This window comes from Aquila chrysaetos, chromosome 4 (genome assembly GCF_900496995.4).
Source record: "Aquila chrysaetos chrysaetos chromosome 4, bAquChr1.4, whole genome shotgun sequence".
NCBI classification, from domain to species: domain Eukaryota; kingdom Metazoa; phylum Chordata; class Aves; order Accipitriformes; family Accipitridae; genus Aquila; species Aquila chrysaetos.
In genome coordinates this window covers 42130080-42202168 of record NC_044007.1, presented here as the reverse complement: position 1 = coordinate 42202168, position 72089 = coordinate 42130080, and the positions used below count along the sequence as shown (strand labels likewise).

The following is a 72089-nucleotide window of genomic DNA, read 5'->3' as shown; positions in this document are numbered from 1 at the left end:
GCACTTCTGCTGCACTGGGGCTGCCGCTGCCCTTCCCACAGGGCACGTCTGTCCTCATCGCTCCGCAGCAGGATAGAGTCGAGTCCTCGGAGGCCCGATGTCTCTCCTTCGCACCCAGCAGTGGGGGGACAGAGCTGAGAGGGTCTGAAAGGGATCGCCTGGTGGTTGTCATCCATGGATTTTTGCTCTGCTTCCCTTTGCAGCAGGTGGGACCGGGAGGAGGACGAGACGATTGCCGTGGCCCTTTGTGCTGTGGAGGACCTTGGCTGCCTCAGAGGTGCCCAGGCAGCCGGCGTCCGGCTGCAGAGGGGCTCTCTTTGGTCAGCCCCTGGCAGCTCCCTGCAGGAGGGAAAGCACCCTGCCCCAGCCCCTCCAGGTAAGCAGGCCTGATGAGGGGATCCCATCCCTCTGGCTTCTCCTGAGAGGCGGTGTCCCCAGCAGAAGGACCCTGGGTTCACCAGTCCAACACTGGTCAGGGCCAAAGCTGGCTCCTCCTCACGTCCCACGTCACCTAACTGCAGCCACCCCTCGATCCCGCCCCAGTGAAAGCAGAGCTGTCCACACATGACCCTGTCTCTGAGGAAGGTTCACCTGCCCCAGTGCCTGCTTCAGCCGAGCAACTGTCCTCCTGTGTCCCCTGCAGGACCTGCTGGCTATCCTGCAGGAGCACGGACCATCCGCCAAGGGGATATTCAGGCTTGTGGCCAGAAAGAGAGCCTGTCGAGAGCTGAGGGAGGCATTTGACAGCGGTGGGGATGTCCGGACACCTGGGAAGCCAACTTGCTCACCTGCTGGCTGTCACCCCGAACGTGAATTTTGGGGGAGACTGGCACAGAGAAGCATTTCTCTGGTTGGAGCACTTCCTGAGCGCACTGGAGACTGCTCCATTAGGTGACTATTATCAGAAGGGGAGAGAGATGGCAGTAGTGTTCAGACTAAGTCAAGGATTTTTCAGCTTCTCATGCCCTCCCAGCAAGAAGGCTGGAGGGGCACAAGAAGTTGGGAGGGGACACAGCCAGGGCAGCTGACCCAAACTGGCCAAAGGGGTATTCCATACCATGTGATGTCATGCCCAGTATATAAACTGGGGGGAGTTGGCCAGGGTGGGGTGGGTTGCTGCACAGGGACTAACTGGGCATCATTCAGCAAGTGGTGAGCAATTGCATTGTTCATCACTTGTTTTGTATATTCTAATTCTTTTATTATTATTGTTTATCATCATCATCATCATCATCATCATTATTATTATTATTATTGTTATTATTATTGTCATTGTTAGTTTCTTCCTTTCTGTCCTATTAAACTGTCTTTATCTCAGCCCATGAGTTTTACTTTTTTTTCCCGATTCTCTCCCCCATCCCACTGGGTGGGGGAGAGTGAGCAAGCGGCTGCGTGGTGCTTAGTTGCTGGCTGGGGTTAAACCACAGCAAATGGGAAAGGCTATTTTGTCTCTTTTCAGCCACCTGCATTGAAACCAATGGTTTGATGTGTGCAGGTGAAGGGACTGGTGGAGTTTTTCACTGAGAACTGCAGGGAAATCTTTAGGGAGAAGATAGCTGGCCCTCTCAGTCCCTCAGCCAAGGAGTCACTGGCACCCATTGCCAGCTCCACAGGTATGAGGATGGACTGAGGACTGTCAGAGGCTGGGGCTTCTGGTTCTATTCCTTAGTGTGTTCCTGGTAGGCATCTGTGCAAATAGGGAGAGCTGCTGAGGGCTCAAGACTTGACAGGTGTTTTCCTACTGGAAGGCTTCCCACAGGTTCAGAGTGACAGGATTCACAAAGCAAACATCATGGCCTCTGTTCTGCATCTGCCCTTCACTTGTTCATCAAGCAGATGATTTCAAAGCAATGCTCTTTCCTCAACATCATTTCTGGTGGGGCTGAACATAGGGTGTTGCTCCCTCAGCCCCTCTTGTCCCATGGTCTCTGTTTGACCACTGCCTCTCAGGGCAGGAACAGTTTACTCCTCAAGATAAGCTGAAGCCTGACGGCCTTGGCTCTGACTTCTGAAGCCTGCTGGCTGAGATGTGCTTTTCCAGATCCTCTCCATTCAGCGCAGCAGACATAGAAGAAAACAGGGCATGCAAGGGCCTAGAAGAAAACTGGTTTAGGGCTTCAGATGTGTTTTGCTTTAGTTGTTTTTCATTTCCAAGAAGTCACTTTGCTGCACCTGCTTTGCTTTCTAGAGCTGCATTTGGAAGAGCAACGTGGCCATGCAGGAGAAGCGGATAGGGAGCATCAAGCTGAAGCACTTCAGGTTGCAAGACCTTCTCTTCTTCAAGGAGCAGGGGGAGATATGATGGTGGAAAATGAAACAGCAGAGGTATGTCAGGTCCACAAACACTGTAAGAACCTGCCTCATGCATGAGGGAAGTTTCTGATGTAAAGCTGAGGCTGAAATGTATAGGGTCTTATCCTCACCAGGAACAGAAAAGAAATCTGCCCCAGTGTCTACTGTGTCTGCAAAAAGCAGGCCAGTGCCTGCTTCTGCATAAGCAATAGCTTTCCTTTTCTCAGCTAGAAATTCCTATGCTGAGATATAACTCTCTCCACCATGCAGACACAGGATCCAGCAGAAACAGAGTCAAAAATAGTGCCTCTCCCTGGCATTAGGTCTGTTGTGTGTTTGGTTTTTTTTTTTCCCCAGAATGATACACCATACGGAAAAATGGAAAGATTGTTTGGCAGGTGCATTAGGCATGTGCTGAATCACATGAAATACCTACAAGTTATCACACAGTAAAAGAGAGATTTCAAAAGAAAAGCGTCCCACCCCAGAAAGTGGTACTGCTGCCAAAGGGATATCCACAGAAATATTTCTCAGGAGAGTAGAAGAAATCCTGGCAGAAAGAAGTTGGCAAGCCTTTCCCTGCCTCCCTCTCCCAGCATCTCCCAGAGCTCCAGGTTGAACAGCGTCCTCCAATTAATTGAGTGTTACACCCCCATGTGAAAGTTGTATTCAAAAGTGAGAAACAGGTGATCCTCTTCAGAAAAGGTCTTTTAAGAAAGGACTTCATTCTGTCTGAGGACTAAAATCTTCTGAAAGGGCAAGCAAGGTCATCCATCAGTCTGCAGCTCTCCAAAAGTTCAGAGTAAGGCTGATGCAGGTTTGCCATTGCACTTTGTGCAATGATCCCCTTAGAAATTGCTCAGCTGAGCTGTCCTGTGAGTAGCTGTCACATTCAGAAAAGTTTAGCTGAGATCCTAGCTCATCAGAGCTTCACAGACTCTTATTTTGAGGTGGGAGACTGTGTGAAATGTGGATAATGCAAATGAATCCAAGTGCTCTGCTTTTAAGAGCAAGGTAGAAATTTGGCAAACAGTAGCTTACTACTCCACGTAGTCCCTTGCCACCTGTTAACTTCTACATTTTCATTGTAGGTGCCCGTAGCTTTGACTGCAGTCGCTCCAGAAAGCATGATAAATTTGCTCCTATGCTTTGAACAACTGGAGAACTTGTCAGAGGAAAGAAGGTAGAATGAGTTAGCTTTGATTAAAAGAAGAACTGATTCAAGTTTATCATGGCTTTACCTAACCAATAATACTATTGTATGGAAAGGTTTGCAGGCCCTTCTCAGGGAAACAAAAACCAAAAAAACAGAAAGAGAAAACAGACCTGTGAAGAGGGGAGTGAAAACCAACCAGACAAGAAAAGGAGAAAGAGAAAAAGAGCTTTCAGGGGTCGGCAATTGAATAGATCCAAGAAGGCTGAGTAGAACAAGAAGCCCAAGTGTGTAGAAGACTCTGCTGTTCACCTTTCAACACTTTGAACACGACTTTAACTATATGAAATGTTTCATGATGCACAAGGATGGCCCCAGATAGGAAACACGCACCTGCTTTGGGGAGAAAATGTGTGTCTGGAGAAAAATACCACTCCAAATTTTGCAGTCCTAACTTTGCACTTGTTGAAGCTCTGCTTGTACAAAGGTAAGCAGACACGCTGGCAAGTTCACAAGAATCACAATTTTTAGATCTTTGACCTGCTGCCTTAATAAAGACGCAAAGCCTCCCTTTTTTGTTCATGCCAGTTGGCAATCCTAAATCTGGCTTCTAATATCTGAATTCCAGATACGCAGCAAAGATTTCTTCCAGGTAGCTTTAGACATGAAGATATTGGCACTTCTTAAAAAAGGTTGTATTTCCCCTGAGATAATTTAGAGAGAGAAAGAAAAACAAAAAAGGAAAAAAAAAAGAAAACACCATCTAGGCCCTGTGTGGAAGGGATCTAGCCTGGTGCCTTTGTATTTTTTCTCTGCACTGCCCACTAGACAGCAAAGCAGTCCAGGCTGGCTCAGTGCAGAGGGATCAAATGAGACCGCTCAGTGTGGTGTTTTGCAGAAAGAGGGACGCAAGTCCTGGAAGCAGCCCAGTCCCAGCCAGCTCGGCAGCTCTGCCTGAGGGATCGTTTTGCCTCTAAACCTGGGTTGCCAGAAAGGAACAGTGGGGGATGCTGCTGCTCAGGTTTTGGAAATGACTATGTGGTAGCTACTCCGGGACTGCCTCTCGAGCCCTGCAAAGGGGCCCTGTAAATCTGTGTAAACCTGCAGTTCTCTGAGGTTACTGCAAGTGTTTAGAAGGGGCCAAAGCAATCCCGTAGTCACTGCCAGCAAGAGTTCTCTCTCCTGTGCTATGAACAATTCCTTTTACATTGTATTTCCCCAAAAAAGGGGAACAAAATCACTCCTATTCCTGCCTTTATGATCCTGTCAGTCCTTTCTGACTCTTTCACTGCAGGTGCAGATTTATTTTTACCAGTGGGTGGCTGAGCTGTGACTCCTGGGCTACCTGGGGTGTGATGTGGCTCCAGTGCCTTCATGGTAGAGGTGAGGGGAGGCGAAGTGAGGAGAGAAGAGGAGCCCGTGCCCTGCTGCTCTTGCTGGTGGATTACATTCGGGCAGGACTGAGGTCGATCAAAAAGGGCGCTGCGGAGCATCGGCCCACCGGGTGCCAGGGCCGAGCACTCCTGCACCACCCTCAGACCCACACCCCTGTGAAAGGGAAGAAGTCTCTCAGAAGACACTTCGGGTGTGAGGGCATCGCTGCGTCCTGTGCTGCCTGTCCTCTGCCTTGTACGGGGCGAGCAGCAGGTGCAAGAGGCGTCCGCCCTGGCAGGAGGCTTTGCTGTCTGTTTCTTCAGCCCCACAAGAACATGCCCACCAGCTGGCAGAGCTGAGAGGTGGCTCCATGACCCGTGGAGAGCACTGGGGAGCTCAGTTCTTCAGTGTTGGATCACATTTTTTAAATTATTTGTTAGCCTCCTTCAAAGCAAAGACTAAAGTGATTAGGACCCAGACATATTTTCGATTTCAGTATTGATTTTAGTCATGGTATTATTGATTCCGTAGCTTTTGAAAAAGTTGAAACAGCATTTCTTGAGCAGGTCATCAAAGAGGCTGATATATTCAGTAGTTTATCTGAATTGGTTCCTACTACCTACCTTGTAATTGTGTCCATAACTTGGATCAATCAAAGTGTTTTTCTGTAAAATAAATACCTACAGCTGTTTCAGGGGATATACACCCAACTAATGTAGGATTTATTTCCAATGCATTGAACTCTGCAGACATATGGACCTTGAAACCTCATCTCTTCTGTGGGATCTTGGAACATGTTGAAGTGCTTTTTTGATTAGCAATGAGTGTAAACATTTGCTTGCACATGGAAGGGCTTCAATAACCCGACTCACTGGTTAAAAACAGCAGAAATATGGAACTGCATGTGACAAGGAGGAGAAAATGCTGTTAATAATTCTCTGAGAAGCAGAAGTTTGGAGCCTAGACTTTTGTGCGTCAGGGCCATATTTACCTTGCATTTCAGATTTGCTCATCATTTTAGCATTGTTTGTGAGGAGGAAAAGATTCTTTCTGTATACACAGTAATTTATTTACATTTAATAAACAGCTTGAAATCCTACTACACTAATGATAATTTTTCCAGACTAATGAAAATTAAAAACAGAAGTATGCCTGCTAAAATAAGTCTAAGCTTCTGTTACTGTAATAAAAAACAGTAATTGTTTCAATTACGTACATTTGTAGCTACAGCAGTTGCAGAGTTGCTGACTACCATACTTTGACATCCAAAACATAATAAACTTGTCTTGAAGACTTTATACAAATGTAATATTTTTAATATGGCACTCCTTTAAAATATTAATTGTTCAATAATAGGTTTGTAAATGAAAGCATAAAGATAGAAATGTGTTTCTGCTTGGCAAACTGAAAAATGTAATGAGGTTAATAAATCAGCTGTTAATAAATCAGCATTTGTTGCCACTTCTATCTCTTATCCTCCTCTCTCTACCCTCCGTACAGCCCTTCCATGATCCCATATGCTTATGTAAGATACTTCTGTCCGAGAGATTGCTGTATATATTGTCCCGTTTGCAGCTAACAGTACAACTGCACACCTCCAGGAAATTCTTCTTCAGGAGTAAGTCTGAAATAACTGCATGGACATCACTAGACCAGGATCTGGTCCAAGTCCAGATTATGGTGTGGATCCTGGATTCTGTCTTCCAGCAGTTGCTCTGTGAGACTATTTGCCCCAAAGCTCTGCCAGGGGATCAGGACTGAGTGCATGGCCACAAAATGGCAATGAACAAGGCCACAGAGGATCACAGCCACTCCCTCCCGAATGGATGGGGAGCTCTGCATTAGTGATAATGAAGGAGCGATGGTCGCTGTAACTCTGCCCCATAAATCTTCTATTTATAAAGTTTTGTAAATAGGTACCTTACAGGATATGGCCACAAACGTTGCTAAACTCCCTGCAGTGATTAGCCCTGAAGGGAGGAACATGTCCAGAGCTGCCTTGTCAAACAAGCCTTTGAGTTACCAGCTGAATTTAACTTCAGTTCACACCTCCTTGAGCTGCAGTGCAGCTCTTTTGCCCACTTCTACCGACACACACACACTCATGCACACCGTTCTCCCTGTAATCTGCGTCCCCATCCCAGGAACTACTTTTTGCCTGCCACATGCTTGTACCTGTAATACATTCCTACAGGAGAGGATTGAGAGGGCTATTAACGGGGTCCCAACTAAAGCTTGTTTTAGTTTTCTGTAAGTGATATTTCTATTTGGGGAGGATCATAACAATAATATTTCAGGATATCAAAAAAAATTCAACTGTATGATAGAACAGGAACTTTCAGGCTCCCCTCTACCCTGCAAAAAGTGAGCAGCAACCTATAGGCAGGAGCATGTCATGGTCTCAAGCAGACATATCACATAGACCTGTCTAAAACAGCTCTTAACAAAAAATCCAGTCTCACAAAAGAAAATAAAGGTAGATAAATCTAGTGACTCTAACCAGACTACGCTTATAAACTCAGCATCCCTCTTCACAAAAATGATCACTAAGACAACAAATTTTATTTCGGTACTGGGCTCTTTTCAAGCTGGTTAGGTCATTGTTTGGGAAATTGGAGGTTTATTCAGGAAGACATCCATTACAGAATGTAACCTCTATTTTAAGTGGTCAAGAGAACGCACAGCACAAGGTTACATCTGCCAGTCTGTGAGCCTATGTCCAGCGGAGTCCCTGGACAGCTTCACGAAGATTCCTGTCCTGAGGCCGTTCTTCAGCATCTTTCAGTTGGTTAAGAAATACACAGTCTATCTGCTTACTGTCACTGTCCAGGGCAGCATATTCATCCCAGGTAGTATTTCATGTTCTGCTACCTGTCTTTCTAAGGGAAGAAGTATCCATAACAAAAGTGCTTTTAATCCTAACTGGGGCAGAGCAAAGGTGTGATGCTAAACAGTCTCTACCTTTCAGGGAGCATTAATTTCAGGCAGTACAAATAGGATTTTAGTACCTTACCACATCCTAGGAACACCTGTGTCCAGTTCTGCGGTGTCCTTTGCATCACCTGGGGATCCAAGATCAGAGACCACAGAATTCAGAAACAGGTGTAGGATTAATTTTTTTTTTTAATACTATTTTCAGTATTTCCCAGATCTAAACACTATTAGGTGAAGATAGAGCCTGTTCTCGTTACTATCTTACTATCTTGTATGTAGTCTTACTTTCTTCAGAATAGTCTTTTAATACACAAATGATAAGCCATAAATGATAGTCTTTCAGCCCAGAGAACAATCTAAAATATTAGTAATATTTAACTGATCCTGCATTTTCAGGTGATGGACAGATTAAATTATCCTTCTTTAACTAATTCTTATTTCTTAGTTTCCACAACGTCTCCTCCTGAAGAATCATAAAAATGCCACATTTCACAAGATCTATGTTTATGCATTTTCAGTCGGAGACTTCAAGGATACTTAATGAAGGCATCAGTGGTGATGGAGATCAGCTCTAGGTTCTTCTGGCAAAACAAGTTGCTCAGGCATTACCTTTGCTTTCTCTGATTTCTGCCTCATGGTTTGTTCCTTCTCAAGAGAAGAAAACCCCACCAGGACAGCTAAGTCTGTCCTCTGCAGCAGCTATTTGTGATGGACCTATCCCAGCTCTCCTTGGGAAAGGCTTCAAAATAAACTGCCAAGCAACATGAAAACCAATCTTTATAAGTTAGAGCAGCCCTTCCTACCTCAGCCAGAAGGTCTCCAGAGAAGCTGGAGAAGCAAAATTCGCTAGGATATTCACCCATCACCCTATGAAGTAGCTCGTGTGCAAAGAATTAAGCTTTACTTTCACTGCCTGGTGTCATGCAGTAGATCTTGGCTGCTTTTTCACTGTGAGTAACCACACAGCTGCAAAAGCTGCGGTCTCACTTAAACTCTGTATTTTCCCACATAAACCTACATCGCATTGTTATAAGAGTTACCAAAAGTATATTTCGTCTTCTTAAATAGTATCTGTGGACTTATTCAAGTCTTTTCAAGGTCTTGTCTTCCTCAGAAGGGCAGGTATCATTGATAGCACACACAGGCTATTAGGGAACAGAAATACTGTATAGATACAGGCCCCAATAATCTGTTTATCTCCTGTAACTTCCCACTATCCTGTGCTCAGCTGTCACAGGACAAGAAGGTCCATATTTGTGTCTGGATCCTGATCATGATGATGCCTTCCTCTTACAACATAACTGTTGAGGCTTTGTTTTGAAACACACAATATGCCAAAGGATTGATGGGAATAAGGAGCTGGAAAAGCCAGGTTCAATGGTGCCCAGAAACCCTTGTCAAATGCTAACAGCATATTCTAAGATAAAATACGTGTGCGCTCCCCTATCTCACTGTTTTCTGACTCTATCACTGTAGGTGCTGATTTATTTTTACCGGTGGGTGGCCGAGCTGTCAGTCCTGGGCTACCAGGGGCATGATGCAGCCCTGGCATCTTCTTGGTGGAAGCGAGGGGAGGCAAAGCGAGGGGAGGAGAGAAGAGGAGAGGAGAAGCACCCATGACCTGCTGCTCTTTCCAACAGATTTTGTTTGTGCATGAGTGAGCCGGAATAAAAAAGGGCACTCTGGGGTGCCTGCCCACCAGGTGCCTTGGCAAGTCTGTGGCAGTTTAGCTTGATGCAATCCCTTTCTCCAGAGTGAAAATAATCAACCTTTTCTCTGCTTTCCTGATGATCCTGCCCCTCCATCAAACCCCCTTACAGTTCTCTCATGCTTTCCAATGCCAAAATCCCAGCAGTCACTGCATTGCTCTCCTTCTAAGCTCTCTTGAAAGCTAATTTCTTCTGTGATGCCTGCAAACCAATCAACACTGATGGGCTGCTACTGCTGATTTGTGGGTTACTAAAGCATGGTCATCTTAGTTTGCAGCTCTGTAAGCAACTGAGTTTTCAGTTTCATAGCTTAATTTAAAAAAAAAAAAAAAAGTAGTTAACTGAAACCAAGGTGTTTTAAGTGTTCTCACCAAAACCAAAATAAAATTCCTTTTCTGTCTGAAAAAGGCTTTTCAGGTCATTTCAGGAGGACAGGGATAACAGGGGCTTGTGTTTCCTGAAATTATCTTGATGTCTAAAAAAGACATTTTAAACAAAGCATTTCAGAATGAAATAAGTGAGAAAATTTCAAAATCTCAAACTGAAACTTTTAAACTTGTTTTCAAGTTCTGTTTCAGTTCTTGGGAGCCCAAGCCAATCTGATAAAGCCAAAATAAAAGTGTTTCAAATCAGTCTTTCCATACACTTTTCAGTGTGAAAAAGTGCTCTATGGAAAACTTGAGTCAGCTGGAGTTCATTGGTGCTTTTTCTGTTATCCATCATTATCTCCTGTTTCTATTGTTATCTCTTTGAAGCAGAGCCCTCTATACATGGTTAGATAGCAGCTAGAAAGATGGGGTATTGTTCTCCTACTGTGGCTTGTGTGCCTACCTAAAAGAAACAAAGGGCTGGGATTTCCGACCCTGTGAGGTTAGAGAAGCCTGCCTATTTCAGGTCCTAATTTTTACTCTGGGTTCAGTTTAGTTTGCTAAATTGCTACAATTCCCCATGCTGCACTGCTGACTTGCTTCTCACTCCCAGCCACCCCCATGTGAGAGGCAGCAGTTCTTCCTCCCACCCATGTCACTGCGTGAATTTCTGAGCATCCCCAAAGAAAGCTCATGTCACAAGAATTTTGCACCTATGCCACCAGGGGAAGCAAGAAGCCAAGAAACAAACAAGAGTACAAACAGCATGGATAATTACCACTTTCGCAATGTTTGTCCAAAGGTACTAAAATCGGTAGTACTAATCTCGATTTACTGCTTATTACAGTAACAATTTTTTCCTTCTTATACATTAATTTTCAGATTTGCTCCTACCTCCTCTTGTTTGTCTGATTGTTCTGATCATGTACATTTCCTTGCCCATCCGGAGGTGGATTGCCTGAGTCCCGGTTATCCTTCACTTTCTGTAGTCATTTACAATGATGATAGATGCCCCTGAGCTTTGCTCAGTTTATAACGGTACAAATGTGGTAGACAAGGGTGGATTGCATTTCACATGTGTTGTCCAGATGCCTTTGCAATTCTCATTCCCTCTTCTGAGAGACTGAGGTCAGATCTGATAAAGACATCCATGGCTTTGCTTGTAGTGCTTGTGAGGAAACCCCATCTCATTTGTCACACATGAGGTTCCCTGTCCAATTTCCACGTGCACAGTGCGCCAGCAGTGAGTGTCCTTTACTTGGTGGTGGTGAACGGCTGCTACTCACACGTAGCCGTATGTGCCTGGGACCTTGAATGGGCTGCTCAGGAATTCTGTACATGTAATAAAATATTCCAGTTTTGATAGCTTGTGGCTTAGCCCACACCTCTGCCCCCACATCTTGTGTACAAGGCTTGTCTGAAGATAAACAATCTCAGAATATGCTTAGTCCTGCAGAAAAAGCCCAGGGAGGCACACTATTAATGCTGTGTCTGTACCTTCCAGTACTTTCGTTAGGGAAAACATTTCCAGTGAGAGACAAACTTTTGACAAACATCAGTGGTGAAAAGCTGAATTGTTGCACTTAGAGGTGCCCCGGAAAGGTCTCTTTTCCCTGTAAAAAAACTTGCTCTGTTTTGGATATGTAATTATATACTCATCATAGCAGGGACTGGAACATGACTTTCCCACTTTTACCCAGTAGAAGTCACCCTCTCCCCATTTTTTTCTCTAGGGAGAATTAGTATTTAGTTAAGTGTATCCAAGTGAAGAGCTCCAAAAGAAGAAATTAAGAGAAACCTGTTTCCACATGGTCTAAACTGCTGACGAAGCCACTTTCCTGAGAGGTGGGTAAGACAAGTTCATGTTCCAGTTCTGAGTCACGCAGAGGGGATTTGAATGGATGAGCATGACTGGACTGGAAGAAGAGCAAAGTAACTGTAGGAGATAATATACTAACAGGTAAATTTCAGATATCGTGTCAAGGTAGGTTTTGATTAACTAAAGCCTTTCTCATTAGTCACTGATTAATGACAACACTTCAGGAAAAATAAAAATAAAATTGAAAAGCAGTAGTGTTGGTGGGGAAAAAAAAAAAAGTCCTGTGTTTGAAAGAACTTGTCCTTTTTTCTTCCTTTAAGGTGTCTGTGACATCTTTGGCTATCTAAAGAACTGAAAAAAATCAATATATTGGAAGTGGGAGGTAGAAGAAGAATTTTCTTCTCCAGAATCCCCTAGGGAATATTTGAGTTCAAATTGCTTCATTCAAAAAGCAATGTATAGGATAGTTAATTAAGTGCAAAACCCACATGACAAAAATCTTCCAAGTCTGATCTGTAAAGGCCAGTTATCCCAATCAAGGTAGAGCACATAGGTATACAGGACTCTGAGAATGGTATTAGCTCAAGGCAATTCAAAACTGTTAATTTGATTCTTGTCAGGAAAATTACAAATGAGCAATTTTTTTAAATGGAACAAATGTGTTGGTGGTCAAAGTTTAATTAGAAATTATGTACCTGCTCAGTTTTTAATGGCAGTAGCCAAAATGTTATAGTACTGTAAAATAAAAAAAAAGAACTGATAAGCCTCAGAAAATTTGACATAAGTAGAATGGCTTTCCTGAATACACATATTTAATCTCAGTTCTAGCCAGAGTTTCTGTCACTCACCCTGGAGTGAACCAGTGTGTCAGCACCACAGAAGCAAACCTAAGGGGAGGGAGATGTTAGATGTCATCCCAACATCTCATGTTGAACAACGTATACCCCCCTGCATTAACAGTTCTATTCCACAGAAATATTAGTCAACCCTTTCTTAAAAAGAAGAGTTGTTTGGACATATGACCAAACAACAAAAGTAACTTTGGCAATTTTTATTTTATTCTAGGATTTTACCATTTAATAATGATGAGAACACAAGAATAACCATAACGGTTTAGACCAGGGAGCCATCTAAGTTACTTTTGGCGTCCCACAGTGACAACAATGGGTGCCCAGGGAGGAGGAGGAACAGGACAAACTCATATGACCTTTTTTCCTACTACTTTTCCAGCATTTGAGCATTTTGAGCTCAGGGAATTTCCTGAGCATTCTGTGATTTTTCTATTTAGTAACTGGCAATGGATCTCTTTTAAAAGTTTGTGTCCAGGCTGTAGTTATACCCACATAAGCTTCTCACCTCCTCAGCATCCCCTGTCTAGGAATGCCACAGGCCTGCTACACACTGAGGGATGAATAACCTTCTTTCAATAACCTTTTCAAACCTGGCTTTCACTAGCTTCCTTTAAGGCCTGTAAAAATTGTACTTGGCCTCCACCTTATTGGAAGAAATTTTGGTGGTGGTGGCCACAAAGATAGGGAGGCCTGGCTCGTTTCTAATATTTTCCTTTGTTTCATCAGGAATTAGTTTCCATCAGGATGGTTCTTTCACTCAGACTAGGGGTTATTTCAGAATACTATGTCATTTTTTGCCATCAGACTTGACCTGATTTCTTCGAAACCTCATTTGACAGAAGAAAAAGGGCCATGCTACATAATTCATTAGATACCAGAAGTGCATTAAAAATGTATTTGACAAGAACTAATCCCACCAGGAAATCAAATAACAGCTTATTTCCTCAAAGCAGTCTTGATGGAGCAGACCCGCATTTAAACATTTGAGACTTTCTTATTAATTGGGGGAAAAAAATAAGTCATCATACTGCTTATGTTAGGAAAACCAAATCAAACCAAAAAAACCCCATGGCAAGGTCAGCTGAGCAGTAGGAACTTAATGAACCCAAACAAAAAGTGCTGTGCTCAAACTCAAAATACACGTACCTTCAGGCAGCAGCCTAAAGAAAAACTAGTTTGTTGAATTATTTAGTGAATGTGGCAGATCCTGGACAAACCCTTTTTTCGTCTGCTCAGCTCCAGATAAATGGCATGTATAGGTAACCTGTGCTTGCAGGCGAGTGCTTGCCCTCCTACAGAAAGAAACCATACAGGGAGGCTGGTGATGTGGCAGTTGCCCCTGGTGCTTGTGGTTAAAGGGCGAGTTTTCTCAGGACAGAGGGTTTACTTTGAGTTCCCACACTGGAACAACATTGCCTTATGTCAGGATTTTTATAGCAATTCACTGTATGCTTTGAGCAAAACTGTCAAGAGGTCTCCAGAACCCATTTTAACATCAGCCAAACATAAACTATTGATTGCTAGGTTGTTTAGATCTCTTCTCTTTTTAACTCTTAGGGTTTGACAAGAAACATGCTGCTGCATAAGGTCTGGAATACAGTCACATGGAAATTTTCAGAGGAAACATTTCTTGTTTCTTATTCCTTTTTTTTTTTTTTTTTTTTTCTGTCAGGAAAAGCCAGTATGGAAGAAATCAAAACATCCTGTAGAATTGTCTCAGTTTGTCTATGAGTTCAGCAGAAGCAAGGTAATTTTCCCAGGGAAATTTTCTCTGTTTTCCTTCCTGACTGACATGCTCCCCTCCAGCCTGTCTAAAAGGCAGCTGCCAAGCCCAGAGCCTGGCAGCCTGGGCCAAGACCCTCAGGGTTTCTTATAGTGCAATGGGGTGTCTTCTGTGAGTGAGAAGGGAAGGGGGTCAATGAGGGTAACCTCATCTCTTTCAGATTAAGTGTGAAATATATTTGGGATTTTTCCCTATGGTTTTCGAAAATGTTCAGGGGATTTTAACCTATTAAGCTTGTTTTTTATTATGGGAAGTTCTTATGTGGGGGGAGAGGGGCACCAAAGAAGGCAGGAGGAGAATGGGGAAGGGATTCCTTATAGCATGGCAATTTGAAAGTCTTAATGGATAAATTATTTCTTTCCTGTCCCAAGAGTATCTCCTGCAGTACATGGTACTCTGTAGGAACAGTCTTCTCAGATCAATGACCTATCTAGGACAACATACATTTTCAAATCCTAAACCAGATGTTTAATTATAAGGCATTTCCTTTTCAATTGGCTTCATGCATCCCATCAATCCTCCTAATGTTTCATCAATAATTCCTTTTCCACTCAGTCTGAGAAGTGCATGCCTTTCCAAAGGGTTCTTTTGCCAATTAGGCAACTAAAGGAAATGACCAGAGCTGCAAAAGTGCCTAACCCTAAGTCTTACCTATTAAGAACAATGGTAGCTGCTGTGTATTGAAAAATGATGAAACCTCTGCTAGTTGCCTGCATAGAAAATGACCCATCATTACTACCTGTGATTAAGATGGGAGAAGAAATAGATTCCATAATGGGGAAAAATTTAAAAAGACAGATGTTTTATGCAAAATAAAACTAAAAACATTAGGTTTTGGTTTTTCCTAGGCATATCATTTACTGTCTAGCATAAATTGAAATACAAATTTGGAGTACAAAACCAGATTGAAATACAAAAAACCATAAACTGGAATACAGTTCTATCTCTAGATAAATTTAAATACCTGTCTGCCAATTTTAATACATTTTAATCAGACGAAAACCACAAGTAATCAAAACTGCTTAGTATGAGTAACGTTTGGGACTTTTATTGTTTGCAACATCTTTATTAAATGAGATAATACCAAGGAATCCTTGTTTTTTAAGGGATGCATCAAGCGTTGAGCCATTTCTTTCCATGAGCAATTTTCCCATGATCAGATTTCCACTGAAATTTGATAGTTTCCTATCAAAAGCTTATTCATTTGGAAGCATTTTGTCACTACTGAGGCTAATTATTCAGTGTAAGATAAGAGAGCTGAATGTCTGGCTTTGTAAGAGACATGTTTCTGAGATCTATTAAAAACACTGTTTAGCTCCCAACCAGATGCCACATTTCACTTACCATTTGCAAATCTTTTATGTAGATGACATAAATGAATCAGTAAAATTGAGGAAGTACTGTTTGTGGGGTTTGGGTTTGGTTTTTTTTGTAATTTAACCTGTTACCATTTCATTTGCCTCATAAAATGTGTATATTCTGTTCCAGGCCTGCACTTCTGGATCAGAGAATTGGTGGTTGTAACTTTACATCATATTGCTGAAGTCAGCCAAGAATGTGACCCATGTTGGTTTTTTAACAAGAAAAAAGGGAAATCTGTGGATTTGAGGTATGATGGAAAGGACATTAAGAAGATGCTGACTTAGCCTTACTCTAGAATCAGGCTTGGTAGGACATAAATTTTCAAATGAACTACATTTATTGGCCATAGTTTCACATTTTAATGTGAACTAGATCATGACGATATATTCGTGATTCATTTTATTAAATAATATCATGAAGATTCAAATCACATTAACCAAATTCCATCTTGGTCCCCATCCCTATTTGGTGAGTCTGGGCCTTCAGAGTCACCTTACTAATAGACTGTATCTTAACTTATGTTTCCAGTCATGCAAATAATTAGTATGACCAGTGATACTGAAACTATTAGAAGAAAACTAATTACCAGTTGAAGTGTTCGCAGGAACAGAGCCCAAAATCCTTAGATATGTTTCTTGGTTAGCTCAACTGTGTTGAATATTCAGCGTTCTTCATTAATTTTGACTGAAAACATGGAGTTATTTTCAGCAATGAAGGGTGAAATAGGGTGCCAGGAAAATCCATGTTTTCTTTCTCTTGGTCTCAATTTTTAGCTTTTAGCATGAATCGCATGTGAAGCGTGATCCATCAGAATACCTGCAGCCTAGTCATGTCACTGACCATTCAGTACTCTATTACATCCTCTTGCAGAAAGTCATCTAATTTCTAATGGACAACCACAACTCTTTCCAGGCCTGAGAAGCAGAGTAATTTCCTGATATACTAATTGTGAGATTCTAAAGAGAGTTAGATTTCCAAGGCCAACTACCATAACCCTGGAATAAGTTTAAAATGTTTCCATCAACACCTGCAATAAATACCAATTTGCATAATGCACCATTTGTTCTTCATGTCCACAATAGCACTATATTTTTTCTCTTATATTTCAGAGGTTTAGTACATGACTAACTGTGGCTGCCGTATGATATTCTGTAATACATAGATTTTGTTTTGTGATGAATCCTAGTGGAGCAGTTTGGGATCATTCACTGTCCCAGAAATCTTTCCAGTGCACATCAGAGCTGAGTTAAGATACTTTATGAGTAAAACAGAATCAGAGAATCACAGAATGGTTAGGGTTGGAAGGGACTTTTGGAGGTTATCTAGTTCAACTCCCCAGTTCAAGCAGGGTTACCTAGAGCAGGTTGCCCAGAACCATGTTCAATCTGGTTTTGAATACCTCCAAGGATGGAGACTCAACAACTTCTTTGGGCAACCTGTGCCAGTGTTTGACCACCCTTACAGTAAAAAATTGTTTTCTTGCGTGCAGTTGGAATATCATGTTTTCTAATTTGTGTCCATTACCTCTTGTCTTGTCAGCAGTCACTACTGAGAACAGTCTGGCTCCCTCATCTTCATTCACTCCCATCAGGTATTTATACACATCGATAAGATGCCCCTGAGTTCTCTTCTCTGAGCTGAGGAGCCCTGGCTCTTGCAGCCTTTCCTCATATGAAAAAAGGAAGGAAAATTTCAACCTATCCTCTGGAAACTTTGGGGAGATTTTTCTAAATAAGATATTAGAGACATTAGTCTTGATCTAGTTTTCCTCATAAGCTATGCAATTTCAGTTTGGTGTGCAAGTGCCAGACGAAATCATTAATAGGGCATTAATTTGGCAGTTCTGGTCAGGAAGCTCAGCAGAGCACTATGTTGTACATCTGGAGATTTCACATGTGTGTCACCCAGGCTGGATGCTTAATAGTCAACACAGCAATGGCAGAGCCATGCCACAGTTACTGCCCGAGGTATGTGTGCATTGACAACTCGCACTGTGTCCTGAGTTTTTGGATCTCTCAGGCTGTTTTGATGAAAAGCTATTGAAAAAGGTATGAAGACGGCGCAAGGAATAACTGTTGGAAGAATCTGCCACAGTCTTGCTCTTGGTGGGAAGGTGTTGCTAGTGAGAACTGCATAATGTGGGATATCACTTACTGCTAGTGCAGAAACCAAAGGAAGAAGGTGCTAACATCTATCATACAACACTAAGGTAGGCTGTAACTGAAAGTATGTGTTGATTTGCCTGGTCAAAGAAAACTCTTTATCCACAGTTTGTCAACATAGTAGTCAGAATTGACATTGTGCTACAATATTATTTAATTTTTGATGCCTTGATTTGTGAATCATCCTTGCTGGGCAATGGATAAAACTGTGCTACTCGGCTTTTAGATGGCATTACTTCCCAAAAGATTCTTGTTCAGTTCATAATTTTTGGCACTAACTTTAAGTATTGTTTTCGCCTATAAATGGTGATATTTCTAATTAAATTACAACAATATTCAGGAAACTGCCACAACTGACAGAAGTGCCTTCCCAACTACATCATGATCCCCCACTTCACTTGACAAATGTGCTGCTCTCCTCTGCTCTGTGTTTGCTTATTCTGACTCATACCTTTAAAGTCTTGGGGACTGACATTCCTGAGCCTTGCATTTTGAAAAGAAATCTAAACCCTGCAATATATTATGTGCGCATTCCTAAAAATCTGATCTCTCTGAATCTAGAAGGTAAGTGGTTGTCCAAATTGTTTGTGAGCCTGTTCATTGTTAGTGGTGTTTGTGGCACTGTGAAGCCTGTGAGCGCCGGTCATGGATCGGGACAGCTGTTGCACTGATGACTGTACAAACACCAAACAGAGAGGTGATCGGTGACTCCCAACCCTGTAGATCACAAAGGCACCAACCTCCTTTTGTCCTAGGGAAGTTACCCCTCCAAGCATGGGTTTCTGTCTCCTTGTTTCTCACTATGCACGTGATAAAATATTTCTCAGTACAAGGTGGTAAATGTCCTACTTACTACAAGGTACACTGTTGTTTGGCTGAAGAGACACAATTCAGAGACATAAATCCTTTTTATAATTTGTGAATGGACATCTGTATTTTACCTGGGTAAGTCAATTAGGGTCATTCTTTCATGCCTCCTTTAAAGTGACAAAATATTTGACCCTTATTTTCCAGATTGTGAACTGTGGCATGGAGAGATGGTGCCCTAGCTCCTTCAGGGAATTTGTTTCAGTGGAAGTGTGGAATTCAGTGATTTTCCCAGCCTGTGCGAAGCAGCAAACTGCAGCTTCCCAAAGTCTAGGTTAATAATATCCTACCAGAGAGTCTGCTTCCTTTACCCATCAACATTTTTCAACAGAAAAAGAAAATACTAATGAATAAAGCTGCCATAGCTCAGTCCAGGAAAAAAGATTTTTTCCATCAGATAAAAGGAATGTCTCCAGTCTCTCTATCAGGGCCTGCCAATTAATCTATGGTGGAAGAGGAATTTTTCATGTGCTAAACTATTTTCTCACTAATCTTATTTTAAGAAAAGTAACATAATGAGGATTTATTTGGGGTGCTCAGTATACTTTTCTTACAGCCAGACGAAAAAGGAAATCTGGTATTTGTTTTATTTCTACTTTAGCACTTTATCTGACAGCTTGACATGAGAGCAGACATGAGAGTATAGCTCATTCATCTGTGTATAAGATACTCATCTTAAAGGATCACAAAATAATTTTATTCTTCAAATTATCAAACACAGTCTAATTGGCGAGGATGGACCCTGTGTCTAAAAGCAGTTTGAAGATGCTATTCTTGAAGCAGGGCAGTATTATTTTCTGGAATCTACTTTAAATGGTTTTATTAGTTAACTCTGTTGGCTTTTTTCCAGGTTGCTTAATAAATCTTTGAAAACTCTGAATCCTCAAATGCTGTGCCCTGACAACGAATTCTGGAACAGTGACCAACAAAAAGCAATACAGCTTGAGTGGCATTTGAGCAAGCTACTGCTCCAGAAAAATAAAAAGTGCTTTATGAGAGTATCTCATGGTCTTGTAGCTGGGTATTTAGGTAGACTTTTGAAAGTAGTGAGTGCACAGTGAGCCACTGTGCTCTGAGAGTGTCATATTGTGACCCCTATCATGAGTTTGATCAGATTAAGGGCTGTGTGCTCTGACAAATCAGAGCATTCAAACATATGTGAGATATGAGAACAGCCTTTATGAACTCAGCAGGATAACTCATGCAGTGACAATTAATGCTTTTTAACTTGGGATCACAACATTCAAAACCCTGTGAGCCCAGTGACACAAGTAGAGTTTTCCTCATCCCTTCCCTGATATGCATCAGCAGAAAAACATCAGGAGTAGATATTAAGCCACTGGAAGGTCCAGACAAATGCTACAGTGTCAGGAATTCATTAAAAAGCAACTTTGACATTTTGACAAATGGATAAAGTTCACTGATTGTGTTTTGCTCTTTTGTCTGAAATCTCTTAAGTTTTGCATGTTCCAAATGTCAGGTAGGTTTCTGAAACCCCAGAGCAAAAGAATAAGCTGTGAGCTTCAGATTCCCTTTTCATCATATGTTTGCTTAAGGTCTTTTTTCCAGTTGATCTCAGCTAGAGTTACTGGTTTCTTTAGTTTCAGCTGGAATTACTCCTGTGGGGTCTTTCTGTAGTTCTGTATCATAATAATGAACTTTTTAGGGTTTTTTTCTTTTTTTTAACAGATTTGTTGGGGGGGTATTACGGCCTGCAACATCAGGCTTTTTTTCCTGATGCCTCTGCATGCTGCTGACATCCCAGATAATCCCAGTGTGTCATGTCCTTCCAGCTCCTTGGCCCCCTGTGCCAGGCACTACTGCGTGCCTGGGGCAGGGGAGAGGCTGTCCCACTGCCGCATGGTCACGGCCACCTTGCCCCTCGCCACCAGCCTTCCCAGCTTGCAGGAGCGTCGTGCCTGCCTCTGCAGGAAGGGCTCTGGCTAGGTGTACACAAGTGAGAGGAGTCGTAGAGGCTGGGAGTGCATAAAATGGAAAATATTTAGGTGAATTGATGAGCAATTGCTCTAAGTGAGTCAGCAGAGTATGCACACTGTCATGGGATAGGATCTGTATTCCACCAGGGAACTGGCTATTCGAAGTGCAGATCTCTAATCTCTTGCAATGCCATCCCTTAAACAGCCTTACGTTTCTCTGCAGCAGTCTGCTTGTCTCCTCTGGTCACTGTCCGGGAGTCCCATGCCTTCCTGTAGCCTCAGCTCAGGGCTTTGCAGGAGCCAGCTGCAGGCTGTGAGCCCACTGGCAGATCTGTGGGAGCACTGGGGCCGTGCCGCGCGCTGTGGAAAAGCAAGGTCCTTGGAAAAGTTGTGCAGAACCCTCGGGCCTGATCCAGAGCTTCCTGGCATCAATGGGAGTCGCTCCATGGACCTGCCTGGCCATGCACCCCTGGGGCGATACGGGTCCCAGTGGGTCACCTGTGTGGAAACAACCTTTTAGTTGGAAGGAGGCAGACAGAAACAGCCTATCTGGATCTCTATAGGTCTGTGACAGTACTTTCTGAATGGCAGTCACCTCCCTGAGCATCGACAAGAGAAATACATTGACATTAGTTGCAATTCGGTTTCCCATACAGCAGATGGAGTCTTCTATTTTTAAATACAACAACATTCTGTCAGAGAAAGGAGAGATTGCATAAACCCAACCAAAACACCGGAGCCAAGCAGCCATGAACATGGGAAAGTTGCCTTCTGGATCCAAGCATTGGAGAGCTCTGGCAGGCCCACCTACTTCAGAAACAGATGTGAGTAATTAATAATTGACTCAAGCTAGCTGCCCCATCCTAGATAAAAAGCTTGAAGATTAATCACAAGGTTCTGAATCACTTTTATTTGTTGGAGTTTTTTTACATGACTTCTTGTGAGATTTCTGACACATGTGGGAGGAATATCAGGACTGTGATATGCAAAGAAACTACATAGGGGGAATCTCACTGCCACCATGAAGTGTTTGGTGATGGGACTGGTAATGATTAGGGGTCAAAAGGACACAACAACAAGTCTGTACACAAAAAATATCTGTTCTTGGACAGATTTACAGGGGAAAAATCAAGAGGTAAATAATTGTCTTATGTGCTCCAGTATGTGAATCAATAATAGTGCTACTAATTGGTCCCAGGCAGCTTCATACAGGCTCAAACCTCTCAGTTCATGATTTGAGTCTCTTTCATTTCTCTCCAGGTTTCAATCAGACAAGTATTATCTGAAGTCACATGAAGCAGTGTTGTTAGCTAGTAGACAGCTGTTCATCCATAGCTGAATGTCAATGTGCATGAAAAAAACCCTATCATTGCATCCTTCACTCTTGTATAGAAGTGTAGATCCTCTGAAATCACTCTGACTGCAATGGAGTTACAACAGCCAAGTATTTAACGTATAAAGCACATTGGCATCATTCAGATGCAAAGTGCCACTTAAAGATAATTCATTATTGGTACATTGCAGTGCTCCTGGCCAATTGGTCAGTGTTAGATATCTCTAAAAGTAAATTATTATCATAGAGTATACAGTATTCACTTCTGCGTATGTTTTAAAAATACAGCGACAGTTAGTTAAAATTCTACTATAACCATGGCTTGCTCTGTTGTCCTGGGAATTTTGCATCAGTTCAGGATGACTTCTGTTCTGTTTTAAGCCTTACAGTCTCCATAAATCTTACAGATTCATCAGATGAATTCTTTATTGTATTGACTGTTGTCAATTACTAGCAAAATCTTGCAATCAAGTACATGGCTGCAAACATAAAATATGTAATGACTCCCTAAACCCCAGAGAGGAGAAGGGCAATGTGCTTAGAAGTATTATTTGTATTAACATATCTCCTTATTTACTTATTTTCATTAACATTTGTTGAGCTATCTATCCTCAGGTGTCAATAATTTTTCATGTTTAATAAGATTCCATTAAAACCTTCATTGAATGAGTGGTAGGGCTGCAAGGTAAAGGACATGACAGTATACAGTGTCAAAGGTAAATTTGCCTGTACAATCAAAGCTTTGCACTTTCCGTTTGAGAGGCTGGACTAGAGTCCTTCAAATAATGGCATAATCACATGCTGGCTTTCTCTCAGAGCACCTAGTCTTATCAAGAAGGGCAAAACTGGTTGTGCTCAGCGACCAAAGCAGTATCCAACAGTCATTTTTACCCCCTTTGCTCACTATGTAGTTGCACAGATCTCAAGCATGTGCAGACCAGGGAAAATCAGGGAAAGCTGGGGAAAACGGTGAGGGAGCTGAATGAGGAGTACCATTTCATTTGTATGCTAGGGCCCACACTAAGCACAATATGCCTCTGCAGTGTTTCAACCGGGACAAACCCTCCACCATCTGTAGTGACAGTGAGGCAGAAATGCTGATGTACCAGTTTCACTTACTCCACACTCTTCAGCGTACTGTCTGAGCTAACTGATGCCCTGGAGAAGCGTCCCTTAGGCCTTATACACAGAAGCCTGTGACAACCCATATATTTGTGGACAGGCCACCGTTTCATGTCCTCAGACTCCTAACCCAAGCGTTGTTGGTGTGCCTCTACACAGAGGAGGAGGGGGGATGTGAGCTTTGGGAGAGCGCTGGGGCTGTGTGTGCTCCCTTCCTTCCACCTCTCGTATGTTGGCATCCTTTTGCAAGCTGCGCAGGATGAGTTTGAGGGCTGCAAGTACAGTATAGGACACAATTTGGGGAACCCATTACTGTAGTGCCGTGTAGGTATATTTAATGGTATCCGAAGCCTGCAATGGTAAAGTAACACCATTTTGCATTTCGTAATTGCTCTCTCTTCAGTCAAGGAATGATAATCTTCACCACAGATGGCTGCAAGTTGAAACCATTTATTTGTACTCCACTCTGGAGGTACTTGAATCTGACTTCAGACACGCTGACCCTGATGATCTAAGCTTTGATTCTAAGTATTACAAAGTGTAGGATCCAGACAGACTGTTCAGGTTTAGTGGTGATTTGAATTCAGCAAATTGTCTCATCTGAGCAAAATACTTGCTTAATATTACGTACTTAAATCTAATTAAAGTTTCCTGCCCTTCATTAATTGCATATGCGATTTTGTTTCTGCTTCCTTTTTAACTATGTCACATAATTAAACATAACATCTACTTTTCCCAAGCCACTGGGCACATCTGCTACTCCTTCTAGCATATATTTAGTGGTTGTGTTGTAATGGATTCCCAGTCTGGCATGTTGCAGTAGACCAAGGCTTGGCTGGTACAACATCAGTAAGTGCTTTAAGGAAAGTAGACAAGTCTAAGGATTGCTTATGCCTATAAGCCTAGGATAATCAAGATGCATTTGCAAAAGAGGCAAATATGTCCTGGTTTTGTTCGCAGGTTGCTGCTCAAAGGTTAGCTCATTCACTAGAGTATCTCAGAAATGGAGGTCTGAGTGCCATCTCAGTAGAGCAGCTCGTCCAGTCCCTCCATGCTGGGGCAGAATCTGTTATCAATACTGGGAACAGACTGAAAGTGAAAGAATATTTTTCTGAGACAAGCAAAATGAAAAATAATGTAGATTAATTAGAGCAGCTTCAAAGGCTCCCTGGTCTTTGATATATTGATCACAGTGTTCAAAGTTCTGTGTCGTGCCTCCCCCTGCAAAAGGTTCCTAATTGAATATTGGACTATATTCTGATGAAACCTCATGTAAATTGCAAGAACTCAACGAAACTGTCAGTGTTAACTGAATGTCAGAATTAAAGGCAGTTGCAGTGCTCAGTTAGTGTGCAAGTCCATGATTTGAACCTTCTTTTTTTCGAAGAGAAGACATAGAGTTGCACAGACTCACAAGAGTTGTGCAAGTGTGAGACAACATGGAGATCCAGAGTATTCATCCCTTACTGCTGCAAAATGGAGCCTTTCCTACTGAAGTCAATAGAAACAGAAAGGGTTTGAGACACTGTGTTTAGGCAGCAAGGAGAGTGGGAAAGGGGCTTCAGGAGTTTAGTGCCTATGTGAGTTAACAAACATCAGGCAAGTGCAGTCCGTCAGGTTCCCTGCCGAAGTAGCAGAGCTCTGTTCTGGCAAGCCGTCTCCCCCTCGTCACCAGGTTTTTTGTTTTGTTGCCTCTGTGAGACAGACTGGGGACTTCCACATCCTGTAGGAGATGGGAGGTGCGCGGCAATTCTGTTGTCTAAAAAGGGCTGTATGATCTGATCCAGTGCAGGTAATTTGATTTGATCTGCACAAGCTGCTGTGGGCGCCTCAGCATGCAGGGAGAAGGGGCACTATTGGTCTGATGCTGAGAGAAAATATTATTGTGGGTATTGTGGAAGCTGAAATGAAGGGTTAGGCAAGGGTGGGAGAGAGTGACCCAAAAAGATTGATGGGCTGTTAATTCTGACCCTAACAACAGCTTATTAGCCAAAGCAAAGTTATTTTGGCAACTCTGGAGTCAGAGTTAAGGTAGTGATTTTTATGTTCCTTCCACTTGCTGATAGCTTTGCAAAGGGAAAGAAAGAGTTTAAAAGCAGCTGTGTTGTGTTTCCCCCTCTCATTGCCTTTTTCCTCACCAAGCCTGGTGGTCACAGTGGCTTCTTCTGCACAGACATCTGCTCGGTGGCCTCAGAAGCAGGGTATGGGGCTTTTCTGGCCCTCAGGCTCTGGCATGTACCCTTTTTGTCCTGGAGAAAAGTAGTGCACCTATCAGAGGCACCATTTGTTTCTGAACTTGGATTAATAATTTTAGCTGAAAAAAAATGGGGGAAGATACCAAAAAGCAGAAGCATTCATTTAGGCATTTTAATAATGAAAAATATCAACCTATTTAGCTTGACATTTTCTAGATAAAACATTTCTCATTTTCATTTCAGGAAAGTACTGTTTTCATTTAAAATTTATCTATGTCTAAAAGAAAGGGTAACAAGAAAGTAACACAACTGAAACACTGATATTTCTTTTGCCTGAGAAAAACCTTGAAGGCTGACCTAAAAAAAGTTTATCTGGGGTTGGGTTTTGTTGTTGCTCTTTTGCTATGTGAAAATTAAAAAGGAAAGAAGATATTCTGCTGTACTTTTCCTTCATTCAGTTCTGGTCTCCATCTTTCCTCCCACTCCTACCCGCCAATCCAATTGGACTAACACATTTCTTTGACCAGCTCTAGACTTGAATGAAAGAGTGCCAAGGAATGAGACAGCCATTAAGTAATATTTATTCATCATTGTTATACTTTCAGTAAATCCTCACCAAATGCTTAGTCTCTGATAATCTGTTTTCTGGCTGCAAAAGGCCTGACCAACGACTCACACAGTGGCACTCAGCAGAGTTGCATTCTGCGGCTAGAAGTGGAAAGCAGCTGTCTACACCTGGTATGGTCCTAGCAAGTTATAAATAACCTATAGATATAGTTATAAATAGTATTAAAACCCTGTTTCTTTTCAATGGCTAGTAAGACTGTTCCTATTATGTGGAACAATGTAGAAGGCAGGTAGTGTATATTCCAGTGAAAATTACCCATGTTTGTCATGTGAAATCACAAAGTACATAACTCAGATGTGATGCTGACCTTTTCATCATGTTACAAAGCACGGCTTACTTTATCAGCTAAGCATGACACATGAATATGTGTCATGGTGGATGAAGTGGCAAAGCCACTGTCCATCATGTTTGGGAAGTCATGGCAGTCCAGCGAAGTTCCCACTGACTGGAAAATGGGAAACATAACCCCCATTTTTAAAAAGGAAAAAAAGGAAGACCTGGGAAAGTACAGGCTGGTCAGTCTCACCTCTGTGCCCAGCATGATCGTGGAGCAGATCCTCATGGAAACATGGCACATGGAAAATAAAGAGGTGATTGGTGACAGCCAACATGGCTGCACTAAGGGCAAATCCTGCCTAACAAATTTGGTGGCCTTCTACGATGGGGTTACAGCACTGGTGGATAAAGGAAGAGCAACTGATGTCATCTACCTGGACTTGTGCAAAGCATTTGACACTGTCCCACACGACATCCTTGTCTCTAAATTGCAGAGACATGGATTTGGCAGATGGACCACTTGGTGGATAAAGAATTGGCACTCAAAGAGTTGCAGTCAATGGCTCGACATCCAAGTGGAGACCAGTGACAAGTGGCATTCCTGAGGGGTTGGCATTGGGACCGGTGCTGTTTAACATCTTTGTCAGTCACGTGGCCAGTGGGATTGAGTGCACCCTCAGCAAGTTTGCTGATGACACCAAGCTCTGTGGTGCGGACAACATGCTGGAGGGAAGTGATGCCATCCAGAGGGACCTTGATAGACTGGAGAGGTGGGCCTGTGTGAACCTCATGAAGTTCAGCCAGGCCAAGTGCAAGGTCCTGCACGTGGGTCAGGGCAATCCCAAGCACAAATACAGGCTGGGCGGAGAATGGATTGAGAGCAGCCCTGAGAAGGACTTGGGGGTATTAATGGATGAAAACCTGAATATGAGCCAGCAATGTGCACTCGCAGCCCGGAAGGCCAATCGCATTCTGGGCTGCATCAAAAGAAGCATGGCTAGCAGGTTGAGGGAGGTGATTCTCCCATCTACTCAGCTCTCAGGAGACCCCACCTGGAGTACTGCATTCAGCTCTGGGGCCCCCAACATAAGAATGACATGGACCTGTTGGAGCGAGTCCAGAGGAGGGCCATGAAAATGCACAGAGAGCTGGAGCACCTCCCCTATGAGGACAGGCTGAGAGAGTCGGGGTTGTTCAGCCTGGAGAAGAGAAGGCTCCGGGGACACCTTATAGCAGCCTTCCAGTACCTAAAGGGGCCTACAAGAAAGATGGGGAGGGACTCTTTAACAGGGAGTGTAGTAATAGAACAAGGGGTAATGGCTTTAAACTGAAACTACATTCCCTTAGGTGAAGCTTTCAGCTGGCTGTGGATTTAGGACCCATCTAGAGAGTTCAGTTCTCACTGTTCCTGGTGGAAACTTCTTTTCTTCTTGTTGGTATGGATTGTGTTATTATAATATCATGTACTCTTTGAACAGCTATTGTTCATCACATGAAACTGAAGCATATCTAAGATTATATTTGTGTAGTTACAGTAACGAGACTACCGTAATCCTTAAAACCATATCCAGAAGCACTGTTTTCCTACCTATTCTTTCCAGAGAAGGAAACCAGCTAGTGTGAAGGAGAGAGTGAGGGATGTCTATTTGAGGGAGAAAAAAATTTTTAGAACCGTATATTCCCCTAATAGATCAGAAATATTTATGTCTATTTGGCTTATTTCATCAGTGTAACTGTGTTGCATTGTGAAATGGACCACAAGCATCTTGGGCTAAGGCTGTCAGGGGGTGCCTTGGGTGATTTCTGCTCTCATCTGAATAAACGCCCTGCGGTCTGTAACTGCAGAGATGTCCTTTTCCTCACTGATTCAATCTGGTTTTCCATGAGCATCTCTTCGATGACTTTTGTCTTCTCCCCTTTTTAAACACTATTCCTCCTCTGAGCTGTCTCCTTTCACTTGTTAGTATTTATCACTTTATGCTGATGGCATACAACTTTATTTTAGTCTGTGGCGACTTTGATGAGGAAGGGTTTTTGTCTGCAGTTACGTAAGTCTGGTCTCACAGAGAGCACGCACGCTGTTTGGGCCAGGAGCCCCGCTCAAGAAGTAGGAATGAGATACTAAATGAGCATCCCTGAGTGAATTGATATGAGTGTCTAGCACTTATTTAAGGCCTATGGAAGAAAAATGATTCCAGGTGATTCTCTTTAACACAATCTCACTTTGGATTCACTCATGCAGTTCAAGCAATTTGGAATATATTACCTAGTTATCATGATGGTGCACAGCAGCCTGAATTTGCAGATGAAGTTCACTACTTCATTAACTTCACTTAGCAATGAAGCTGCGAACAGTGTGAATGTTAATATTTCTCTGTTGGCCTCACCTAAAAAAATCTTATCATCTGTTACATCACTCTTGATTCCCTCTAATTATCAAAAAAGGGGGTTGGAAAACTTGTCTCTTACAGGTTGTATGAGATTGCAGTAATGATTTGCTGTATTTGGCCAAGCTGAATTTTGATTATTGTCCAGCTTATTCCCTTTGTACTGCCAGCACCGGCTTTTTGTATTTTCAAGCATTTAATCTCGGTTTTGCTGATGCCAGAGTTCAGCTTATTTTGCCCTGTGTTTGCAACACTCTTTTCTTCAGAAGCTGCAGGTCATGGACTTATCTGCAGATTCTCACAGACACTCAAGGTCAGTGCCTTCCTCTTTTTCACCAGTATGCTATTGTCATCTTTCTACTGCAAAGCACTCAGTACGTGTTCAGTTAAACAGTGGTGCTAAACTTCTTTCTTAGTGGGCTAAAAGGTTATTTAGTACATTTATATAATGTGCCTGGCCATCCAAGGTCCTGCTCTAATAAAGACTTACACTTAAGCTTGGCATCATACGCACTTGAGTACTGCCACTGAATTCAAGTGATTAATTAGCCAGAGGCATAAGGATCTGTCAAAGCGTAAGGCTTTGTGGATCCAGTGCCTTTAGGTAGACTGATAACTTATTTGATGTTATTTACGTGGTATCAGTGTTCTGGTAGCTGACATAGCCCAGAAGTATAAACAAGGCAAGAATTGCAAGGGAGAGGAAGAATATTGTGTTTCACCAACAGTTACAGTTAAAAAGACAAATCCCCTTGCAAATACAGGACCAGGGTTTGTACATTCAGCAGTGTGTATGGGGGGGGGTTCATTCCAGTTGCGTAGATTTCCTGTTTATTCTGCAGTGTGGGGAGAATAAAAGCCTTTGTGCCCCGGAGTTGCCAGTGAACTTCCCTGAAGTCTGTCTTTGAACCTTTCACCTCTGAAAAAATCACTGTATCTCATATTTCCAATGCTCAATCTCACCTCCTTATCCAAATCTTTGGAGAACTTTGTCAAAAAGTGTTAAAAGCAACTTTAAATTTTAAATAACTGTGTCTGTGCTTTCAGAAAACTTTCATTTCTCTTCTGGTCGCCACTGCTCCAACCTAGCCTGTCCTAAAAATCCCGGATAAAGCTTGCTGTCCTTGCAGATGTATTGTATTTAGCCTAATTTTATCTTATTTATGCTAGAGGGATATGACTGAAAGAGCAATTTGCAAAGAGAGGTTCTACAGCTCTTTTCTGTGGTGCGTGCCGCCTCTGCAGGCATGCAGGTAAACGAGCTCAGCACCCACCCGGAGACTTATTCATCAAGGCATTTAAGTATCTACTTGAATAACATTAAAGTCACTGGGAGTCCCTTAAAGGCTGCTTGCCGAGAGGGAGGATGAGCCCCTTTTGGCCTGAGGAGCACGGGAAGAAAACCACTTTGGTGAGACCACGGGTGACAAAGCAGTGGGTGCCCGCGTGAGGACAGCGCTGCTTGGGAATAGCTGCAGCTCCTGGGGCGGCAGGTCAGCGCTCCGCGACCCACGAAGGACACCCCAGCTGTGCAGCACCCCAGCGCAGCCCCCCTGGGGACACGACACTCTGCCGGGGCTGGGGGGCTGCAGCGCGGCCGCATCCGCGAGGAGGAGCCGGAGGGACGCTCGGCGCATCGCTCGGCGCATCACTCAGCACCGCTGGGCCCGGCACGGTGGGAGCGGGGGCGGGGGGGGCAAGGCATGGCGGGGGGCAGGTACGGGCCATCCCTCTGCTCCTGGGCCTTTGTATCTCAGCTTCTGGTTCGTTTAAGGCAGCGTTCAAACACGCCCGTTGTTTGCTAGAAAGCTCGTTACGGGGGCAGTCCCGCGCTGCTGCAAACGGGTGTCCGTCCCCACGTGACGAAGTAGTAAAATATACGTTGTGCTTTGTAAAACATGAAGAAATATTAAAATAAAATAAGGCATATAGGGCATATATACGTAATGTCATGCCAGTTGCATTGCTTTGCTTTCCAGTTTGTGAAAATCTGCTCCGTGCATCCACCCGAATCTCTCTACTGCTGCTTTTGTTAACGGTCATCGTAGGCACAATGCTATGTGAATGATGGCAGGAGTCGTCCCCTAGCACATCAGTTTTACCAGCTGACTTTCTTGGTCTGCAAGTAGGATAAACTCTTTAAAGAAATGACTACTGCTAGTTTTGTGATGTTCTTTTTGTTGTGGGCAGGAAGAGTTTCTGTTAAAGTGCAGGTAAAGTCCATTTTCCTCAGAGCTTTGCCTCCAAATAGATTTTTGTTTGGTGTTCAGGCTGAGATTTCAGGGAGAAAAAGGTTTTGCCTTTTTCATGCTTGCTGTTTTGCTAGGGTTAGACCAACTTATAGTAGCAGGGAATGAACATCTCTCCCCAGGCACCCAATAATGTGTATTAAAGAGTTCAGGCTGCTGCCGGGTTCATTCATTTGGTAGTGAAGTGTCTCGATTTTGAAATGTACCAGTTGGAAAACAGACGTCCTGGTTTGGCTTTTGACAAGCAGGCCTTCTAGGTCTTGCTGCTCTTTTAAATAAAGTGAACCTGAGAGGGGAAGCTGGTTATTTCTTCCTGTGGCCACTATGTACTCATCCTGTTTCACAGTCAGTCACAAAACCAGGTAAATTTGGTGGTCCATGCACAGTCTCCCAAGAGATGCAGAACTGGGGTGCAGGTTTTTAATGATTCTCAAGGCAGAATCTTGCCTGCTTGCTCTACAAGCACTTTACATGTATCTTTTAAAAGCATTAGAAAGAAAATAGTGAATCTAGAGCTTCATTCTGCTGTCACTGATGTGAATCAGGACATGCACTGAAAAACTCCATGTGAACCAACATGAGGTCAGAACTAGGCCTGTCAGTTTGCACTGGGGGGAAGTGAATTGTCCAGACTGGGATGGTCACTCATGAATGCATCTGGTCATCTGTGTAATGTAGTAATCACTTTGCACAATGGGATTATAAGCCATGTTTATAAATATGGTCTCTTTGTTTGCATGATTTGAGTCCCTGGCTTGATACTCAAGCGCTAAGCTGAGGCACTCACAGATATGAGTGCATGTTAGATGCAACTCATCAAGCTGTAATCTTTATTATCAGATGCTGCCTCCACTTAAATTGCAGGAGGGTGCGTGATGTATTTTTTTTTCCACTTTCCTAGTCCATCTGACTTTTTGTACCCATTCAGAAGCAACCAAACAGAAAAAGCTAAAACAGGAGGCCAATATACTTACACAAAGACTTAATAAATTCTGCCATCCTCACTCTCCAGATTGTGAAGCAGGGATGCCTTCAGCAAGGCATAAAAGAACTCTTCATTACTTAACATTACCGGGATGCTATGAAGCTGTCCAAGCTGAGCAGCACATTCTGAAAGGGACCTTCTGGAGTAGCCCCAAGAGTCATGTTTGGGAGTTTCCCACCTGAGCATGCTGAGTTTGCAGACATGTGTCTCACTTGCAAACCAAGTCTTTTTGCTCTGTAAAGAGAATGGCAGAGAAGCAGGCAAAGAACAATGAAAAAATGCCAAAAATCTGCTGCACATCATGTTTTTAGGGACCTTTGAAAATTAATTTTCAGAGTCTGCTTGCACTGTTTTTTTTCCCTAGGGCTAAGTCACTGTGAGGAAAAAGAAAAGAGCTTTTGTAAATTCATTGCTGAAAAGAAACTCCAAACTGTGACATCTTGGATTAGTGGCTGGAAGGAGAGAGGGAAGAGATCTGCAAGACTGACAAAAGCCTTCACATAGGTTGTGATATTCACTCATGTGAAGCTAAAAGCAGGGGTAGAGATGCTGCCTGTTTGCCCAGTGAAAGAAGGAAGATATGTACGTCTCGGAGATTTCCACCCAGTGCTGTGGGTGTACTGTGTACAGCACCCGCTCAGCCTCACGCCGCGCAGCCTGCCCGCTGCACCCATGAAGACTGAGAAGACTGAAGAGTTGGGACAAAAATTCCTATCGGATAAGAACTGCTGGCAGCACTCATGGGAGGACCTTGAGCCAGAAGCACAAAGAGAAAGAAAATCCATTTGCTGCTCAGAAAAGCTGATAAAAGAAAATCAAATGCTAGGAGTAGACATTGCATGATTGAAGCAGATGCTCCTGGCAGCCCAGAGTTCAGGTAAGCATGTGGTGGCAGGCAAGCCTCAAACCACATCATCTCACACAACAGGCACCACTCTTCATTATTATTGTTTTTTATTGCATTGGTTGACAAAATGTCTTATGCACATGAATAAACCACTTAAACTGATGGGAAAAATCCTGTTCTGTGCATCAGAGAATTAATGAACGGGGTCTCTTTGAATTTGTCTTGGAAACTGGTTCAACGACATAGTTCAGCTGGCACTGACAACTTCTGAAAGACATTGTGAGGCTTGACAAAAACAGCATAAAAAGGATTAAATTAGCCTTGGAAGTGTAAATGTCTGTAATATAACGACCTTGATGTTGGAAATAAATGTGTGTGTGTGCATGTATAAACATATGTAATATTTATACATACGTAATAAACATATACAGTAGAGACTGATTTTCAGGGCAATATTGCACACCTTGACACCATCCCTTCACATACAAGTTTTGTTGATTCTTTTCTGAGGAAAGGCTTCTAAAATTTCCTCCCATACATGAGCTCTGAATTTTTATTACATATACAATGCTAAATTAAAATTGACATTTCTGTGCCACCTGCAATGCAAGGATTGCTGTCAGGGACTGTTAACCAATTTAATGCCATACAGAGTTAGCCACAAGAAGGAAAAATGTGAAGCTTTACATCATGAAATTCAATCCTGCATTTAGAGGAGAGGGAAATTCTGTTACCCGGCCCAGTGAGTCTTTTGAATGCTGTCCTGGAGGAGAAAAAGCAAACCCATCTTTTCTGAAGATGCTGATTGATTTATTTATTTTCTCTGGTTAAAAAACTCTTTGTAGGAATTTTTGTTTCTTTCTGTGTCTCTTCCAGTTTGGGGAGTCTCTTTCTCTGCTGCGGTGGTGTGTGGCAGAGACTCTCTTGCTCTGGCAAAGCTTGCTGGTGAAAGAAGGACTAGAAAACCAGTGTGCACGGTTTTGGGTGGGTGCTATTAGTGCCATCACTGCTCCTCCCGTGTGAGGAGCATCTCCGAGCACTGCTCACCTCCAGGGCTTAGTGACAGTCACCTTCCCTGTCATTACAGGGACCTACACAAGACTCTTCACTTTGATTTCCAAGCATGTTTCTAGTTAACTCCCTTGAGAGGACAGCCTTAGAAATGAAACCAAGCTGAAAGCCATTAAGTCACAGTCCCTCCCAGCTGTGGTCTGGATGGTTTTTGGTGGAAGGGGAGAGGGTGTGAAAAGCTCCATAGATTTCTTATTCTCAGGCGTTAGAGCTGTCACCAAGTCCTCCCTCTCACGTAGCTTCTGACAGGCCGCTCAGGTGACATATGGCCAGGAGGGGAACCACAGCTCCATGAAGCATTGGCCGGTCTGGCTGAACAGGCAGAGCTGTGCGCTAATCCCAGAGCACTGCTGCTGGCCCCAGTTTTCGGAAAATCATGTAGTCCCTCTAGGTTAGCTAGCATAAGCTAGCAATAATAGATCTCCCTCAAAATGGTGGTAAGTTGGTTGTGAAAATGTAGTAACTAATTTTAAAGCCCTGATAGACACAGTGGTGTTTGCAAGAATTTTCCAGGATGTCAGAAATCTGTTGTCTACCACCCCCCAATTTACTTGGGCAAATGTTCCCTTTCAACTTTATTGTTTTCCAGTCTTAAGTCCTCACACCTGTCTCCACACTGCAGCTGAAACATCTGTTCTGCAGTTTTGCAGCTGGAAGCTGGAGTCCCTCTGTCTCCTACATGTAGCGTAAAAGGTGTCAGTTATGTGTGGATTGGGTCTGAGAGACTTCTTGCAATTTTTCCCCTACAATCTTTACACCCGGACTGTTGTGGGTATTGTGAACAGACATCCTTTCTGCCCCTGGGGGTGCAGTGACAAAGCGCTTGGCCAGAAATAACGTGCTAAGGATTGGGACATCCATATCTTAGTGAAAAGGAGAACAGAAATTAATTTTGTTTTGGCCTTTTTCCTCTTTATTATTCCCTTGTCGCATCCTTTAACTATATGCTTTGCCCCTCAGGCTTTAAATCTTAATTTTGCTGAAACCCCCAGCTCACAATCTTCCTGCAGGCTGGGCTGAAACACTGCATGGCAGAGCGATGCACCAAAACTAATGGAAAACAAAATTGTATTTTTCAGGCTTTAACATGGTGCCTGGAAAAACTATTTGACACCATTGGCTGCGCAGTTGCTGGGGAAAAGTGCTCTTGTGCCAAGAGAAATGTTCTCAAGCTGCTGCTGGCCCTTGTTAGAGCTGAATGTATTTCTAGCTCTGAGTGTAGTGAATATTTGGTGACAAGTGTTGCTGACAGCTTTTAGGTGTTATGGCCTTAGAGGGCGAAGTAGTTCTGAACAAATGCTTAATCTATAGGCTAGATCCGTCTTGTTTGATAACTGGAAGCAAAGTGGATTTATAAGGAAAATGCTATGAGTTTCAAGGCCTCGAAGACCCAAAGGGTGGCAGGATGTTATTTCTGTGAGCCTTTGGGGTCCTGTCCCTGACTTTGAGGATTTTACCATTTGCTACTTTCTTAGATATTGTTTTAATGAGAATAACTTTTTGTGTTACGTGCGGTATGGTTATGCTGTAATTACTAAGTCTTAGTTTTTGTTTCTGTCCAGAGATGAAAGGAGAAGGTTTGGCTGGTATTTTGGCTGCTTAGAGGAGGATCACAAAACTACGAAACCTGGATTCTGACCATAGTTCCATTCTGCAATAAAATAAAAGAGGAAGTTCATAGGTGACTAAGTGGACAAGATTTCAAATAATTTTCTCTTCCTTTAGCTGCACTTATTTTTGCTGAAAAAAAGATTTCCCACCATTATGGTCTCTGAATTGCCCAGTCAGAGAAATCCTTTTAGCTGTATTTTACCAAATGTGTGGTAGATACTGAAACCTTCAGCCAACAGAGCCTGGCCTTCGTGGCTGCGTACATACATATACAGGTGCTAGCCAGTCTCTGCTGAGTACAATACCATAAACCCACAAAATGTTCAGTTTCCAAGGAAACAGAAAACTCCACTTTTTGACAAAGGCACACAATTTATTACTCATTTCTACTACCACACTACTTTCTAACTATTTTCTCCAGCTAGAAGAGTATGTGTTTTCTAACACAAAATGAAATGAGGAGCTGGCGGTTGCTGTAGGACAGAGCTTTTTCCAAGATCACCATGGTTTCACCCTGACGGTGCATAGCACTCATTCACGTACCTCCCCAGAGAAGGCACTTGATGAGTGTGGTTCAGAGGTGACCTCCAGAGGAAGTCTGCTGGCTTGGTGGCCCCATGACCTTGGGCCGCATATTTAAAGGTGTGCAGATAAGCACTCACTGAGATTTTCAAAAGCTCTTAGGCACCTCTTTCACCTTGAAAGCAACTCATTACTACAGCTGCACCCTGTCAGGAAAGTGAAGTGAGAGCTAACAGAAAAAATCCCTTCCTCTATTATACGGATGTGCTGAGGAGAAAAGTATGGCACTTGTTCTTCTGACCTCTCCCCACCTTTCACCAGAGGAGTGCTTGATGTTTCAGAAAGCGCAAAGCTGGATGGCCCGAAAGCCAGTCTCTGCTAACATTACCATCTCTGCAGAGAGCTTTTGCTGAACTTCCCGTGTCTGGGTGCCCCCTGCCCTGGGGACAAGGGAAAGGGGGGCAGCATGGGATTTAATCCGTTGGCTCAGTGACGATATGCATGGTTCTCACTGGTCAGACTGGTCAGACTCACCAGCAGAATCCAGGTTGGGTGATGTACACTGTTTCCCCAAGGCAAGCATCTGCACACAGGGTAGCATTTTAATGCCTGCTGTGCGGACAGTCAGGACTAACTGCGCATCTGTAGCTACTGCGAGAGAACTGCGATAAACACAAAGATGCTTTTTGCCAGGCTGCGAAAGCCTGACTTTTAGACGCATTATTGTGCCTGAAAGAAATGCTTCAGGGTGAAGTGAGACTTACTTCTATGCCCCGTTACAGTACAGAACACAGCACTCTCAATAAGGAGACATACATATTTACCACATGCAGTCAAATGGAGGAAAGGGGAAACCGTTAGCTGGCACACGCTACATCCTTGCTGGAGCTGCACAAAGCTGCAGGACTGCATTAAGGGCAGACAAAAGAAGGCTGTGCTTGTAAACCCCAGGGTGAATGCTGTAGGATCTACTTACCCTGAAAGATTGAATGGCAAATAGCTAACACACATTTTAACCAGCAGTGTTGCTGCAAGTTTAGGAAGCTACAGCCTGTATTTCAGGAGTGGATAAGATACTGAAAGGTGTAGAAGAGAGCTACAATTTTCAGCTAGATTAGAGTTGGACAGGCATTTGGCTTTAAGGCTGAGGGCAAATGAGAGCTAAAACTGGAAATTCAGGTTTTGAATTAGGCTGTTGATATCCCATAACTGAGTCTGGTAAGTTCTCAGATCACAGTGCCAGAAATTAAACATTTCTCTTGTTGTTGACTTTCCAAGATTGGGCAATCCTGGTCAGTTCTGGCCACAGTAGGAAAGGGGACACCTCCTAGAACTCACCCCAGCCCCAAATCAGCACAAATTCGTATCTCATATCCCCATGCTCTACAAAATGAGCATGGTGAGGATTCTGTGTTTCAAATCTGGTCCATCCCTAATCGGCATAGACTTGAATAGTATCAGGACTGCCATACACTGAATTAATGCTGTTAGAAGCTTTCGAAGTGCTGCACTTCTGATGTAATTTTCTCCTGTGATTCTCTTTTCATAAGCTTCATTCAGGCTGTTTTCCCAAGAAACACATGACTCAGATGCACCTTATCTGCAGTCAATCCTGGACAGCCTAGAAAAAGTAGTTAAAATCTTCACCTCAGGCCCCAGACAACAAAGGACTTGCCATTGCTGCCGGTAAGGTAACGGCAGTTGGCATCACCACAAAATTATTTCAGAGGCAGCTGCCATGAAAGAACATCCCTTTTTAATATGAATTGATGCTTTTAAAGTTTTGGCATGATTTGCTGGATTTGGGTTTTTTTTTAGTTTGTTAGAATCTGATTTTTCAATTAGGTTAATTTCTGTCTTCTTTACATTTATACACACTGTATTGAATCAATATAGAACAAAACATGATAAATCCCTGAGTGACCTGGCCTGATTTAATTCATAACTGACACTACTTGAGGAGGAAATTGGACTGGATGACCTCCAGAGGTCCTGAATTTTCCTGTGATCATAAATAACTCTAGGAAGGTTTTGATGAGAAGTCTGGAATCTGAACTCCCACATCGCACTAATGTCACCACAGTGAAAAGACCTTGGCATCCTCTTGTGGCATTGCTATCTTGCAGAAAAGAAAATAAGTTCAAATAGCACAGTAGCTGTCAAACGTAGAGTTTATTTTCTCAGTTCATATTAACATCATTACTTGCAGTTGTGTTTCCTAATGACCCTATATGATAACTATATCAGTTCAATTCAAGGCAATTGCCTCATGTCATGCAAATATTGTTTTATAGTAATAAAGAGTAATTTTTGGAAACTCACACATAACTATCTCAAGCTATTCTGAAGCCAAATTGAAGTGTTAATGTGGTTAGTGAAAATTATTTTGAATTAGCCACATTATTAGCTGTTCTGGAGACAAGGGAAATTTGAATTCTGATGGGTTAAATGATTTGGCCGTGAGGAAATATTTGCTCAGGTACAAAACTGTCATTAAAGAGATGAGCAAGTGATGCTGGATATGTTGCTTTATCTCACTCTATGATTTTGTTTCTAGAGCTTTATTTGCTTACCAGGATACTGAGTGGCATGGTTAAAACATGTTTAGAAAAAAACCCCTGTCCAACAAAATCAACATATTAAGGCTAGCAATTGTCTGGGACACAAGCAAAATTCAAAAATGGCCAGAAATGTATACCCTTTTTCCTAGGCAGAAATCCTTTATGACATAGATTCCTTTTTCTTAGAGTGTTCAACCAGATTTATGCAAAACCATATGGTATCTAGTCCCTCCTCTCCTCTCCTCTCCTCTCCTCTCCTCTCCTCTCCTCTCCATCACCATCTTTGAAATGCAGATTCTGTGTGAAACAGTTGTTTATTTTTTTGAAAACATCTAGACGGGGAGAAATGTGCCACTATCGTATGCACGTATTTTCATTTGGGAAAAAAAGTGATTAGAATTAATTTATTTTTTCATTTTACATCACACTCAGCATTAAAATCCTGTTCAGTGCTGCTTAGTACAGAAAAGTTACCTTAGGAGGTTATCTTTAACTCACTTAGATATTCTCCTAATTTCAACAGCTGCTGAAGGAATACCATTTGTGACCTAAGCAAAACACAATCCTCTTTTAGTGGCTATAAGGAAGCTGAGGTTTTCCAGTAGATCTGAAAATCAGAGTTTCTATAAACCAACAAAAAGTTCTTATATCTTAACATATCTATTAAACCTAAATTGCAAAAAATGCAAAAATACTCTTTAAAGATGTTAGTGGAGTGACAAATTCTGGAAGAAAAAAAATCCCTAAAAGTCGGTGATCACAAAAAAGAAAACATTTAAAAATTGTATTTAAACACTTGCTTTGAGTTTGGTGCATTTTTAAAATATTTGCACCTGAGTTTTGGCATAGGAACTGTAGTGCAGGGTCTTCATGTCCTTTCCTTCGCCTGTGGACCAAGCAATCTGGACTGTAACCTCCACTGAGCACTGTGCTTTTGAGAAAAAAAGGAGTACAAGGGGATCTAGACTACCGTCCCTATTATGTACCACAGTGGCTCATGCAGATACAGGTTGATTTTGAACTGATCTAAACCAGAATGCTGACCACAAATGAAAACTTAGGAACTAAATGCTTTCCTATAAACAGTGGTAGATCAAAATGTTATAGAAAAATTAATATTACCTCTCCCCTCCAGTCATTTCAGAAGCATATTTTCTCTTCAGAGACACTTTAAAAAAAAAAAAAAATTGCTGACTAGCTCTCTTTATTGGAGAGGAGTGCATTCTGGCAACACTTTTTTCCATCCCCTGACAGTTTTTACTCTTGTGCCAAGAACTGGGGTCACATAGATTTATCGATGCTGGTCCAATGCCATCATGGCATTATAGATGTTAGAAGGCTAAATAAATACTCTGTAACAACCTCATCCTGTCATCTCTGTAAAATGCAGTTTATAACTTCATTGTAAATAATGAAATTAGCTGATCACTGTGTTGTTCGAACCTCACTGAAGAAGTCAGCTAGCGTTATCACAAATACAAATGATTGATGAAACTAGCAGCGGGAGAACAGACATGACATTGCTGATTTTTTCTTTTCTTTTTTTGGATGAGGAAAAGAGAAGAAGATGTTCTCCAGCTGTGTAAAAAGAGAGTTCAAATCGCAATCACTACCCCATTTTACGCAAACCACTGGATTCTTTGGAGGGTTGGTTAGGGTTCAGATAGTTAATGAAGAGCAAAGGAAAATTACTATTTTTACTAAAGACATACTTCATTTTGCTGGCTGGAGTTAGCTTATATTGCTGGGAAATGTGGCATACTCAATTTGTTCCTATAAAGCAGGGGAGATAAAATGCTTTGAAGTATTACAAGCTAAGCTTTATAGTGGGGTGTAACTCAAACTCCCTTGGAAAAAAAAGGGAGTTAGGACAATTTGGAAAGTTTCTTATGAGTTCTGGTTGGTATTATGAAATTGATGTGCCATGAATGACTGTCCAAAGCTGCCATCTGATTTTGGGACTGCATGCTACATAGGATCATTGCGTCTCCACATTTTCATTTTTGATGGAGGCAGCCTGATGTCTGAAACTGAGGGAATTTGGCCTGAAAACACATGAATTTGGAGAATGGGTTCTCTGTTCAGGAGAAAGAAGAGGCATTAATGGTGTCCTGCTGTGTGGTGACAGAGTTTGGGGGGTCAGGGCTGCGAGAAAATCGGCTGGGGGAATCACAGACAGGGACAAGCATCAGTTTGCAGCCCAGGCACCTTTTTAGAATAGACTAGACTAGACTATTTCAGTTGGAAGGGACCTACAACGATCATCTAGTCCTTTCCCATAGGAGAGCCAGAGGAGGCCACGTGCCCCCAGCCCGCAGGACAGAGGTGGATGAAGAACAGTTGCATCAGGCCAGACTTGTCAGATATCCTGCCCCTTAGAAAGGCCTCAGAAAAAATGCAAATCCGTGGGAAGGGTGTAATAAAACTTTCCCACAATACCTTGAGTCGCGGAAGTAACCCGAATTGCCTCAGGGCAATTCTCCCCTCTGAAAATCTGCCGTGTGCTGATGCAGCTCGGGCACATATACAGGCTACTGTTATTTTTTATCTAGGTATGCAGGCTGCCTATGTACTTACTGTGTAAAGCCGTGGTCCCTGACCCGCGGCAAGTTGTTTACGTGGCCTCTGACATTGCTTGCAGAGACAGGAAATAAAGAAGTTAATTCCGAAATTTGCAAGGGAATTTGCAGGGGAACTCGCAGGGGAAGGAGACGCCTGCGGCATGTTATGTGGTCAGCACAAAACGTGTTGCTCAAGAGCTGTGGGAGTCCGAAAGGAGACCTACTCGGCAGTATCTGCTGAAACTAGGCATAAACATGTTGCCAAACTTCTGCAGAGCCACTCGGCTTGTTTGCTTTCACTCCCATACCTCTCTGCAGAGATGACTGGAAGTGGAGCTCCCGCAAGGGATTTGCTTAAGCTACTGAGTGGTCCAGGAGGTCAGCACTGGTGCTGGGAATCTGATGGTCCTGGGCTGAGAAACTGCATTTCTGCGGAAAGCTACCAGAGAGCTCATAAAGTGGGTAAAAGAGCAGGACAATGTTACAGCTACTCAGACCAAGGAAACTTGGTCTCACTGTGCTGGGATGCAAACATAGCTGCCAGTTAAGTGGGAGAACATTTCATTCTTTCTCTTTCTGTCCAGGTGCTGGGAAGGTAGTGGAAAGCATTAAAATGTTTTCAGAGCACTGAGATGAAGATTTGCACATAGTAATCATAAGCAGCCCTCTTCAAGGTGATATCAATTGCATTATTTCTGGAGGAGAGTGATGGTATTTCTACACAGTAGATTTCTGCCCTGTGCTGCTTCGGCCGTGTCTGACTCGTGAATCAGAGTGCGTACACAGACTCGTGAACTGCTGTTGCCTGCCCCTATGAGGATACTTTTTTAATGAAGATTTGAGAAAGATTGAGTGTTATTAAAATTCAGGTGGCGCTGGGCCTTACCAACAGTTAAAAAATTTATCAAGCCACAGCCCATCAATAATCATAGCAGGCAGTGTTGTGGACTTAGCTCAATTTCAGATAATAGCAATGTCACCACCAAATTAACTTGAAAGATAGGTGGAAATTAGAATATGATTAATCATTGTTAGCCTTGCTTCGGTGATGCATGTTTGCATTTTAGGTAATGTATATGTATGATTTTGTTGAATGCACAAATACCTATTATGCATGTACTGCCACACAATTTCTTTCAGATTCAGTTAAATAGAATGAATCATTTTGAGAGGAGTCAGGCAGTTTGAAAACTTTGCATTACCATCACAGACAAGAACAAAACTTAAAGAATATCCCTACATATCATGTGTATGCAATTTTTAGCAGCATTCATTTCTACTGTGAAAAGTACACCATAGATGATTTAAATCATTGACATATTGTGAAGATTCCTTGTACTTTTTCTTATCTCTAATCCCATATCTTTTTCAGTGGAGGGAAGGTGAAAGAAAGGCAAGGGTGGTATTTAGTGCGACCTTGATTCTTCAGGATAAATACCATTTTTCTGATAAAGATCTACACAATCAATGGCGAAACTAGAAATCTACTTCTTCATGCCTGCAACAGACTGGCAATGAATTCAAACTTGGATGATTTTCCATTTCTTTTTGAGTCCTAACATTACCCTTGGCAGGGTAGATATGTAAATATGTATTTGAAAATAGATATTTCCACGAGGCTGCAGCATTTATGAATTTTGAAGACAAGAAAATTTTGTAGAGCTGAAAGATATCAAAAGCTGCTTCAGGCTTTGTGGCTTCCACTTATACAGCCTAGAGATTTTTTCCAGCTATCTGGATTTGATGTGTATCTTCTCCTTTGAATATGATTGTAGGCAAACTGGTTCTGATCTTTATATTATCAGTTAGCAAAAGCTTTTGAGTAGTTCTAAGGTGCTGTGTAGCTGTTCATCCAGCCTTCTGGTGTAAAACTAAAATATTTTGATGGAGCTTATCAGAGTTCTGTTTCAGGTACCTAAACCCCTAGTCTACCTCCCATAGGTCAACGTTTTAGAAAAAAAATTTCTTTGATGCAACACTGTCTTGTTTGTAGGACAAAGGAGCATGTGTTCCAAGAGAATCTCAAAGGATGTCTGAGAAATGTATTTCAGCTGAAGATGTGGACTCATCTAGGCAATTGAGAGCTTGAATCACTGGAACTGCTGTTTTCTTGAACTACAGTTCATTTTCTATTGAATATTCAGTTTGTAAGAATTTGTTTATTGAGTGACATTTTCTGTGAAAACATGGATAATTTTTTGCAAAAAATGATTCTTTGTTTTGTTGAAAACTCAGTTTAAGTTTGTTCAGGGAGTAATTTTTTATCAGGTACATCTGAGACTTGCATTTTTAGTAGTCCCTCATGCCCAAACCTATCTTTTCAAAATGGACCCCAGCCTTTGACTTTCTCAGCTACAGCCATACATATCCCTAGCTCCTGCAGTCACAACAGTGAGGAGCAGCAGTGAGACTGAAGACATGAACACTACAGACAGCCTCATTCTTTCATTTTCTATCTAAGAACACTCACTTGTCTTGGCAGCAACCCCAAGGCTTTGAGACTTATTGCTGCCTTCCTGAACTTCAGCTGGGATACCCATGAAAGGAACTGCATCATAACCAGCGAGACAAGAACTCAGAAACGCTGAGCTGTTTCATCAGCCCAGAATCTTTATTTCAATCCACCAGTTTCTCCCCACCCAAGTTATAAAACTGTTTCCTAATCCTCTCTTCCAAGAGCTGGAGAATTAAATATTGTCTGAAGCTCCTGACAAGATCAGTTATAATTTTTAATACCCCTGTTCTGCTAAATTTCCATTTCCTGGGTGGAGGTGTGAAGAGTGTATATTCTTGTGTAAGTGTGGATGCAGATGCATGTTACAGTTCTTCAGACAATATTGTTGTATGTCTCCATATGTGTTTAAATTCCCCTGATTTTAATGGAAGCTATGAGTGCCCTTGTGGAAGAATGTTTTAGAGAAGGGAACGTTCAGCTAGGTGGGCTTTTCCTCTTGATACATTTTATTGCATTTCTATAAGAAACATTTCTTACTGTGGGAAATGATCAGAAAATCAGCTTGCTTAATGACCTAATCCAAAACCTGTTACAGACTGTATAGTCAGTGGATAGTTAACAGGACCACAAACACCTCAGCTTTCTGAAACCATAGGCCCCCTTGGTTTTACACACATGTTGTACTTATGGCAGCTAATTTCAAAAAAGAACATGCCCAGCAGAGCTCAACATCATGCACTGGATCTAGTGAATGTCACCAATAGATGTGAGGATGGATGGAAAACCACCATCCTTAAAAATTAGTGAATGTATTAAAGAGATTAATCCAATGGCAGGGGCTTAAATGCCAGGTTGACCACCGCAATTTAATATTGACAGTATATCCATTCTCTCCCATATGTAGTTTTAAATTGCAATTCATTATTTAGCCCAACCAGTATAAAATACTATGCAGGAAGAAAAAATGTATTTCTGTCAATAGACTCTTGAACTCGGACTGAGTCTGTAGCTGTTAGTACCACTGGTGTGAAAATTGTCCATTTTGGACCAGTATCATTCTTCCAGCATAAAGCTGAAAAGATGCTTTAGGACCTGGAGACTGGAAAAAAGACAGGACATGAGGAAGTTGTATCATTGGGAAGCTGTGAAATGGAACAGCTTTTTGTGAACACTCGGTGGTCAATATGAAATAATAGGACTTCAGAAGAGGTTTTAAACAGATCTGAACTGGTGGGGTTTTTTTCAAAATCTTTACACTGAGCAGTTAAAAGAATGTGAGCTAGGAGAACACTTACTTCATACCTGTATCATCAGCAAACCCACAATCTTCTGTAGTTGTCTGAAATTACAGGCAATTATAATTACATGCCCAAAAGAACTGGAGGCTGGCCGGCTCAGCAGCAGCATTGCTGCAGTGGTGGAGCTACGGCAGCAGGAAAATGCTTCGTGATGGAGCACCTGGAGCTCTCCAGGGAGCAGAGGCAGAAGCAGAGGGACTCTGCAGCATCCCTCTGCCAGCACAGACAACAGCAGCTGTGGTGTGGGCAAGCCCTGCAGGCAGCACAATGGTGGCCTTGGCTCAGCACCCTGGTGTGAGGCTGGTGCCACTCATGGACCCTGCTAGTTCACAGACACACAGAGCTCAGCAAGTATGTTGTGAAGCCCTATGGTGACCACTGACTGACCTATGCCTTGTGCAGTGCCTGAGGGACAGACTTTGGGAACAGGATACATGCTGCAACTTTCACGCAGATAACATTTCTCCATCCTTTCTATCTCCCGTCTTTTGTGATCTACACCACTCCATTTCTACTGCTCAGAAGGTGTGGTAGAGACCAAGCAATATGTCTTTCATGTACACAATATGTGCATCATGCCTAGCTACTTACCTGCTCCACCCAGGGTCTGGCACTGGCTTCCGAATGTTCTTCAGCTGGGACCCTGCTTTTGGTAATGAACCTTGCTTCTGTTAGCCTGTTACCCCAAAATATGGTGGGACTGAAGTCCTACAGCCTGGGGAGCAGCAACCATTTTGGGAACTACAGCTTTGCTCCTCCACCCTACAACGCCAACTGTGAACCCTGGTGGATCTGACACGCACTTGGTCATGTAACCTTTGTGTTCAGAACAATATATTCACTCTGCATTGTTTACTCTTTTATGCCTCTTTGCATTCAGAAGCTGTTTTCTTTCATTTCTTCTGTGTCTTAATTCATACATTTTTGTTAGTGACTTCTGCTTCCTTTTAATTTCTTATATAGCGGATTCCTTTTCCTCATAGCTACTGCTTTTATAATTGTAGCTTTTCCTTCTTTCTGTACTTTTTCTTTTTTTAAAATGCATATTTATCTTTTAATTAAATCACCAGGAGGCATATTTAGAGCCCCCAGGGTTCACTTTGAACTACGAAAAGGAAAAGGCTTACTCTGTGCTATAAACAAAATGTTAATTTGAATTAATTGAAGGAAATGCTCTGCCTATGATAGACTTGTTTCTGAATAATTAATCATTTCAGCCAGAAAAGTAAACATTATGGCCCTGAATTTTGCTTCTGGTCCTACCAGTGTCAGGCTGGAGCAGCTCTGCTGATATGTGCTGAATGAGTCTCATTTGATATTGGTTCAGCCAAAAGCAAGCTCGGGCCCCAAATCACCATAGGGAAAGCACATTGTGGTCTGTGTTGTATCCAAACACTTCGTAGCACTGTAAGTGCTCTCCCCCACCTCTAAGACCTCATTTTTCAGAGGAATGGTTTCCCTCCTCATAGCCAAAACACGGTGATAGCCGCGGTGGGGGGGCAGGGGTGGCCAGGGCTCAGGAGCCTGTTGGCTGAGGAAGGGGGCTGTAGCAGTGGGGCAAAAAAGCAATTGATGGCTAGTAAGATCCCACCTGGGATGGGTGGGGAAGTGCCCAGTGGGCAGGAGAAGCCTGTGGGGAGAAGAAGGGCAGGGGCATGTGCCACCAACTCCCTTGGATCCTCAGAGTATTGGCCTAAAGGTAACTCTGGCAGGCGTGCCTCTGGCTTGGGGTCCAGCCTCTCTTCTGCAGTTTGAAATAACAGGAATAAATAGCTTCTGCTGCTTTATCCCTCCTCCTTGTGACTGCTGAATCCTTGGATCTTCATAAGTATGATGTGGAAGAGGGGAAAGATGGTGAATAAAGTTGAGGGAGGGGAAGGAAATAATCCTTCTCTGAGGAGCTCCTGGCTGAAAGGTAAGGACTCTTCCAAGCTCCATTGTGACTATTCCTCTCTACCCTGTACCTCTTTTACTAATTATTGACGATGTGTTTGTTCTCCTCCTACATGAGTAGCCCTGCAAAAGAGGCGCAATCACACACACCTTTATATTGCCTGCTAATCTAAAATTGAAACAAATGCTGCAAAGCCAAAAATTACCATTGGCCATTGTATGTCTGGGTCATACAGAGAGAATGCATATCAATACAGAGCTTGAGATAAGAGGAACTATCTCAGATACATAACAAGTATTATCTTGTATGATACTGTATTTAATATTTCCCATGGTGCATGACAAAAATGATGTCCACTGGATATCAATTTATTCAAAGGCTCATGAAATTAGACAAATTAATAGGAGTGGCTCTTAAATGCCAAGAGACATTTCCAGATTTCTGTTGATTGGAGATATAGAAGATACATGACAGAGGCTATTTCCCCCATCCTCACAGTCCTTCCCAAAGCTTCTCCTGACAGCTTCCAAGTGGCATTTGGCAAAATAACCCTTTGGTTTAACCCATGACCAAATGTGTGATCTTACTCATAGCTGTGTATTTCCCATGAAACCAAGAATCCTCAGATCCAGTTTGTTGCATAACAGCACAAGTCTTCTTGACAGCACAAGTACAAGGCAGAGGAGAAAAAAATATTTCAAGTGATTTCTTAATAGTTAAAAGGAATAAATGAATTTACCCTTGGTCCTTTCCCAAGAGTCTGCTACTTAACACATTTGCCGGTTCTATTTCTAGTCTGTACAGGTTCTTATAGCCCACTCATCACATTAGTATCCAGCCCTTTCCAATAGCATTTTTCATAAATTCCATGAAGATCAGATCACTCTTGGGCAATATCTGCTCTCAAGCCATGCTTACTGGCATCAAAAGCATTAAAAAAAACCCCACAGGAGTCTTATAATGCAGGCGTGCCAATGAAATGAAAAGCAAGTTAAAAATAACCATTAGTTTTACATATAACAAAAGGGGAAAGAGGCATATGTTTTAGAGTGTGTAAGAAAACTTTGAGTGTAATTACTTGTTTCCACTCAAATGGTATTACAGTGATGAGTTTTTAGTTTTTCTATGATAAACAGTAATATCAAGATAAGGAAGTCTTAAATATTATTCAACTTTAATAGAGGAAAAACTCTTAAAGCCTATCAGTCTTTACAAGGCACTTATTTTTTCTGTACGTGAGGTGATTCTTAACCGGGATTTGAAGCAAGGTTATTAGAGTCTTCCCTCCCTGGAATTAGAAAACTATTAGGTCTGAAAAAAAAATACCTGACTTAAAATTTTGATCACAGATTCAGAAACTGATTAGAAAAATAGATTTGCAAAATAGTGTTATTAATATTGAAATCAGTAATACCTCCAAAGAGTTATAATTCCTCTCTGCTAACAGGACTCTTAGAGAGATTTATTTTCTCCCACTGAATAATATGATTCTCAAATATCTAGAGTGATTATTTTCACAGTGAATTTCTAAAGTGTAACAGTCAGGAGAAAGTACCTGCTTTTATGGAATTGCCCTTTGAGATATAAAGTTCAACCCTGCATTAATGGATCTGTGCATACTTTTACCAGTGTATAGCTACTGCTGTTTTGTAGTGTTTTAGAAATCTGAATGATCATGTATTTCTATTTACTTGACAGTTTTTCTGCTAGATTCTTCTTGTTAATCAAAAAAATATGTCCCAGAGAAGAAGAGCTGTCCTTCATGCTGTGCAGGGAGCTGCTGACATGCTATCTTGTTGTGGTCTTATTATTCCTCCAGGAAAAGTACCCGAAGCCTCTAACCATTGATCCTGAGAACCCAGTGAGGTACCCAACAGTACTGCTGGCCCCCAACAAGCTGTACAATGTGGTGAAAACCACCCAGGAGCAGAAATCCCACCAAGAATTTAACCCCCTGAATAGGCTTATAGACCTCGTGTTCAGCACACAAGAGCTGGCAAAGGCCTCAATAGAGAAAAAAGTGTCTACCTGTGAAGGTAAGAGTTTTTTCTGTGAACCCTGTTGATCTGGTTTAGAGATGGGACTTACCCAAACCCATAAACCTGACTTTTCTGCCCTGCAGGTGAACACCTGACTTGATGCCCAGAGCTGCTATTGATCTGCACCAGAGTCAGAGCCACATGTTCTGCCTCAGTTTGTACCTCAAAGCATGTCTAGAAACAGCTATTGAATAAATGAAGCTTTTCCCAAGTATAGAGCTTTTCCCTGGACTGAATTTTCTGATTATTATTTCCAGATTTTTCTTACTCTTTGCTGATCACTTGTTTCTTTCAGTAACTTTATCTCCCACCTTTACGCTGCATGGATTTGCGGAATGTTCCTTAATTCCCTTTTTAACCCTCACCTCTCTTTTCTCTCTCTTTTCTCTCACTCCTGCTTTCTAGCTCACTAGTTCTCAGGCTGTTTATCACCTTCAGAAAACTCAGGCTTCAAATCCACCTCCCCCACACTTTCCTTCTCCTGTGTCAGAGCATTATAGGTTACATTGGTCCAGTAACCAATTGAACCTGATGCATGTTTAGAAAACTAACTTTGCTTTAATGTATTTAATTAAGAAGTCCTCAAACCCTTAGCTGAATCCTGACAGCTGGATGTGGTCTGAAATACAGTAAATGAGTTTATTCATGTGATTGCTGCAAGAATTCCTGAAACATGGCAGAAAAGACCTGGGCAGGTATTGTCCATTCATGCTGGTGCTCCTGAGGAGCCTTTTTGGCTGATGATGCGCCAAATCATCCTGCCTTATCTTAGTTTCCCAAAACCATTTTCTTTCTTAAATTCAGCTCCACTAATGATCACCACAGTGTCAGTGCCAAGCTGGATACAGTTGGCTACTTATATGTTAACCACAAGGTCATCTAAATATTGCTCTGAGCTACTCAACACACAGAAGAGGTTCTTCAGATCTGCTCTCATCCATGCAGGTGCAGAAGGCAGCTAACTATTACCATCTGCTCTCTGGAACTGAGTTTGCAGGGGGAGCCAGAAAACAGACACCTGTTTGGAATAGGATCGTACAATAAATCGTTGCCAAATTATCCTGCAAGGAGGGTATGAGTGAACAAAAACTGAAAGAGGAGACAGGCGACTAGTTCCTCCCTAGCAAAAAAATAAGTAGAGTAAGAGGGACAAAGCTGTTGGGGTTGTAAATTATATGTACAATGAGGAAATTGGAAACCCATTTGTAAAGTTCAAGGAAAGGCAGATGATACTGCTGCACTTTCTCTCAGGTCCCTTGCCAGTTTACATTGTCTGCCAGTTTTGTCCCTGACTTTGGGTTCCTGATCTGCTACCGTTGCTGTAATTTCACTGCAGGGTTTGTCACTTCTGCTGAGTGACTTCTGCCACCTTTCTTCACTCTTGCAGGAACATGCCCCTTACACCTGCCAAGTGTCCTCACAGCCCCACTGCTGCCTGCATGCAGCACAACAACAAAATGGTGCTTGTGCAATTAGAAGCCAAACTTGCCTGCAATTCGTTCCCGGCTGCTACATGAAGGTGAACTAATATTACTTATAATTAGGACCCCACCATTTACTTATAATTAGGACCCCACCATTTACTTATAATGTATATAACCCCCAGCATCTTGATTCCAAGATCTATGAAGATTTAAATCTTGATAATACGATCCTTGTTTATCAGCTTGGATCTACTCAGATTCAGAACTCCACATAAACATTTGTTTACTTTTAAATACCTTCTCACATCAGTTCAGTTTGTGAAATTGAAGCATGTGCTTCAGGCAAAGTATTGTCCTAAGTGCTGCCTTAGACACAATTTCTTTTTTCTCACCTCCATGTTATAAATCATGCTACTTCTTTTCAGTCACTTCTTTGATTTTCTAAAATTAAAGTGAAACAAGCAATTGTCTTTCCAAGACGTTGTGTCATTGTGCTCTGTAAAGTGTATGGAGCAGGTGTTTTCCTCTATCAATGTGACCTTATCCTTGCATTTGACTTCTGCTTGTTGACATAGATTTTAATTGCAGATCCTTCTCACAGCAAACAGTGATAAATCTTCAAAGGAATGTAACTATAGCTCTAAATTACAATGCATGGGTGTATGTTTAATACCTCAGGTTACTTGCTAGCTCAGGATAGTAGGTGTTTCAGGAGAGGAAGTCACTAACAGAGCAGCAAGGTTATTTTGAGCAAGTTTCCTTGTGTGTGCTGTTCCTTCGGTTTGGAAGACACAACATTATACCGTAATTTAGGCTTGATTTCATAAATACAGCCTTGGCTTCCACTCTGATTCAGTCTTCCCTTGCTTCACATTTTCTGGGCATTTCCTGCCAAGCTACATTTTTTCTCCCTTAGCAGATTGCTCTCTGCTATCTCCTGGTTTCTCTTACACCAAGTCCCTTTAGGCACTGTATCACTTCTTTTGAGTTATACATCCCTTTGAACTGTGGAGGACAGGAATGGAAACTACAGTTCGAGGAACTGGTAATTTGGCAGAACCTTGCTCATGCCAAAATCAAACTGACAATAAATCACTAACTATTATTTGATATGGCTAGAACTGAAATGCATATTGACTTCGGAAGAGTCCTTTTTTCCTTCTATCCTGAACAGTCACATGTTTCTTTTTTTCTGTCCAAAAATAAGGACTGGCAATATTATCCCTGGGTATAGGAAATTAAAACATCTTTTCATCTTGTGTTCTAAATATTATTTGCTTAGGCTAATGTTTTCATAAGGCTTTTTTATTGTCCCACAACTTACTAGCTACTTAGAGGAGTGTTTCTCTTACTTCATCCTAATATATTAATTCTGCAAAAAGAGAAAAATTGGAAGAGGGAAAGTGATTTTCTTTCTCATTAACAGCGTAACACTGGCATCTAGTTTGAAAAAAAAAAAAGACATTACAAAGCTGCCTGTGGTTCAATGATATATATAAAAATCTGTGTTTATGCATGTATTACTTCTATGTACCTCTAATAATGAGATGCTGTAAAACCCACTTGGAGAATTTGTTAGCTCACAGAGGAAATAAAAGAAAATGATCTAGACCAAACAAATTGGGCCAAGCTTCTACATTTTGAAGGTGAAGCAGGAATGACTGAATGCTTCCTGGAGTAAGAAACCCCGTTGGGTAAGCAAATGGAGTGTGTCCATCTGTGAGAGCTAGGAAAGGAGGAAAAAATCCAAGGTTCCTATTCTGAGTCTGTTTCCAAGCCTGCTGGCTTCCTAATACTGTGGGTTAGATCTGGGATTCTGAGCCAACTGAGGTTGAAACTTTACTGTGGAGAATGAAAAAAAAATGCTGTTGACCTGCAAGTCCAGGTTTGTTGCGTTGCTGAGATGTCTCTCTGTTATCAATCTTGGACCTCAGGGAAGGTGCCGATCCAGATCATGTTTCATCTGGGTCGGCAGCAGCAGCCTGGGTGTTCAACTGCCCGTGACAGGTCAGGAAATGGAGTAATTTCACATATTAAAGAACTCTGAGAACCCCGATAGCCTGCAATAGCCCAACTTAGGGGATTGCCCAGAAGCACCACATGTCACCAATCAAATAGCACAGTAGATCAGCAATGACTTCTGGCATGACACAGGCTGATAATGCCAAGCAGAAGGAGGGTTGTGCAGCAGGACTTGGTTCCAAGGTTGGGAAATATTCAAAAACATGATTGGATTGTCAGAAGTGCGGTGTAGAAGTGTTTCCTCCACATGGCTGGTTGTGTGAATGTTATTTTTGGTAACAGACATCATCATTTATGGCATTGTGGAACATTAAGTTTGCAGATGCTGCTAAGTGATAAAGTGGCCATATTATCATTTTGTATAAACTCAGCACTTAGAAGTCAAGATCTTAATAGCACTGGTGCAATGTGTTCAAATGCTCATTTGTCCCACAAACTCTGCCAAGGCACCGCTCTCCTATTCTAGTGCGGGGAATCCCTGTAAGAAGTAAGGCAGATTTGAGTTGTACAGGTATTTGGAATATGGAGAAGCGGATATCCAGATACTACAAATTGAACCTTGCTCCTTATGCTCACAGGACAGTTTGAATCTACTTACGAAAGCTGTTTAAAAAAGTGACAGGAGAATTATTAGACTTTGCAAGGGAAGACTTATAGGCTATCTGAAATTAGCTTTTTGACACTAGCTTAATTTCAAAGGCTGTCTTTAGTTCTATTCCAGAAAGATACTCGGTAAAGTCAATTCTGTATTCCCAGCCAAGCCCCATAGAATCACTGGAGAATTTCTTTAGATTTCTCTTTACTCTGTGAAAAATAAATGAGATCTGTTTGCAAAGATAGCAAATACCCCAAACTGCCTGCTGTAGAATATTAATAAATAGCTACTTTTACACAGAAAGCTCTCAGGTAAGTGGGAATTTCGTGAGAAAACCTTCAAGACTTGTTCTTTTATTAGTGGCTTTATATCTTCCAAAATCTGGTGTCATTTGTTCTTGTTGAAAAGAAATGGCAAAGTGCTTGAGCGTATTGAGACTGAGCAATCACTTCATTTAGCTATTCTACTGTGTGAGATTATGTGATGCTACCCAGTCTACAGCAAAGCCCCTGTGGTTTACTGCTATCATCACATGGACTTTAGCCAGTTAGCCAGTCTGCATATAGCAACAGTCTCTGCCAGTAGTACCCGACCACGTGCAATATTAGCTGTAGTGTGAGGGTACAGAGGGTGAGGTTTAATTGAAGTTTCTTCTATGCACCCCATTATTATGAGGTCTATGAGTCAAACTTCAGGTGTTCTCTAGATTTCCGGAGAAAGGCATTTTCTGTCTCGACTAGTCACATTTATTTTTGCCTTTCTAAGCCCGAAGGTCCATAAATTTGGCCCAGCTTCTTTATGCAAATATAAAAGAAACTTTCAAAAAAATATCCCCTGAAACCCAAATCACTGAGTTGTATTAGGATGGATTCTTGTACTCAAACCCGGTTTTCACTTAAATATAGAAACTTTGGCAAACATTTACTCTATAATAAGTTACTCTTTTTGGAAAAAGGGAATCAAAAGAATTCTTTGAAAAATATCTGAATATAGAGTTAACCAAGAGCCCAGAATGGCTTTAGGAGAAGAAATATCCACTGGTTTTGGAAAGTACAAGATACTTATAGCTGTCAAAAATACCTGATGAAATGTTCTGGTGTCCTTGGACAATATATAGTAAATGCTTGGGGTTTTTGGGGGGTGAGAGAATAAAATATTCACTTTTAGCTAACTTAAGAAAAGCCAAGCCCTTAATCCTTGTTTCCTGCTGGCAGGTCTTTGTCATGCTGTGTTATGAGCGAGTGCAAAGATGGTGAGTCAGATTTTGTAAATGAGGGGTGAGAAAAATGGGAATTGTATTTTTAGAAAAAGATGAAAACAAACTGAGACACAAAAACCATTTAAAGCAAACCTGCTTTCAAAAATACTGGCTGTAGAAAAAGAAGGGAGCACAGATGCTGCATTTCAGGCCTACAAAAACTGTTGAAAACTGTGGAAGGCTGATAGAGAGTTTTCTTATCCTGATGTGGGCTAGTCTGGAAAAAGGACTTCTTGTATCCAAAGAGTCTTAAGAAATGGATTTGTTTTATCAACATACATAATTTAATTGCAGACTGGAACAGATGTTAAAAATCATTTCAGCTGGGTAAGATTGTGGTTCGGGGTGCTTAGCTGTCCATACTTTGAAAAAAAAAAAAGTATTATTTAGTTTTGTAATTTGAAAATGAGTGGCATAGTTAAAAATTGTGATAGACTAAAAGTAAGACCATAAAGCTAGTAAAGAAGTACGGATATATGCAAAATTCCTAAAACTATACCTAAATAGTTTACTCTGTCTTTCAGTTCAGGGCATAATGATTAACTCAAATGCTAAAATCACACATTCTAATGATAATTTATATCAGCATCCAACTTGTGTTAGATACACTAAATAACTTTGTTATGTAGTTATATTTACTGGCTAATTTCTATAAGAGATACTGATTCTTGTGGGGGAACATCCATTAAAATATACTGATCTGGAATTAAGTACAGCTTATACACTAAAAAATGGTATTACTTTTGCTGAAAGAGGAGAATACCTTATGCATAGTTAACCAATTACAGAGTCACCTTTCATACACTTAATTTTCATGTGACATGATAAAGTTGTGTTATTGATTACATTCATTGACTTATATCAAGGTTTTTAATAGTAATTGGAATTAAATATAGAAAAAACCAACTGTCATTTTTTAATTAAACATAACCAAAATAAATAAATGGGATAAATCCATTTTTCTGTATATTAGACTGTGTTTTACAGCTAATGATTTTTGTTTAATAAATAATTTTTACTGCCCTTTAGTGAATTGGATCCTTTATTCCCTGTTGACATGTATTTCAGGATTTTAGAGGTAGTGTATCCCCACTTCCAGTATCTTGTTTTCATTGATAGATTAAGGGAGGAAAACCAATTTTCTTTGTCCTTGTTTTCTGGATGCTGTGTGACATAGCTATAGCACTGGCCTAAACTAAATAACTGAAATAAAGAAAGTTGTTGGTCAAGAGTGGCAAAAGACAAGTTGTTGCTGAAAAACACTGTATCACCTTAACATGCTTGGCTTCAGGTTCTTCAGGATCAGTTGGCCCTTCACTGGTTTGATGCTCTTTGAAATTTTGACTGCAGATTTGGACATCTTGAATATAATTTTTCTTTAAGTATGTGTAATTTATTATAGACAGCTCAGGGTGTTCACAAGTGTAATATCAAAACTAATTTGCAATTACTTTTTTTTTTAATTCAAAACATATTTTAATTTATTCTGCCTAAGTATTAACAGCATGGAGAGCTCAGAAGCTGTGGTGCATATTGGAGAGAACTGTGGAGTACTCCAGACTGATATAAATCCAGCTCCATCCAAACACCCATGCTGCAGCTCATCACGTTGGACGGGAGTCCCGAGGAAGTATTGGACAACTTGATTAACAACTGTTCCCTCTTGGCATCTTCCCCTAGAAGAGCAGCATGCAAAGTGGAAGGGTTTGTTCTGAACTCTTTGTATGCTGCATATCTATATATACAGTCTACACAGATACATCCATATTCTTCAACATGCCTTAAGCTAGAAAAGGCACCAATTTACATGGCTACATATTGCTTTATACACTTAGCTTTGGGCTCCCTTTACAAGTCACAGACAGGTGATTTAAAACCATGAACACCTTAAAATAGCTACATAATGCCTCTAGACCTGTGTATGATCTAATTTATGCTGGCTATTAAACAGGCATTATTCACCAGTTTTTCCTCACATTCCCGCTTTTCAGAAATCTATGCAGTATACAAATCAAGTTCCTAAGATAAAATTTAACCTTTGAATGTGTGTATGCTCTCATACCTCTTGTTTTTATTTCTTGACCCTAAGGAGACCTTATATACCATTTCCCAGGGAGCTGGAACAATCCTTAAGAGAGTTGGGTAGTGAGAATCTTGCAAGACAAAGTGGAGAATTGCCCAGGCAATTGCTGTAGGTACGGTATGAATTGTTGCTACTGTGTAAGCCTTTGGTTCCAGTTATCTGGTTTGTATTTATTTATGATGCATGAGTTACACAACGTGGACAGCATCTTTCAATTACTTAATAAAATACAAATATGTAAATGCAGGTAACAGCCCCAACACACTGCTTTCAAGTCTTATCTACTGCAGCACATTTCCTGGATTTTACTCCTTCCAGCGCTGCTGGTAGTAAGTGTTGATTCAAAAAAGAAAACAGGAAATAATTCTTCATTTCAATAATTCATGGAAAATGAACTGAAACTATGATATCTGTGACACATGAGAGCACACATCTCAAACTGTGTTATTAGTATTCAGTGCTGGGACTGTAGCCCTGGAACATATGCTTAAAACATTGCTAAGCCCCTTCAGAATACCATTTCAATAGAAATTCTGTAATCTGTTGAAATAAATTGACATAGAAAATTATGATATAATTGGAGCTATTTAAATGCCTGTTATGTCCTTTAGTTGATCCCCTGAAACAATGTTATTAGTATTTAATGTGAAATTTCTGCAGTAAAAAAGGTGAATTTATTGGGTGAAAGGACAATCTTCCATTTCACGAAATACAACTGGCAGATGGAAACATGAAATAAAGTGCCTCCTGCCAGCTTTTACTATACCTGCTCGTAAACTTTCCTGCCTTGAGACACTAAAAAGAGTTTCTTTGGGACACTTACCATTTACTGAAGGATCTGCTCTTCCTCCACCTTCACAGTGATGCAGGCTTTTTATAATTTTTAATATATTGTACAGCACTTCAGTGTAAAGGGTGGTTGGGCGGAATATTGTAGCTCTCATTGTTAGTATGTGAGCATGCCAAAGCATGACAGAGGCTGCTGTGGTGTTTAGGTCTCTTAAAGAATAATATTTTACATAGGATTTAAGAGTACAAAGGGTTTACTGCTGCCTGAGTGGGGCCTGTACCCTCCAGCTTGTTTTACTGACTCTCTCCCCAGATTTTTAAATCTATGCCCAATCACCAAGCCCAGGCCTCCTCACCTTGCTCCTAGTTGTGGAGCTTTGAAAGGGCAGGCACTGGTTCCTGTGCACAGCTGTGGCCATGATACAAGAAGACACAGCCTCCAAATGCAGCAGATTTGAGAGCCACGCCATTCAGAGCAATTTCCTTATAATATCATGCTTTTATCTTGGATTTTCCACCACTGCCTTTGCTCTCAGCACCCCAGTCCATGAGATTTATCTTACTGTCATGTAATCTAGTTTTGTGAGCATGTGCAGCTGCAGATGACTAGATGCAGGTTTTCTCCTCCAAATACAGAAACTTTTTCTCCTCCTCCTCCGCCTCATAATATACCTCTGTGAGGACAACAGCAGCTTACATTCAATCCTGAATCCCAAAAGCTTTTCTCTGCAGAAAAATTTTTTACAGTTTGAAAGTACATTGTTTCAGATCATGGAGGGACAGGAAAAGAAGACTTAAACCACTACATTTTCTCCACCTCCTGAAGGCACCTGCAGAGCCAAAGTGTTGGTCTTCAAGATCGTACTGCTCGGAGGCAGCTTGTAAAAGGATGGTTGTGTCAAGAGGACCGTAAGGTTTCCTTTGTGCCAGGCACAGTTACGTGACTGGTCCTAGCCCCAGGTATTTACACTAAGCCACTGCTGTACACATGTGAATACTTACTTTAAGTTCAGTTATCTGTTAACTTAAGCATATGATCAGGTGTCCCACAGAACCAGGCTGATGCTGTTTCTATGATGGCCAGAGGTTCCTCTGCTGTTCTACCTCATTCACAAAGGTTTGTAAGAAAGGATCCCAGTACGATTTCAATGGAGCTGACAGTATTTTAAAGGGACTGTTAGTATATTTAAATGTGGAAGGGTTTCTGTAATAAATAGAGACCTGCAGAAAACATGGTGTGCAGCTTTATGTGAGTTTTAGCGCTATTCTTTTGGTTTCTTCTGAGTGGTGCTGACATCCTGTTAAAATGTTCATCAAGGGTTCACTGTGAATGTGCACTGTTTAAAAAGTAGTCTTCTGCAGGAATTTTGGCTGCATATTAAATGACGCATTATATAAAAGTTAGTGGTTGTTGTTAGGCTTTCATTGCTGTAATATGGGAATGACTAATACAGCCTGAATGTTTTTTATCATCTCATTAAAATTCAACATTCCAGATTCTCCTTAAATTTTTTAGGTAATTCAGGAGTAAAGGATGTATTGTCTAATAAAATTTTTCATTTGCTGTGCTTTGTATTATGGTATGAAATAACAGTACAACGCCATTCGTGGATGTATTTGTTGAGATTACGTAAATTCTATGAAAACAACCGGAGTTTTAAAATCCAACACAACCGCATCATGGCTTTCTCACAAGACTGAGCAGCAGATGTTGTGATGTCTGCTTTACAACACCCCTCAAAAGGAGTTAGAGCTGTCAGGGAACAGCTGCTGACTGGGTGAAGTCGCCGTGCACCCCAGCTGCCCCCACCAAGTCCTCTGCACTCACCTGCTTTGTGACTTACTTTGACTTTTCCACCACAGGGTTTTTAAGGCAGATGCAGAGCAGAGAAGGCTGGGAAGAAGCAGCCCCTCAGGCGGAATGCCAATGGGAATTTGCAGTGTGAGAGGAGACCTAAGAAACTCCAGGCAGAAAACCACCTGAGACAAGTGCCCACCTCACCCCTTGACATAGCAAGAGGACACAGCAAGCAGAAAACCCAAGCATGGTTTCCAGCTCACTCAGCAACTTAGCAAAAGTGTCCTGTTGAATATGTAAGAGGGTTTAAGACCTTCAGACTCCTTGGCCGTTCTTGATTGATTGTCAAATTTTGCATATTTCTAGGAATGAGGAATCTGTGCATGACTTTTTGAACACTTTGCATTGTATGCAGTTATGTTTATTTTTAAAGCATGGCATGAGGAGGGAACATTTCAGCATAAGTGTTGCATTTCTTTAGCTAATAATTGACATGCTTTAACATGCATTTTCTATGGTAACTGAGAGGTTTTAGTCATATATATATATATATATAGCCTTTGATGTCAAAGATTACCTCCTCCCCATCTGCATTTACTCATTTCTTTCCCACTTCTATAAAGTCCTGCTTTATCCATTGTGTTAAGTGAATGTTTGAAGAGCTGGACTGTAACCAGATAACCAAACTGACAACAAACTGCAGCATTTGGGCAGAAGCAGGTGGCCACAGATAAGGGCAATAGCAAGAACTTGTAAGAGTAAGCTGACTTTGTTGACACCACCCTCATGCTGCTACACTCTGAGCTAGTTAGTGTGATGGAGAACACACTGTCAGCACATTGGGTACTGACTTTCTCCTCCACAGTCCTACTGTACTTGTACACAGGTCTCAGATCACCTGCCATGATGATCCAGGGATGTTAAACATGATCAACTATTTCATATAAAATCTGTACAGTGAACCTTCTTGGTGTAGGTACTTCATTTCTGAAGGTGTGAGATCAGACAGCTGACACAAAGCAATGTCTTGAGATGGGTCAGTTATGTAGAGGAATTCCTTAACATAATAAGGAACTTGGCTTGAGAAATTAGAGGCTGCAAACACTAAAGTCAAATCCACGGGGAAACAAGGCAAGTGTTTTGATTATATTCACCCCTGCTCCATGCAGTAGGTTCCTCAGGGCCTTACTCTAGAGTTTGAACTATCCAGCTAACCAGTACTTCTTCCATAAAACTGGAACCACCATGTTTCTTGATCAGTAATGCTGGCTTCCTGCAGCAAAGCAGTGCAATGAGGCCAGGACCCTCCAAGGCAGCATGTTTTCCTCGGCTGGGTTCTGTCCAGGGATGGAACATGCTGCACTGCGCTGTGACAAGCCTGGTCCCCCTGCCAGTTCGAGGACATTGAAGAAACCCTCATGAGGGCAAGAACTGCTTGCAGTGTTTTCCTCCCTTCCTTCCAGAAAATAATCATGCAGTGGTTTAGGTCGTTTCTTTTTTTCCTTTAATCTCACTTGTCTTTTATCTCACATGCTACTGCTTTACATTGATAAACATAGAAAGCATCACTGAATGTATATTAAGTAGGATGGGCAAATGACATCCCCAGCTCCTGGACTGCTTTTTGTGATGTGTTCAAAATGTTGTTAACCTCCTGGACCCACTGAAGGGCTTATAAAATGAGTATGGTTGCGCATGTATACATACATATGGATATGCACACATGCAGTACACGCACACAGATACAGACATATTTTTATGACACATTCATCCTCCAGCTAAAGTGTAATTTTTTTTTTTACTGGGATAATTTGATACATTCTCTACATCTAAATCCTGCTTGACTCAGTTTAAAACTTCTATAAGCTGTTTATAGTCTCAGGGGAAAAAGAGAAAGTAAAGAAAATATACTGTGAACCTGAAATACACTCAGCAGTTGCCTAAATTCTGGCTTTAAAGAAAAGGAAATACAAGCAAGTAAAGCATGCGTGCTATGTGCATCCCTCCCTGGCCCATAAATATCCTCCAAAGCAGCATCGTACAGGAGCGTTTCAGCGGCTGCTCCCTTGCCCTCCTCCCCACCCCACCAGGTACTTCCCCTCCTGAAAAAGCTTTTCCTCCCTTCTGTCCTCCAACTCTTAGACCCTCTTGATCTTTTGAGGTCCCTTAAGCAGAGTGACATGACTTGTTGTTAAAGCGCTGTCCCTGTCAGGATGGTCACCGGGAGTCTTCAAGTGTTTGTCACACGAAAGGGAGAACAGCAGCCCTGGGGCGAGAGGTGACCTGTCTTCTCGTGCTCCTGCTCAGCTCCTGCTGGGAAAAGCAATGGGATGAAGTGGCTTTATAGAGGAAACTCGCAGGACTCTACTTACAGCTCAGGCTTTGGTGTGTTGCTCTCTACAGTGTATAACTTTTGACCAAAATCAGTATTAAAGGATATACTCATGTGCAATTCTCAGAGTCAAGTTTCATGGTTCCAGGCAGAGCTCATGTCTTCCAATTTTTCTGTATAAGTGAAGACAGGATAGTGATATAACCTGTATGCTATCACTTAGCCTGGGATGAGCCGTAGTCTGTTTAGAAATAAGTTTGCATGCCTGATGTAAGACTTATCTTCACTGTCAATTTCTTCCAGTCTATGAGCTATTATTAGCATCTTAAAAGCAAGTAATACAAATCTGACTGAAGTTTTGGAAAAAATAAAGAATTAAATGGGAGCAAAAGTAATGTAATTTTAGAACACCAGTTAGTTTACTTCAGCTAGCAAGGAACGAGAAAATGCTGTTAATGGTCTGCTATGCCTTTTGCAACAGAAGTAATGCTTTTTATGATGATCTTGAGGAAAGCTGAGTTCTTAAGCAAAGTAGTGCTACCCATTAATATCTAAGAAATACTGTTCGAAGGGCCATGTTGTGAAAAGTAGCACTCTTAAATCATCTGGTGTTCTGCATACAATTACACAGGTGAGATGTATATATCTTAGCATTAGTGCTTAATTTTGGGAAGACTTCCATAGTTAACTGCCAGATGCTTGAAATTTCATTTTTGTTCCTGATATATAACTGGAAAAGCCACAAGATTAAGAGGTAACACTGTAATCATACACATAGAGCATATATATGAGCTAATGGTTTTGCTTTTTCTTTTTTTTTCTTGTTTTTAAGAATTAGTAACCTGAAAAGGTAAGGTTCTACTTGTGCTTCTGAAACAACATAATGGATGCCTTTGTGTTCCAGATTCATATAATGGACTTAACATTCAAAATATGTTGTTGTTTTTTTTTGCTTTACATGCCTGCACTGATGTATTCTGATGTGGGTTTTGTGACTCTTATTGGCTCAGGTACTAATTTGGTGCTGAATTAATTGTTCATTCTGAACAGAGAACACAGTACAAAGTAAAATAGATTTCTGAAGGCATTTTGTGCACAGAATATGATTAAGAAGCAGTCAAGTACTAGAAACTCATTCACTCCCCACACCTTGATACTGGGTAGCTGGGTCATGCTGTAGGGGATGGATTTAAAGTAATTCATTATTTTACAGAAAGAAAAGCTTGAAGCTGTGTGTGCATGTGTGTGCATGTGGATAGTTCCCCCTCCCCACCAGCTTCCTGGAGTTTATTAAAGCCACACAGTATAAAAGGGAGGAAAGAACTGATACCTTTTTTTTCATTAGATGGAGGAAAGTTTTGTATTTTGAGACTTCTGCAGTTAATAGATTTTCTTAAATTTTTTCGTGGCATCTTTTGGCAGCTCACATATTTTGAGATTTCATTTACTTTTCCAGCTGTGCAATTTACATTCTGGTAACACATGATGGACAGCAATTCTTGACTCTAGACAGTGACAGCAGAGGATTAAATAGCCCAGCCAGTTCCTCCTCAGGCTCTGGATTTTTTCAATTAACTTTAAACAGGCTAGATCAGGACTTTCAAATTCCAGTGTCAAGACACTCTTTTAGTATCCTGCACTCTTCATTAAAAAACTAATAGACCTGGAGGAGATCTGAAACCAGTGTGTTATCATTTTCATGGGTGTCAGTAACTTGCACTGTTACAAAGAAATGTTGCTACAAAAGGGAAGCTCATGGTAAGCATCAAGGAAACTAGTTGCCTGGATGTTCTTACTGGGTCAAATTTCCAGAGGAGAAACAGAAGTTGAAGAGTGCTTTCCATTCTAGCAATGCCTCTTCTTTATAAAGGCAAGTTGAAATAAGCTGTTAACAGTCTAATAAAGTCCCTTCCCAGACTGGGTATTATTCCTCCATGTCACAAGGTGCCATGCATCAGATATCAGATGGTTGTTGCTTCCTTAGACTGCCAGTCTTCTGATGCCCTCTCAGAGCATGTGTTTTGTATAGGCTGACACTAGGAATTGTATTGGCTGGATGATTTCAGTTAGATCAACAAGTGCTAACTTGGCATTTACTTGGATAACTTGACCAACTATGAGTGAGATTCCCTTTCCATTGCAAAGGTCTGCTGTCCCTGTCTGCTCCTCAGGCTTTGCAATGGAAAATGAATTTTAGTCATAGTTGGAGGAGCAGACAGGGGCAGCGGATGCAAAACCCAGAAGAGCATAATGGTATGACATGGACTAGAGCAGGCCACTGCTTTTATGGGAGTGTCATGGTCAAACAAAGGACCCAGGTAAGGACAGGTATTCTAGTTTATCCTTTGTCCAGTCTTCATCACTGCTGTCTGATTGATCAATGCTGTAGGAAAACAAGGTGCTACAGGAAGAGCCGGGGGTCCTTTCCTCTGAGGTCTAATAGTGGAAATGGCAAAATCATGGAGCAACTAATTTGATTTACTAATAAGCACTGAATACTGTACTGGTGAAAAGTAACAGGAGGTCTCTGTCTCCTTTTTCTGAATTTGGAGATGAAACCACATTAACTTGAAATGGTCTTCCTTTGGAAAAAAAAAAAAAAATGTATATACATATGTACTTATTCCTGCAGGTTTCATTTATCAAAATAGGTGCAATGGAGATATTTTCGTACAGAACAAAAATGTTATTTGGAAGTGTTTGTTTTCATTGGCTTTCAATGATTTGTTCTGTGCAATGTGTGAAAAATAGACTCCTGTGTTTACAGTTGTACGAATTATATCAGCCTCTATGTGCTGTCTGTTCTCACAGGCATTGTTTTACTTTGTAGCCTCCTTTTCACTGGGTCTGAAACGCAGACTCAAAGAGGTGCACAGGGGGTTGTAGAGATGAGCAGCTCTTGCTGTACAGTCCCTGTGATGCTGCAGCACATTGGCACTGCGGATGCTTGTTTTAAGTAAAACAAAGACTGGCCGTGCTGGAGGAAAGGACACGATGTGCTGACCAGTGTGGCAGGAGGTCAGACTCACTGGGTAGGATAACAAGAGTCTTTTGGAGACTGAAGTGAGGTTTCTAAATATGAACCGAAGAGCTCACATGTGTCCTCCCTTTCTCAAGTGCTGAGCACACATTGCTTTAATGGCTGTTGCTAAGGCTTTAGCTTTCTGAAAGGGAGTTAGAAGAAGTAGCTTAGCCAAAACTTGGTTGGCAGCCAGAACTGGGGAAAGCAAAGTGTCCCCATGAAGGGGATTTGGTCCAGCACTTTACACGTGATAAATTTAGGAACTACTGGCAAAATCCCCCTGTTCGTAAGTAAATTGGTAGAGGGTAAGTACCGATAGGTTCTGCTTTTTTCCCTTACCCTTAACCCAACACTTGAAAGGTCAAGAGATTTGGATTGATTTAGTTTGGTGTTATTTTGGTGGTTCTTCTCTATTGTTCTTTTTTTCAAGTCTTAACAGAACAGACTGTCTTCAGATCCTTCTCTCCTTGGATTCCACTTTGTCCTCCCGTGGAGGGGTAACTTCGGGCGATGGCAGAGCCGCCCTGCTGCTGGGACCCCGGCAGGTCCAGGGTGAGGGCAGAGCAGGGGCACTAGCATTAGTCTCCTTTAGGGAGCTTGCTCTTTTCTGGACTAACGGAAGGAACTTAAATGTATGAACTTTTGATCAAAGGGAAACCCTGCTTGCCATTGGTTTAGAGGGGTTTGTCGAAGCTGTGGCTTTTGCTGCCCGATAGGCAGGACCAGGAGCAGCCATGCTCAGATCACAGCGAAGCTTGTCTGAATGCTGAGTATCCTTCTCCTAATCCCCTGCTGTCACCACAATAATTGTGATCAAAACTGACTCAGAAGTCCATTCTTTTATTGTTTACCTCAATACTTTAAATGTTAATTACTTAATCATTGAAGATACTTTTTTGTTCTCTAATATAGTTATTTTTTAGAAATTCAGCAATTAATTGTCCTAAGAACTGACTTTCTTCTCTGCAAGGGAAAGTAGAAGATCAATTTGTCTCCCTGACTGTAAGATTTCCTTGCTTTCTAGTGCTGCAGCTGTCATGATATGCATGTCTCTTTTCTCAGAATGACATGCACTTGGAACTGGGTACAATTGCAGTTGTCATTTTTCTACCCACCCAGAGACACCTGAGGCACAAGTTTCTCTTCAAGCATTTAATCCCCAGAATAACATGCAACCACCGTGCAAAATGCCTTGTTTTCTGTGGCTAACACTCTTCCCTCAGCTGTGTAAGTACTGGTTCACCCTTTCTCAGCATTATGAATACGGCAGATAGGGAAAGGCAGTAGCTGGAAACATGAACAGAGGGTAAAATCCTGTGCTGTTGTCATTATCCTGACCTTTCGGAGCGTAGCTGCAACAGGCCCCAGCTGAAATCAATGCAAAGACAATTCCACACTGTAAAGAGTCCTTTTAAACTGCAGTGAATACAGTTTCCATGATCTTTTCTGGTCCCCAGACACAGAACACATTCTTGATTAATCCCTCTTAATATAAGTTGGGAAGGCAGATTTAAGACACTGAATCAGATTTTCAGATGGTTTGAACTGGCAGAACTCTGAGCTCAGTGGGGACAGAAGTTTTACACTTACTGAAGGTGAGCTCTGCCCATGCTGAGTAACAACACAACAGCTAGGAAATATGTCCTGGATGATGCTAACTTTTTTTTTGTTCTAAAGACTTCTATACCCCTTTCCCCAGTTACAATCCACGTTACTGTGATGATCTCCTCGACCAGGGCACTGCTCAGCATAGGCAGGGGCAGGAGGTAGAAGGGGAAAATCCTGGGCCAGGCTTGCAGGGCTGTCCCCCAGCCTGTAAGGGTGGAGATGTCTAAGGAAACCCATCACCACGGGGCAACAGCAAGCGTGGGTTGTACCTCGGGGCCCTCCTGGGCTCCCATGGAGGAACAGGTCCCAGCACTGCCGGGAGGCAGGATGGGTACAACCATGTTCATTGCTTCTCCGAACCCCACGGCCCGCGAATGCTGCACCCCTCGAGGGCTGTGACTCCACACCTTGGTATAATCACCACCGACAACAGCGGGGGCTTTCCTTGCAGGACAGCAGCGAATTCAGTCTCTTTACGTGCCAGGTATGAAATGTTCCGTTCTGATTTCACCAGCAAGATTTTGTTAGGTATGTTCCTTGCAGAGGTAGCTGGGATTGCCTCACCTGCAAGTTACCTTGGTTTAACACTTCAAAATAACCCTTCAAGCATGGTTTTTTCATTATTCTCTTTTCTCTTTCCTGAGTAAAAGTTTTGTCTGTAAAATATTGACTTAGCAAATCAAGAAGTTACCCATAGAATTCTCCATAAAAATAAAGCTTTCATACTGAACTTGGGCTTGGGGACTCAAAACACAGTGTTAATGCTGCATTTTGTCTTTATTGATGATCAAAAGTTATCACACATTATGCTTTTAAAGGAGAGTTTGTGGAGCTAGCTTCCTCTGGGATACCCACTTGAATTCATGGTTATTTATTCTTTCTTTCTATACAGACTGCTTTTTTTTCCTAAAGGAATGTGTATCTATACTCTGATGCAGCCACACCTACTATACAGCTATTTGCTCATAACTCTACAACCCACTGCTGACTCATTATTTCAGAGACTGAGAAGAACAAAATTGGTTCAATGAATTATGTCAATACTTGCTATTTCAGAGACTGACTAAAACCGGTTCCTAAAACAAGCTGAAAAGCAACACAGCCTTGAACATTGACTTGCATTAGAGAATTTTGGTCAAACACTTTCAATGAGCCTGGTGTTCCTATTTGCACAGTTAGTTAAGACTCAAGAAATTTCAGCCTAAAACTGCTATAATGGGATGGGGGGGCTGTGGTTACATCATGAGGTGGGTTCACTAGTGACTACTCTTTGGATTGCCCAAATCATTCTCAATGTATCAATGACCACTTGACAATTTTTTTTTAAAATGGTGATGTCTGCTGTGCAGGGCTTTTTTCTTTAGCCATAAAAAGATAAAAAATGGAACGTCATCTTTTTGAATATATTTGAATACAGAAAGGAGCATCCCTGTATCAGGTACCTATTTACTGCCCTTTCTCTTGCTTACAGTAACACTAAAATAGTGTTTGGGGAAAAAAATCCATCAAGGCCTCATGTAAGTGCTAATGAGCTTTTTATTTATTATCTGCTTATGACACATGGTACTAGTAGTTTGGCTTATCCAGTCAAGTTTCAGAAACTTTTTAAGGTACAGAAGCTCATGTTTCTAATCAAAGCAACTGGTATCTTAATTTTGAAGTAACAAATACCTATAATGAAGTGCTGATGAATTATTTATGTGCCAAAATCATTAATTGAATGTTTTAAATAAATATATTTGCAGAATTTGTTACTGAAAAAAAGAAAGAAGTAAGATATATCCAGTAATTAAATGAGTGACTAACAAATTCCAATTAGGAAGAAAATTCATATCACTAAATGGGAACTGTCATTTAAAGTTCATCTTAGGAGTTTATTTTTCTAATAGAATTATGTCCTATAATAATGGGACATTCAACATCACAAAGAACAAAATTTTAAGTTGGCTTCTAAGAGATGAGGGATTCAGCTGAAGTTTCAATGCTGTATAAAACAGTGTGTGCTATTAAAATAATGACATCCAACCTTAACATACGTGTGCTGCAAAGACTTTTAGCACTGTGACATTAATTATGTATTTGCTATTCAGCACCAGTGAGTATATGATTGTCTATTTGTACATCTTTACTAGAAGAATCAAATCTGACTAAACAGTTTCTTCTGCAGCTGTACAAGTGTGAAGATGTAGAGTCAGTGTACGCTTTGAGCAAGGAGAAATAGGACTGAAGCCAGTGCAGAAGAGTACAGCTGACTGACTTACTTATAACAAGTACGCCAGCGTTATCACAGATGTCATTCTCTATAATTTATAGAGCAGTTTACACTTCTGTTAGGTTGAATCAGTCATACTTATAAACAGAGAACAGACTGTAAAGTTACATGAGTGTACAACTCTTAACTTGTAGGATAGCAAAAGAAGATGATTTATTTGGGTTAATAGGGCTAAACAACCTTCAGATACTTATGTAGAGAGATGGAATGGCTGTTTTTGAGCTGTTGGGGTTGGCAGAATGAGAGACGAGATTACTATTCAAGGTGAGGGCTTTGCAATCCCTCCTTTATTTAGCAAAGCAAGTAGGTTAGTTTTCAGTGGAACGCAGTTATGGCCTTCACCCAAATGCTTGTTACCTGTGTCGGTGTATCATTGCATGAACACAGACAGTATTGCTGATGACTGAGCTGCAGACAGCCTATAGCAGGAAAACTGGGTAATCTAGAAGAGTACTGACAAAGAGTTACGATGCCATTACCTGTCATGAACTCCATTCAGAAGGAGCTCTACAATTTATGCAAAGCCAAAGTCAAGTGGTAGGCCTGGAGGAGACCAAGAGACCTTGAAAACTACCATGGAATAATAACTTATGGATTTTATATGGGAATTTTCTTTGTAATTTGAAGCTTGATGCTACTGGGGAGCTGTCAGAAGGACTCTGAGTAAAGACAGTTTTATTGCAAATATTTTTGCCAAGGGAACAAAAAAACCAATCACCCCTGCATGTTTGATTTATAATTAACAGGAATAAAACTCTAATCACAAATGTAGCTGCCACATCTAGTCATGGTATAAATATTTTATGCAGTGCTTCAAAGTTGCATATAACGTGCACTGTAAAATTTGAGTATTATAGTAAATGAGGTTATTAAACCTTTAAACAAGAAATTCTGGACTCTCACATTTATGGAAACACTGGTGTGTTTGAACAATGAACCCGTGAACTACAGCATGTAATAAAAAATGCTTATTTCACTGCAGAATGTGCAGGAATATAAATGTTTCATAAAATTGGTAAAAATTAAAATAAAAAGTGAAGGTTGAAAAATGAAAATAAAAATGAAGGTGGAAAGGACTTGAGACAAACTTTAGTTTCTGACTTCTGCTCTCAAATATATTCATAAATGGATATTTATTGTTGTAAGGTGTAAGCTATTCTTTAAGAGGGGACATCACCCACGTTATTCTTAGGTCAGATTGTGGGTTTAGGAGCTTCACACGTTCTGTTGGCAGGCAGCTTTTCTGCACCTTACCTATGGAAACAGAGAACTGTCACAGAAATGACATTATACTTGTTTGCATTTCGGCCTGTGGCTTATCTGAGCAGTACATAGATTTGAAGGACCAGCTATTACAGGGCACCTCAGCTGTAAATGCATGGAAAGCTTCTAGTAAGCTGGGTCACCCCTTTGGTGCTGGCAGGGAGCCTAAAACACCGTGCGCCGGCTACCGCAGGGAGTTCCCAAGTCACAGGGTTTTCGCGGTGCTAAGGAGAAGCTTTGGGTGTCGAGCAGCCTGATTTCCAGAGGCACGAGATATGCGTGTCACTTCAGCCAGCCCTGCTGAAAGTGCCAGTCCTGCTGTGTAATCTGTGTGTCTGGCAGATGGCATACGTGATTAGTATTGATTAGTAGAGAGTCTGAAAGATATCTGCCTGAGAGTGGAGCAGAAGAGAGCAGTCAGACATCTGCACAGCCGCCCACAAATACCGCAGAGAGGATCTTCCCATGCCCTTACCGTGGCCACCTCAAAAGTTATTGCATCTTACATTATTGGTAATTAGAGGCTCTGCCCGAAAAGCCGTTAAGTGCCCATTTCTCCTCCCTTCCTTCTCCCTTCCCAGGACTGAATAGATGCTGCAAAACAGAGTTGTAAAATTTCTTACAAAAGATACTGCAGCCAATAACAACACGGAAGGTGGCCTTTTTAGAAACCCTGAAGGCCACTCAATTATTATTGTGTATAAAGTATATATCATGTATTACTGTATATATAGTGTATATGTAATATATTAATACATATAGTGTATCAAGTGGGGGCTCCTGATTAAGTTCTTGTTAATGACATTACGGAACAAGAAAAAAAAGTGAAACTTGACGTCTAAATGGGCCTGCCAGAAAAGGTAGGCAAAAGGGGAAAGAAGCAGCAGAGGATGCAGTAAAGTGTAATATTAGCAAATATTTTTCTTTGCTTGGAGCTAAGCATTATTATTTAATTTTGCCCTTTCTCCCCCTCTCCCACCCCAGGGTTAAATAATAAATGATTTTGCTTCACTGTGAGGACAGTTGATTTCTAATCTGAAAAAATTCCTCTTTCACAATAGAATTTCATGTAAATACAGATCAACTCTTGCAGGAATCCCTTTGTCCTTCATAATCATTTCATTACTATTCTGGCCAAACTGGAAATGTCAGGATGGGAAAGGGGGACTGGAAGTCAGTGTCTACCTTGCAGGATAGGCTCTCTCAGTCCTAATAAAGGCACTGTAGGATATTTGTGTTGCTGAACTGCACAGCGGTTTGTGTCTTTTCTCTCTTTTGTGCAACAGGCTTCAGAAGAATATGAAATATTGAGCAGCACTTTGTCCTGTCTACACAGAAATATTGTAATGTGATGTGACCCTTCCAGCAGGAGAATTGGGGTAAATGAATGCCAAATCACTGCAGGACAGCATGCAGTGCTACCCTCCAGAAGAGAAGGGCCATGGTTAGGGGGTCCCACCAGGGCCAGCAGAGCAGGGAGGCAGGCTGGAGGCAGCACCACAGGGGGCTGCTCTGAAGGCCAGGAGAGTCTTAAAGGCTTTCTGCTTCTTTGAAACTTCTAGCTGCTACTTCTCACTCACTTCAGATCTGACCATTCCTACCCAATCTGTATGGACTGGGAAGTGTCCATGGTAAAGCTGGCTTTGTGCCTCTGCGAGGGGACCCGGGTCCCTTCTCAGCATCCCACTGCTGGTGCCAGGAGCACTGCAGGGCTGGTGTGAGCACAACGGCTGCTCACCCCTCCGGGTGAGGGAGCGGCAGAAAACGGACAGTCAACTACACTGTTTTTCAATGATTGTGCCCAGCACTTCTGAACTTAATTCTGTGCATAACTAACTGTGGAAAAAACTGTATGTCTAAGGGGAGTTCCCATCCCACCTCAAGTCTGCCACCCTAACAGCAATTGTGTGCTTTAGCAATGATTTTGCTGCCCGTTTCCTCTTCCTTATTTTCAGGCAGTTGCTAGCTTCAAAAGCAAACACTTCTTACATAAAGGTGGTATGTGAATTTCCCCTAGCCGGCAAAAACCACCACCAAAGTCCTCTTTTAGAAAAGGGGCACATGGTGGATGAAGCTACTACTGTGCCACAAGGTTGACCTTCTAATTCTACGTACAAGGATGAATAGTAGGAAGTGGGGAAAATTATGAAATGTAGAATTACATGAAGACGTTTGCAGGTCAAGAGAAAATGGTGTAAATCATCTAACAAAGAAATCAAGTCAAATTTGGGATGAACTGTTTATCCAGATAAAGATCCTTTTCAGGCTTTTAATGTAAGGCTTAGTATTCTTCCTGATGGGGATTTGAACACCAGAGCATTATCCCTAAACACCAGAGCACTGTAAAGAACTCAGTGTTAATGAGGTTCAGCTGGTCATTCTTGGATCTGCTAGTGGAGGTGGAGCAAAGAGGAAAGAAGTGATGCCTGGCCTTGTGTGCTGTATCTTTGCACCCAAAAATATGCATGTCATATTGGCTGACAACGTAATCAGACACAGAGCCATAGGTATTTATCTCCTGTGAACATTAAATTACACAGCTTTTAGTTTACAGATGTAAAATCATCAAGCAATCATGATAATACAGCTCCTGCACTTGAGCAAGCTTGGAGATCATTAGCTAGCGTGCATTCATGGAAAGCCTGTGATATTTTATCAGGAAAACATTTGCAGTAAAGAGCTAAGTGCCAAAGTAATCCATATTTTCAAAAATTTCCAAAAGAAGTGGTTTCTAGTCTTTAAGCTGGAAATGGAGAGATTTCTGGGAACTTGGCTGTAAGAACAAGCAAGAAAGGTGCAACTTATTCTTTAAATACTCTGTGAACTGTTCACATCCCACCCATTCTTGCTCCCACAGAGTGTAATCTGAGAAGCATCACATAAAATATGATGCTGAAAACAGCTGTCTGCATCTAGACCTGACCTTGAACAAGTAAAGGAAAGGAAAAAACATGTTTAGCACAGTAGATTGGAAAAGA

General features: G+C 41.7%; 1 long non-coding RNA gene across 1 annotated transcript; it reads left to right on the top strand.

Annotated features, from left to right (window-relative positions):
• Positions 1–32161: 32161 nt before the first annotated feature.
• Positions 32162–58807, top strand: LOC115340746. The gene is made up of 3 exons (XR_003923156.1): positions 32162–32663; positions 35267–35385; positions 58680–58807. It is a non-coding gene; the product is annotated as an uncharacterized LOC115340746 (long non-coding RNA).
• Positions 58808–72089: the final 13282 nt, after the last annotated feature.